This window comes from Mustelus asterias, chromosome 25 (genome assembly GCF_964213995.1).
Source record: "Mustelus asterias chromosome 25, sMusAst1.hap1.1, whole genome shotgun sequence".
Taxonomy (NCBI): Eukaryota; Metazoa; Chordata; class Chondrichthyes; order Carcharhiniformes; family Triakidae; genus Mustelus; species Mustelus asterias.
Genome location: NC_135825.1, coordinates 14,506,452 through 14,578,540, shown reverse-complemented (window position 1 = coordinate 14,578,540; position 72,089 = coordinate 14,506,452). Strand labels below are relative to the sequence as shown.

At 46.6% G+C, this 72,089-nt stretch overlaps 1 protein-coding gene across 1 annotated transcript; it reads left to right on the top strand.

Annotated features, from left to right (window-relative positions):
• Positions 1-25,270: 25,270 nt before the first annotated feature.
• Positions 25,271-45,908, top strand: LOC144511713 (pepsin A-like). Its single transcript, XM_078241939.1, has 9 exons — positions 25,271-25,326; positions 26,351-26,510; positions 28,940-29,057; positions 30,986-31,104; positions 32,637-32,836; positions 33,793-33,912; positions 39,170-39,314; positions 42,855-42,953; positions 45,753-45,908. The coding sequence occupies exons 1-9, from the start codon at positions 25,271-25,273 to the stop codon at positions 45,906-45,908; spliced, it is 1,173 nt and encodes a 390-aa protein (XP_078098065.1).
• The last annotated feature ends 26,181 nt before the right edge of the window (positions 45,909-72,089 follow it).

Here is a 72,089-nt window from a genome sequence, read left to right as displayed (position 1 = left end):
TTGGACAATAAAGTGGGAAGCATGTTTTTTTTCTGTTACGTAGGCTGGAACAGAGGGATCTGGGAATACAGGTACAGAATTCCCTAAAAGTGACGTCACAGGTGGATAGGGTCGTAAAGAGTGCCTTTGGTACATTGGCCTTTATAAATCGGAGTATTGAGTATAAAAGTTGGAGTGTTATGGTAAGGTTATATAAGGCATTGGTGAGGCTGAATTTGGAGTATTGTGTACAGTTTTGGTCACCTAGTTACAGGAAGGATGTAAATAAGATTGAAAGAGTGCAGAGAAGGTGAACAAGGATGTTGCCGGGACTTGAGAAGCTGAGTTACAGAGAGAGATTGAATAGGTTGGGACTTTATTCCCTGGAGCGTAGAAGATTGAGGGGAGATTTGATAGAGGTGTATAAGATTTTGATGGGTATAGATAGAGTGAATGCAAGCAGGCTTTTTCCGCTGAGGCTCGGGGAGAAAAAAACCAGAGGGCATGGGTTAAGGGTGAAAGGAGAAAAGTTTAAAGGGAATATTAGGGGGGGCTTCTTCACGCAGAGAGTGGTGGGAGTGTGGAATGAGCTGCCGGATAAAGTGGTAACATTTAAGAAAAACTTGGACGGGTTCATGGATGAGAGGGGTGTGGAGGGATATGGTCCAAGTGCAGGTCAGTGGGACTAGGCATAAAATGGTTCGGCACAGACAAGAAGGGCAAAGGGCCTGTTTCTGAGCTGTAATTTTCTATGGTTCTTTGGTTCTATGGAAATTGATGGAATCAGCATGTTTGAAGTCAGTTGATATTCAAGTGTAGACATGGTTGTATGGTAGGCATTTACAGCTGCCAGGTTGCATGCCAAAAGGTCCCACAAACAACAATGTGGTGAATAACCAGCTAATCTTTTCTGTTGGTTTTGATTGAAGGATGTGAATATTGGAGAATATCTGCTCTTCCTTTTTTGTGAAAGTTTACCTGAACAGGCAGGCAGCCTGTGGATTAATATAGCATTTGAAAAACATCAGCTGCAAAGCAGCACTCCCTCAATGCTGCACTGAAGGGTAAGCCAAGGTTAGGCACTTAAACCTTGGATAGAGGCTTTTGTGGCGAGTCATGACTCTAAACCCATATCTACAGTTGACAAAGCATCTTCTTGCAGTCAGATGGGGTTTCTAAGTCAACAGAGCATTACTCTTACTGTTGATGAACCTGCTCAATTAAAGTATCATTGTACAATCTAGGAAATTAACTGGAGATGTTTCAGACTCCATAGCAGCTAAATATCTAAAAGTTGGATCCAGCAATGAAACAGTTAATTTATCTTCTGGTACACTTTTGACATTGCTATTTTGTGGTGCTGATAGGACTGTTTATAATTTGATTTTGTAAATGTATTTTAGATTGTTTTATCGATTATAAGGCTAATATTCAACACCACAATAACGAAGATGTTTTATCAAAATCTAAATGCTCTCAGTTGGTTGCCACTTAAGTGTACTAGTGAGATTGCCAAAAAAGATTACGTTTGAGATAAGCTTATTAGGAGTCCATTAATGTAAATGGAAAATCACCATGGTCCCAGATGACCAGAGACTGGTGGTGATTTAACCTGAGGATCATCTCAACTCAGGCGAGGGGCAAGGTTGAGAAGGCAAGCCCCATTTATAACCTCAGCCGTTGTGGGCATTGCTCTGCCATCCAACCAACTGAACGATCCAATTACAAGTACATTAATGTAATTGGCAGTGCCACTTTGGCCAAATTTCCCTTTGCTCTTAGCTCCGACGAAGGGTCACCCAGACTCGAAACATTGGCTCTATTCTCTCTCCCACAGATGCTGTCAGACCTGCTGAGATTTTCCAACATTTTCTGTTTTTGTCCCAGTACATTGATATTTACTTCTCAAATTCAGTGATCAGGTCTGATGAGACAATGGGATGATTTGGTCTGAGGGGGTATAAATGTTGCTGCTCGGACCCCAAAATTTAGCTTCTGAAGAGTTTCTGAACCAACCCAATGGGCAAAATGCAAGGGCTGCTCATCAATCTTGCCTACATTCAGCTCCCTCAATGTCTGACCAGAAACCATCACAGGCAAAAGCGGGGAGGGAGGGGGTGGTGAGATTATGTCAGCAAGGAGCAGTAAATGTGATGAAATTTATAACTTACTTTATTTTTTTCTAAGAGTGCCCTTGTGCAGGGGAAAATCTGCCCATGACATTCTTCAGGAGAAGGGGGTTGCTGGAAGAATCACCCTTCCGATCCCTGCTCAAAATTTGAAGGACTCTTATTCGGCCAGTCCCCGGATGCAGCTGAACCAATGATTAACTGTCTGGATATGAGTCAGTTTTCCAAACAAAAGAGAAGAATTCAAAACAAATTTTCACTACGTGGAATTGCCTAGAATATACAGCTCAGAAACAGGCCATTTGGCCCATCCAGTCTGCAATGGCATTTGTGCTCCACTTGAACTTTCACCGGTCATTCCTCATTTAAATCTATCATGGTAATCGTTTCTTCCCTTCTTCATATGCTTGTCTTGATTAACTTTAAATACGTGGATATTATTTGCTTCAACCGCTCCCTGTGGGAGTGAGTTCCACATTCTCGCCACTCTTTCGGTGAAAAAATAAATCTTCACAATTTCCTATTGGATTTCTTGGTGACTATCTGATATCGACAGACTCTAGTTATGCTCTTCCCACAAGAGGAAATATTCACTCTGTATCCACCTCGGTCAAAACCTTTCATAATTTTAAATACCTCCATAACTCACCCCACAGCACTTTTTTTCAAGGGAAAAGAAATACAGTCTGTCAATCCTTTTCTGATGTGTCTTTATTAATTAATTTATTAGTGTCACATGTAGGCTTACATTAACACTGCAATGAAGTTACCATGAAAATCCCCTAGTCGCCACACTCCGTCACCTGTTCGGGTACACTGAGGGAGAATTTAGCACGGCCAATGCACCTAACCAGCACGTTTTTCCGACTGTGGGAGGAAACTGGAGCACCCGGAGGGGACCCACGCAGACACGGGGAGAATGTGCAGACTCTGCACAGATCGTGACCCAAGCCAGGAATCGAACCCGGATCCCTGGTGCTGTGAGGCAGCAGCGCTAACCACTGTGTCACTGGTCGCTGGATTACCAGCCCAGTGACAATATCACAATACCATAAGTTCTCACTATTCACACTTCTCAAGTTCTGGCACTCCCCCTCAAAATCTGCCATTGTCACTGTGGTGAACCATAGATGGTTACCACGATGGGTTCTGAACCATAGATGGTCAGCACTATGGATACTTGTACATATGTTACTGTTGTCACTGTTGGGGTTAGGGTTGGGGTGCTCTACCTGTTGGTATTGTTCTGTGGTACACTCCAGTTGGCTCCGCCTACCTGGAGGAGTATAAAGGTCACTGCACTGCCTGGTGACCCTTTAGTCTGGGATTGTATTGATATATAGTGTGCTCCATTCTTGTTACTAATAAAAGCCTTTATTTCCTGGGTACGATCTAGCCTCCCGAGTGATTTAATCGCGCATCAGTAACCCCATTCCTCAAAAGACCCCAACATTTAAACCCCTTTGTCCTTGCAAACTTCCGCCTCATCTCCATCCTGCATTGTTAAATAAAGCAAGACATAGTGACCATAATGTTTTGGAGTTTAAGTTTACTTATTAGTGTCGCAAGTAGGCTCACATTAACACCGCAATTAAGTTACTGTGAAAATCCCCTAGTTACCGCACTCTGACGGCTGTTTGGGTACACACTGAGGGAGAATTTAGCACGGCCAATGCACCTAACCGGTGTGTGGCGACTAGAGGATTTTCACAGTGACTTAATTGCAGTGTTAATGTAAGTCTACTTGTGACACTAATAAATGAACTAAAACTTTAACTCATGGAAGCTAATTATTGTTAAGCATTAGTGACGTCCTTGTTTGTTGGTTTCAATCTGATTTACTGCATCAAGGACGGCACAGTGGTTAGCACTGCTGCCTCACAGCGCCAGGGACCTGGGTTCGATTCCCGGCTTGGGTCACTGTCTGTGTGGGATTTGCACATTCTCCCTGTGTCTGTGTGGGATTCCTCCGGGTGCTCCAGTTTCCTCCCACAGTCCAAAGATGTGCTGGTTAGGTGCATTGGCCATGCTAGATTCTCCCTCAGTGTACCCGGACAGGCGCCAGAGTGTGGCGACTAGGGGAATTTCACAGTAACTTCATTGCAGTGTTAATGTAAGCCTACTTGTGACTAATAAATAAACAACGTCGGTTACCACCCGACACAATCTGTGAAGTCTATGCATATCTTGGTACAAACCTGCAGAGATTTCTTCCCCCAAATTAAAAATTGAAAGAATTTTTTGGAGAAGAAGCGAGTTGGAATATAAACAGAAAATGCTGGAAAAACTTTGGAGTCAGTCATATGGACTCGGAAGGTTAACTCTGTTTTTCTCTCCACAGATGCTGCCAGACCTGCTAGCTTTTTGCAGCATGTTCTGTTTTTATTTCAGATTTCCTGCATCTGCAGTATTTTGCTTTCAAGCAAGGGAAAATCCCTATTCTTTACATACTCCAATTTGAATAATGTAGATTTTGCAGCAGATCTAACATTATAACTGGGTTTGACATTACATTGCATGCACCCTTCATTTAGCAAAGTGACTTGAGACTACCATCATCAAGATATTTTGCTTATAAAAATCATAGAATCATCGGACCCTATTCTACCATTTTGATTCTAAGTGCTGGGCGGATTGAAACTGGGAGTGTTTCAGGTCTGACTTTTAGACCCTTTCTCAGGCGCCCTCTTTCGCACTCTGCCTGAATAAATAGCAGCGATTCTGAATCACGCTGCAGAAGCCTGTGGATGGGGCTTATCACATACTGAACACTGCACCTCCGATTGGCGCCTCCGACTGCGCGAGCGCAAAAAAAAATAGAAAAACGCTCCCCTGCCACATCACTCCCGGGCCGGATAATGCTTCCCACCTAGTCCCCACAGACATTTCCCCACCCCCACAATATTACTGACCCCTTTGTCCCCCCATCCCACCCCCGCTACCCAGACCGATTGCGAGCCTCTCCCCCCCCCTTCTACCCAACCGATCTCAAGCAGAGTGGCAGTGGACACCCCCTCCCTCCTGACTGATCCCAGGCAGAGTGGCAGCAGACACCCCCTCCCCCCTCACTGATCCCAGGCAGAGTGGCAGCGGACACCCCCTCCCCCCTCACTGATCTCAGGCAGAGTGGCAGTGAACCCTCCCTTCCCCCTCACTGACCTCAGGCAGAGTAGCAGTGAACCCTCCCTTCCCCCTCACTGACCTCAGGCAGAGTAGCTGTGAGCATGCAAATGCATTTAAATGGCCGTCGCGCCTGTTTCAAGCATGGTCCCGATCATGACCATTTTCGGGCCTTGGTAAAGGGGGAACCGGCGCAGAAGCAGGCACGGATCGTGCTACTCACCTCACACCCCATCTTTACCAAGTTTTCGCGCCCGAAAATGGGCACAACCTGATGGTAAAATCAGGCCCGAAGGGGCAATTTAGCAAGTTAATCCAACTAACCCGCACATCTTTGGACTGTGGGAGGAAACTGGAGCACCCGGAGGAAACCCACACAGACATGGGGAGAATGTGCAAACTCCACACAGACAGTGAACATGACAAGAATTGAATCCAGGTTCCTGGCGCTGTGAGGCAGCAGTGCTAACCACTGTACCACCACTCCAGAGTCATTTTGAGCCTTAGATAGAGGTTTGTACTGTGGTGGTCTCATGGTGCACTGGTTAGTGTTCCCTACTGCCTGAAGCTCTGGGTTCAATTCCCACCTCAGGAGTTGAAAGCCTAGGAAGGTGCTTATCAGCCTTTGGGCTAAGATCAAGTGACAGATCTACCCCAAGATGGGCTGAATGTTGAATCTTATCAGCTTGGATCTTATTGGTCTCTCTTGTGGGGACCATGAATTGAATTCAATTGGAATTTGAATTTGGTTTTTGGAGCAAGCAAGGAGATGGATTTGGGTTTGCGTGGTCCACTTTGAGCAATAACTTTGTAACTTTAACAGTGGAGTAACAAATAATAAAATGGCCAAACAGATTGATTATCAGCAGATACTTTAAGAGGGTGACCCCTGAGGATCATGTGATCATGCTGGACCCAATGGAGTAGCAGCGCGGGAATTGAGCCAATCAGGTACAAGAGGGCACATCGTGGGGTGAGGAGTATCCTCAGTTGGAGCCAAGGGGAAGTGAAGGGTGGATTTGTGTCAAGTTCTGTCGGACTCTTGTTTGTACATATACTTATCGTGATAATAAGCCCTGTTGTGGGAAATTTATCACTTCAGAGTCAGACTTGGAGGTTTCAATAATACAGTTTTATTTCGGACAAAGCTTTGGGAGAAAGCACTGCTACTCCGCAGTACTTGGCAGCTACCTTCTCAACTACACAATGGTAGTTGATCATTTTTATACCTTTTAGACAATAGGCAGTACGGACATTAGCCGTTAACACATCGTTACAAGTTGAGTAGACAGATATGGACATCAATAGTTAACACATCATTACAAGCAGACAGATACGGACATGGACAGTTAACATATCATTGTTCATAGAATGGATACATTTATGCAGTTATGTCCTCTATCAATGACTGCTTTCAATCTGTACATTCAGTGGCTGATCTTGTTACATTTATGTATTTATGTCCCCATCTGTGGCTGACCTTATTATCAGACTCATTGTTCTGGGTCTGCTCTTATCTAAAGTGCCTCAAGCTCTGACCAGCTTCCTGCAGCAAAAGCCAGTGCCTTTTAATGCCCCTTCCCAGGTAACCATTTTGTGTGCCAGGTAACCATTTTGTGTCCATCACTTTAATTCCACCATAACACTCCCCCTTTTTGGTCAGGATTATTATTTAATAATCCCCAGACCAACAACTGCATCTTCACAGGTCGAGGTCCATCTCCTTCTTTCCTTCTTCGTAGCTTTCGACGTCTTCAGGGGTTCCCATCATGTATCCTTTCTCGATGGTTAAACTGGCTCCTGGCACAATTCGTGTCACCATTGCTTTACAACAGACATTAAGGCATCCAACAATTAGACAAAAGACAATTACAATTGAAATGAGTATGATCAGTCCATGCAGTAAATAGGATCCCCAGGATCTCCCCACTAGCCATTCCATCCAGCTACTTCCTTTCTTGGCTCCCTGTCTGAAGTTATCGAGTTGTTCTCTGATGTTATTAATGACTTGGGTGATGTTATAGGATTTGTCTGTGACATGGGTTATGCATTTGTTTCCTATGATTGTACACACTCCCCCCTGTTGTGCTAACTGGTAGTCCACTGCATGTCGTGTCTGCTGTGCATGCAATCTCAATTCAGCCATTTCTTGGTTAACAGCCTCCAGTGCTTTTGAAGTGCTGTTTCCCAGAACTGTTAGTCCACAAATAATATGATTCCTATTTTTTGCACTAATTACTCCTGCTGCCCCCCCCCCCCCCACCTCCCCCCAAAGATAGGGCTCCGAGGAACCCGTATCCCTGTGATGATCCCATTGTGCCCGGGGTTTTCCAATCAGCGCAGAATTCTTTGCTGATAGTCCGGGTTACTATCTTTCTCCGGATATGCCCCTTCTGAGGGCATGGAACAGTGAGTGGTCTTATTGTTCCTACTGCAAAAAGGATCGGGAGGGTTGGTGTTTCTGTCGTGTAGGTACCATTGAAGAGGAATACATATCCCCTCTTAGCCCGGTAGCATTTAGTGTCCCGATTATTAGTTTGTTTATACCGCCAATTGCTCGGTTTACTTGATTCCCCATTTGATCCCACCACCTGGGTAAGTATCAAATGGGTATGTCCATTCGGCTGAGCTGATATGAGTCCTATTACACTGTCCACAAATGAGCTGTCTCCCCGCGGTTACATTCAGGCATTTCTGTTCATCACAGTTGCAAGTAAACTGACCCCTATTTACCCGACAGTGCTGACGGACACACTGCGTCTGTACGCAGGAATCATTCCTGGGGACCAAGGCATATGCACATCCCCATCCCTGCCCCGTAAAACAAAGTGGATAGCTTGCATTATCCGAGCAAGCTCTTCCTCCCACCTGTTGGAGCCCCCTGCACACAGGATCTGTGGGATTTACAAGTTCCACACATCTTCCCTGTATACCCCTTTTATATTTGCCAATTTGTCCCTTACAGGGTGGGTCTGATGTATCTACTGTATATAAGTCATGGGGGTCCACCCAGGGGTGACCACAAATAGGGCTTCTACCGATTGGGCTAACGGGTAACATACAGTTCGATTCCTGTGTAAGTGTATATGAGCCTTGTAAAATAGGTTATCCTCTAGCCTAGTCAAGTTTACAGTCGCGACAACGCAAAGTAATACAGTTACATACGCGATTTCATACATGTCCGCAACGAGCAAGTATCAATCCTAATACTTTAAGTGATACAATTTTCACAAGTTATACTGTCAACCCGGACACGTCCGTTACTCTTGCTTGCAGTCTTCACCTGTTTTGGGGAAAGCACTCTGGTCACTTTAATTCATTTATTCATTCCTTTGTGTAATTTCAGCTGGGTCCAATGTTTCCATATACCTTTCCCTCTGATGACTAGACAGGCACAGGTGTCTCCCCTAATTATAACTTCATATGGCCCATTCCATTTTGGTGCAAACCCTGGTTTGTCAGGTAATGTTTTTACTAGGACGCGACTTCCCGCTGTTGGGACATCAGGGAGCATTTCAAGCTCTCTCAGTGCGTCTCTTTTTTCTTGATTATCTTTTACCAGTTTGCATTCCCTTTTAGTTGGGCGCTTAGTTCCAAAACATATCTTCTGATTTTATCTTTTAGTGGACCTACATCGGTCCCACCTGTTATGATGCTTTCGGGTAATTGCATCGCCCGTCCTGTCAGTAGCGCATAAGGGGTTAATCCGGTTGTCCGGTTTGTGGTGGCTCTTAATCTCATTAATATAGTGGGCAATAGTTCTGTCCACATTTTCCCCGATGTTTGTATGGCTTTAGCTCGTGCATTCTTAAGTGTTCTATTCATACGTTCCACCATTCCAGAACTCTGTGGGTGGTAAGGCAAGTGGAATTTTTGTTTTATCCCCATCAATTGGCATACTGTTTTTACCACCTTTCCGGTGAAGTGCGTCCCTTGGTCTGAATCGATTTGTAGGGGTACACCCCATCTAGGGATTACCTCTTCTGCCAATATCCGAGTCACCGTGGTAGCAGTACAATTTGTAGTAGGGAATGCTTCTACCCACCTGGTGAACTGGTCTATAATAACCAGACAATAAATTTTGCCATGGGATTGTGATAGTGGTCCTGTGAAATCTATTTGCAGATGTTCCCAAGGTCCCTTTGGTCGGGGCTGGTGTCCCATCTTAATTTATATGGATCGACCAGGGTTGTGTTGCGCGCACGTCACACATCGGTGACAATGTCGGGCTATGTCTCTCCCCATTCCTTTCCACCACCATTCCATTCCTATACTAGTTATCATGGCCTCTCTGCCCACATGTGAGAGTCCATGGTGTAGTTCCAATAGGGTGTTTTGTATGCACTCTGGTGCTATTACCTTATCTTCTCGTCTCCAAATGTTATCAGTCCCTCTGATCGCTCCCTGTGCTTCCCACTTCTCCTTTTCCTCTTTCAAGGTATCCTCATGTAAGTCCCGAATATCTATTTCGTCTCCTGTCTGTTCTGTTACTGCTATTGGCAGCTCGCCAACTATCTCCTGTTCTAAGGCTAACTGTGCTGCTCTATCTGCGGCTTGGTTCCCTTTGAAATTTAATCAGTCCAGGTTATCTCTTCCTGGTTCTTTCTGGTGCACTTTAATTTTGATTACTGCGGCTTCTCGAGGTTTCTCACTAGCTTTTAACAATGCCTCAATTCTTTGTTGGTGTTTAATAGGAGTTCCTCCCGTGGTTATGAACCCCCTTCTACCCCATGCTGTCATATAGTCATGTATTACCCTGAACGCATAGCGACTGTCTGTATATATGTTTACTGTTTTGCCTTCAGATAACTCTAGTGCCTGTGTGAGTGCCACTAACTCTGCCACTTGCGCGGATAGACCTACGTCAATCCTTTCTGACCTTACTGTTTCTAATTTGTCATTTACTACTGCTCACCCTGTCCGGGGTGATCCTTCCACATATTTGCGTGAGCCATCTACAAAAAGGGTCTCCTCAGCTGTTGTTAAAGGTATATCCTTTATCCTACCTTCTTCTACGTCCATATCTATATCCCCACAATTGTGTGGCTCTCCTGTGTCTAAAATCCCTTCTGCTGGGTTATTCCCTGTGTCCCTTATTATTATTATGGATTTGCTTGGAGGTAGGAGGACAGCTTCCCATTTAGCCCTTCTCATGTTTGAGACGGACCTTAGCTTTCCCGTGTTCAACATTTCCACCAAGGTGTGTTTGGTGTGAAGGATTATATTCCCTGTCATTATTATTGGCTCGCTAACCTTTACCGCCCAGGCAGCACAATCCAAGGCGGTTATGCACCTTGGCAGTCCGGTGACTACCAGCCCTTCTGCGGTTGAATAATAACCTATGGGTCTCCTTTTGTCGCCATGGTCCTGTGTTACCACTGCGGAATAGAACCCTCCCTCATTACTACAATGGATGTGTAAGTCTTTATTAGAATCTGGTAATCCTAGTCCAGGGGCTGATATCAGTTCTGTTTTTAATTTGTCATAAGCTTCTTCCAGCTCGGGTCCCCATTCTACGGGATTTGAAGCTGGTTTTCTCCTTTTGACTAGTCTTTGTATAGGTTCTGCCAATTTTGCGAATCCCGGGATAAAACTTCGGCTATAGTTAAACAGTCCGAGCACCTTCCTGACCCCTCTTACGGTGACGGGTCACGGCATTTGTTGTACCGCCTTCTTTCAGTCTGTTGGCATTTCTTTAAGCCCTTGGGATATAAGGTGTCCTCGGTATAGGACCTGTGCTTTCCCGATTTGTGCCTTTTTGGGGCTCACCTTTAACCCTGCAGTTTTGAGTTCGTTTAATACTAGATATAGTGCTTCTTGATGTCCTGACTTGGATTCTGAAGCTATTAAGATATCATCTACATATTGTAGGATCGTGCTACCCTCTGGCAGTTCTACCATGTTCAGGATGTCACTCATTACTCGATGGAAGATAGTGGGGCTGTTGTGGAATCCCTGCGGTAGGCGAGTCCAAGTGTACTGTTTGTCTCCCACTGTAAAGGTGAATTTGTCTTGGGATTCGGGATCCAAGGGTAGGGACCAGAATCCGTTGGCTATATCCAATACTGTGAATATTTTGTGCTCCTGTGACAGTCCATTCAGGATTGTCGAAGGGCTTGCTACAATGGGGTGCAACTTGGACATGACTTTATTGAGTCTGGTGTAATCTATCGTGAGCCTAGAGCTTCCGTCAGGCTTGCTCACTGGCCATGTTGGGGAGTTAATGGTGCTCGTGGTTTCTCTCAGAATTCCTTTTTCCACTAACCCTTTAAATATCTCCACTACAGCTGCCTCTGCTTCTGGTTTAATTGGGTAATGTCGGTGTGGCTTATGCTCTGGTCCAGTTACCTTTATTGGGTCCGTTTTAGTTAAGCCGGTATCTAACTTTGTTTTAGCCCATACTCCAGGGATGGAAGCACAGATGGCTCCGAACCCTCCTGTTTCTAATTCCCAATTTCTGGTGGTGGCTGTGGCCTTAATAGTTTCGAGGTGACTTGTGAGTTTCCCTATTCTAGTTTTCTGACCGTCCTGTCTTGGCCAGATTAATTCTCCCTTTCCACAGTCTATCAAAATCTCTTATTCTTTCATTAAATCATTTCCCATTGTTGTACCCTCGTTATTGTTACACACATAAAACCTCATCGGTATATACAAATTATTTATTTCTACTAACGTGGTCTCGCTCAGGTAGGCGGGTGTTTTGTTCCCTCCTATCTCGGTTAGGTAAATCATTTGACTTGTAGTGGGTAAGGGTAGGTCGGTGACAGATATGGATGCTCCTGTGTCCACCAGCATCTCACATTGCCTGCCCCCTACTAGTGCAGACACATAAATCCTTCCCTCCTTCTTACTCTTATGAATGGGGGCTGCAGACTGTCAATCTTGCTGACCTCAGAGATTCCTTGGTTCCTCCGGTTCTGCTGTGGTCATGGATCGGGTCAGGGGTCTCCCATGTTTATCCCAACACACTGCTTCTGTGTGTCCATGTTTATTACAGTGGCTACAATGTTTCCCACTGCTCCCAAATCTGTTTCCTTTCCTTGGGACCCCGCAATCCCTCGCAAAGTACCCTTGTCGGCCACAATTGTGGCAAGTCAGTTTGGACGTAGTTCCGTTCCCGTTACTGTAAGCGGCTACTCTTTCTAGCCTTGCTCTTGTTTGGGATTTCTCCTCTCCGCCTCCCGGTACGCCACTAGCCCATTCTACCAATTCATTGTAATCTTGGGACATAATCACTTACATTTTTAGGATGGTTTGGTGAGCACTAGAGAGTCCATCCTTGAAAGCCTGGATGAACGCTCGATCCCCACGACCTGGGTTTCCTTGCCCTGAGCATTCCAGATATACTTGGAACAACCGTTGCCCGTACTCAGAAGCTCCTTCCCCCTTTAGCTGCTTGGTTGTGGTAATTCTGCTCCAGTTAGTAGGAGCATTCCCTAAAACTCTCTGAATTTCTGTCTTAAACTGGGTGAAGGGTGCCTGTTGGGCATCTATTTCCGCTGTTAGGGCGACTACATGTGTCCACCGTCCCCCACTATAATCCTGTGCTGGAGGAGCGGCGGGTCCACCTGCTACCTGCCCCCACTTATCCGCTGGACAGGCTGCCCTGACCAGCTGGTGTACGTCTCTCAGGTGTAATTGGTGTCCTACCCAAATTGTATCTAATTCTTCCCAGAATTTAGTGTTTGTGCTTCTAGGATGTAATTTACCCAGGGAAGCCATTATCTTCTGCCTTTCACCTGGGGTGAATGGTTTATAATTCACTTTTGGCTGTGCATCTGTTCCCCCTCCGGTTACTGGCACTAAGTTGTGTTCTAGCGCTTCCCACTCCTCTGGAGGAGCGGTTGGTCCCTGTCGTGTGGACTCATAAGGAGGTAGAGGAACAGATTCCCCTCTCCATTGATTCTCTTCTAACACTTGGTTTTGTTTCTCCAGTTCCCTTACTCTGGATTCTAACTCTCTAATCTTTTCTTTATCTTCACTCCGCTTTTTAGTAGAGGCGACTACTTGCTCAATTAGTCCAGCTAACTGATGTACTAATAATACCCCTGTCTTCTTTGTCTTGTTTCTCTTTTCCCCATCTATCCACTTTCTCTGCTGTTCTAAGGTCTGAGAAGCATCCCAGCCATCTCTTTGCATCCTCTTTATTAACGCTCGTCTGTCTGTCATGTACACTTCAATGAGAGAACCTGCACATCCCCTCTTAACTTCTTTATCTGCCATCTCGCAAACTTCACTACCCCCGGTCACTATTGCCTCCTTGGCAACGTGTTTTAGGCACCGTACGGCCATGATTACTCCCTAGTAAAGTGTGCTCTCTACTGTAGGGACTTCACTACCCCGGCCACTATTACTACTCTAGCACTGTGTTTCACTACCATCTCAGGGTTTCAATTTATACTCACGGCTTCCACTATTACCGCCTCGACAATGTGTTTCTCCACCGGAGTCCGGCTCTAGGTCAGAGTTGATCAGCTCCTTTTCCGCACCGCTTTACAACATTGAGAGTCCAGTACCCAACTATACAAACTTTCATGCAAACAGGTGGCAACTCTGTGTTTGTTCGCCACCACAGAGTTTGATGTTAACTGACCTTTGCCACTTGTGCTTCACAATCCTAAGTGCCCTTGGTGTCTCTATGCCCACTTCAGGGTCCTGACCTTCGCATGGGGGATTTCCCCTCTTAACAATTGGTCTAAGGCTGCACGTTTGAGACAGGCACTTCCTTGTCCTCTAGTCGGTCAGCACAAGTAACAGTTACTTATCACTATCAGCAGTTAGTACTTATCACTATGCCATATACAATCAATACTTATCACTATAAATACCCCTTAATTTTTAACCCCTTTTAAACTGTATTGTTGACCCTGTCTGACTCCCATAGATTCAGTGATCTCTACCCCGGCTTTCCGATCGTGGCTAATCGATTGAACTTACCAGCAATGAGATCCTGCCGACTACGCCAATTGTTGTGGGAAATTTACCACTTCGGAGTCAGACTTGGAGGTTTCAATAATACAGCTTTATTTTGGACAAGGCTTTGGGAGAAAGCACTGGTACTCCGCAGTACTTGGCAGCTACCTTCTCAACTACACAATAGTAGTTGATCATTTTTATACCTTTTAGACAATAGGCAGTACGGACATTAGCCGTTAACACATCGTTACAAGTTGACTAGACAGATACGGACATCGATAGTTAACACATCATTATAAGCAGACAGATACGGACATGGACAGTTAACATATCATTGTTCATAGAATGGATACATTTATGCAGTTATGTCCTCTATCAATGACTGCTTTCGATCTATACATTCAGTGGCTGATCTTGTTACATTTATGTATTTATGTCCCCATCTGTGGCTGACCTTATTATCAGACTCATTGTTCTGGGTCTGCTCTTATCTAAAGTGCCTCAAGCTCTGACCAGCTTCCTGCAGCAATTCAGATACTGCAGGTTTTAACTTTTTGTGTAACTGTCTGTGCCAAAAGCCAGTGCCTTTTAATGTCCCTTCCCAGGTAACCATTTTGCGTGCCAGGTAACCATTTTGTGTCCATCACTTTAATTCTACCATAACAAGCCCTTTGTAACTTTACACCATAACGTTCAAAGCCTTCCAAGTTATCGTAACATATCAGTGTTAGGTCGTAAAGAATGGCAGAGTTCCCAGTCAGCCATGTGATGTGACTGTACGGCAGCTCCAGATTATAATATGCATTGGAAAAGTACATGTTGCTGTGGTAATTCAATGATCTGTAACTCAGCCTCACAGGCTCAATATTGGAGATAGTTTTACACTGTTAAAGTTGCAACCTAAATCCACCCTAAGATTCACCCACCTCCAGAGGGAGACAAAGACTACACCTCAAACCTCCAATCAATCAAAGCTCTGTAAATTTTTTCCCCAAACCCGGAGATAACTCGGTGAAATTTTAGGCTTCCATCCGATCTCTCACAGAGCACATTATCCAGCTGTGACTAGTCCAGAAATAATACTCTCTTCCAGCTCTAGCGACACAATTGCTCGCTGCAATGAGAAAACTCAAGAGGAAAAAGCATCTTTAACAACAGGGTAATATTTACTTAAAACATGGCTGTTCATAGAATCACAACAGTGCAGAAGGAGGCCATTCGGCCCATCAAGCCTACACTGACAACAATCCCACCCAGGCCTTATCCCCGTAACACCATGTATTTACCCTACTAACCCCCCGAGACGAAGGGGCAATTTAGCATGGCCAATCAACCTAACCCGCACATCTTTGGACTGTGGGAGGAAACTGGAGCACCCGGAGGAAACACGCACGGACACGAGGAGAACATGCAAACTCCACACAGACAGTCACCCAAGGCCGGAATCAAACCTGAGTCCCCGGCGCAGTGAGGCAGCAGTGCTGGCCACTCAGCCATTGTGTCACCTCCTACTGCTGGGAAGAGTAAACTGGTGGGATTGGAAGAGGGGATGCGCCAGTATCAAAAACGTCAGTGAGGCTCTGTGCTGGATTCCCAATGCTGACCGATCCAAAGTATGACAACTGTCAGCAAACACAAAATGACATAGGTATATCAACAGGAAATATATCAGTGTTACATTTGTTATTGGGCTTAGATTCCTCCACATGCATCAGAAAATGTAAATCTCCCTATCCCCCAGGACATGGTGCAGGAGCTGAGGTTTACTGTCATTTCAATGCAAGAGAGATAATGGGCAGGTATTAATTGACCCAACAGAGTGGGCATCATCAGGGTAGGGGAGAGGTGGTTGGGCCAGTGCAGGAGAATTGGGTGGTGAGGGGAAGTATCTGTAGAGTAACCTCATCATACGCCAGATAAACCAGCGTACATCACGCAAACCAGCCTCCTATCCATTGACTCGTCTACACTTCTCGCTGCCTCGGAAAAGCAGCCAGCATAATCAAGGACCTCGCACACCCCAGACATACTCTGTTCCACCTTCTTCCGTCGGGAACAAGATACAAAAAGTCTGAGGGCCAACTGACTCAAGAACAGCTTCTTCCCTGCTGCCATCAGACTTTTGAATGGACCTATTTGCTTCACCCTAGCTATGACAGTAACACTATATTCTGCACCATCTCCTTTCCTTCTCCCCTGTGTATTCTATGAATGGTATGCTTTGTATTGCTTTGTATAGCAAAAACCAATTCTCTTCACTGTATCCCAATACATGTGACAATTTTAAATCAAATCAAATCAGACATCAGGAAAGGTCTGACTCGGGAATCCCACTATCTACGGGGTGTCAATAAGGCTTCCTAAGGAACCACAGTATACCTGGGTCCATTGGAATTCAGTGGTAGCTCAGGAACTTACTGGGTCTCCCGTATCTTTTGAAAGTGTCCAGCACACCCTGTCAACCCTCGGGGATTTTCACAGTAACTTCAGTGCAGTGTGAATGTAAGCCTACTTGTGACTAATAAATAAACGTTAACTTTAACAGTTTTGCCTGTGGCCTGGTTGTGGATGGGGGGGGGAAGGGGGCACCTCATTCACAGGCCTTCAATGCCTGATCGGCAGACCAGTCATTGGGAAGGAGGAAGCCCCCACTGAAAGCCACCATTAGCTCTGTCCTCCAACCTCCTCCCCACCCCCTGCACTCTGACCCCTTCCCCCCCGCCTCACTGCACCCATAGCTTCCATCACCCTACTTTTCTGTGTCCAGAGATCCAGTGACAATCATCAGGCTGGACCTCAGAGCATTGCCACCAAAGGTCGTTACTCCCTGTCAAATGCCATTGAAGTGTCCTCGGGCACTTAAATTGCATGGTGTCTCGCCTATGGAAGCAACGCAGGATTCTCAACACTTCTCCCACGAGAGGGAGTGGGGAGGCCATCATCGCAGGAAGTAAGTCCTGGACATTGAGTAAATATAAGTGATCACTCTTCTGTTTCCATGAATCATGCTGAGTGTCATAAATGAGGCGGCACGGTGGCACAGTGGTTAGCGCTGTTACCTCCCAGCCTCAGGGACCTGGGTTCAATAGCGGCCTCGGGTCACTGTCTGTGTGGAGTTTGCACATTCTCCCCGTGCCTGCGTGGGTTTCCTCCGGGTGCTCTGGGTTCCTCCCACAATCCAAAGATGTGCAGGTTAGGTTGATTGGCCACGCTAAATTGCCCCTTCGTGTCGGGGGGCTTAGCATGGTAAATAGGCGGGGTTACGGGGATAGGCTTGTTGTCGGTGCAGGCCCAATGGGCTGAATGGCCTCCTTCTACACTGTAGGGATTCTATGATTGCAATAAATTTGAGATTTGAGATGGCTTTGGGATTTTGGCCGTTCGATCTGTTGATTACAGGGGGTATATTGTCTCTGACTGGTGCTGCTAGCATTGTCAAAGGCAGCAACACAAGCCATTAACGATACCCAGAAACATTGAGACAGTAATCGCCAACATTGGTTGGGCAAGCAGCTACTAGTCTGTAGGTCAACCAGAAATCACCAGTCACTTCTAATGTTGAATCAAAAGTCCCATCTCCAGACTAAAAAGATTCAATCATCGCCAATCATTGCAAATCAACAGCCCAAACTCGAACAGCTGACCTTCACCCATTGACCCTATGTGTATAAATTATAGCAGGTTAAGGACCTATTAACCTGTGGCACGGTAGCGCAATGGTTAGCACTGCTGCTTCACAGCTCCAGGGTCCCGGGTTCGATTCCCGGCTCGGGTCACTGTCTGTGTGGAGTTTGCACATTCTCCTCGTGTCTGCGTGGGTTTCCTCCGGGTGCTCCGGTTTCCTCCCACAGTCCAAAGGTGTGCGGGTTAGGTTGATTGGCCAGATTAAAAATTGCCCCTTAGAATCCTAAAATGCGTAGGTTAGAGGGATTAGCGGGTAACTATGTGGGGGTAGGGCCTGGGTGGGATTGTGGTCGGTGCAGACTCGATGGGCCGAATGGCCTCCTTCTGCACTGTAGGGTTTCTATGATTCTATGATATTAGCATGTGGTATACTAAAACAGTCTCTCGCTGCTACTTGAATAACTTGTCAATTGTAGATATGGGTTTAGAGTCATGACTCGCCACAAAAGCCTCTGTCCAGGGTTTAAGTACCGAATTATACTTCAGTGCAGCATTGAGGGAGTGCTGCTTTGCAAGTGATGTTTTTCAAATGCTATATTAATCCACAGGCTGTCTGCCTGTTCAAGTAAACTTTCACAAAAAAGGAAGGGCAGATATTCTCCAATATTCACATCCTTTAATCAAAACCACCAGAAAAGATTAGCAGGTTATTCACCTCATTGTTGTTTGTGGGACTTTTTGGCATGCAACCTGGCAGCTGTAAATGCCTACCATACAACCAAGTCTACACTTGAATATCAACTGATTTCAAACATGCTGATTCCATCAATTTCCAGCCTACATAACAGAAAAAAGCCAGGCTTTTCACTCCCATTTATTATCCAATAGACTCCGTTGTGAGGATGTATCTCAGTTGCTGGTCATCTGGGACTATGGTGACTTTCCGTTTACATAAACGTATCAAGAGTACATTAATCTCAAACTCAATCTCTTTTGGTAATGGCACTAGTTCACTTAAGTGGTAACTGACTAAGAACATTTAGGTTGTAATAAAACATATTCATCATTGTGGTATTAAATATTAGCCTTATAAACAATAAAACAATCTAAAATACATTCACAAAATCAAATTATAAACAGTCCTATCAGAACCACATAATAGCAATGTCAAAAGTGTACCAGAAGATAAATTAATTGTTTCATTGCTGTATGCAACATTTAGATATTTAGCTGCTACAGAGTCTGATACATCTCAGTTAATTTCCTAGATTGGACAATGATACTTTAATTGAGGGGGTTCATCAACAATAAGACTAATGCTCTGCTGACTTAGAAACCCCATCTGAATGCAAGAAGATGCTTTGTCAATTGTAGACATGGGTTTAGAGTCATGACTCGCCACAAAAGCCTCTATCCAGGGTTTAAGTACCGAACCTCGGCTTACCCTTCAGTGCAGCATTGAGGGAGTGCTGCTTTGCAGGTGGGAATTCAGGTTAAATACTGAATAAGAACAAAGAACAGTACAGCACAGGAACAGATCCTTTGGCCCACCAATTCTGCGCTGACACATGACACCTTTCTAAACTAAAGACATTTAGCCTCTACGCGGTCCGTATCCCTCCGTATCTGAGGTTGTGAGGATGTTGGGTAAGGACAGGATGAGACTCTGTTGTGATGAGGCCTCCTTCTGCACTGTAGGGATTATATGGTAATGAATTGGAGAAAAATGGTTGTTTCTTATCCATGCCTCCAAATACTTTTCTACAATGGAGTTCTTAAAAATTTTTTTCCAACTGTTATCTAACTAATACTTGTCGAACTGATATTTTGGACAAATTTGTAATTTTCTTGCTTTTGCATTCAATGCTTCCACATTTCTCCTCATTGGAGGATTTTCAACTTGTGATCTGGTTTCTAAAGATCCTTTACCTGAAATCCTTCCTATACTCAAATGAGAACTCACAATTAAAGGTATATTTACATTTTCTGTCTCTTTCCTCAAAACTTAAGATTTTACATTTACCTACATTGTCCCGCATTTGTCATTTATGAGACCTCTAACCTCAAATGCCCAAGAAAATTCCTCTCCCCAAGCCTCATGGTGAGAGCCTTCATCTTAAGTTAGCATCATCAGCAAATTTTGGATGCTCCTTCCCACGTCAATTGAGTCAAAGTTGACCACATGATGTTCCGCGAAGAATTCAATTAAACGAATCAAGCCCTTTGGGAATCCAGGTTAAATGCTGAATAAGAACAAAGAACAAAGAACAGTACAGCACAGGAACGGACCCTTTGGCCCACCAATTCTGCGCTGACACATGACGTCTTTCTAATCTAAAGACATTTAGCCTCTACGCGGTCCGTATCCCTCCATTCCCTACCTATTCATGTATCTGTCAAGATGCCTCTTAAACATTGCTATTGTATCTGCTTCTACCAGCTCCTCTGGGAGTGCATTCCAGGCAGTTACCACCCTCTGTGTAAACAATTGCCTCTCATATCTCCTATGTCCTTTCCCCCTTTTACCTTAAACCTGTGTCCCCCAGTAATTGAAATTTCTATACTGGGAAAAAGACACTGACTATCCATTCTACCAATGCCTCTCATAATTTTGTAAACTTCAATCAGGCTGCACAACCCCCCCCCCCCCTCATCCGCCCCCCCCCCCCACCCCCCAACTCCCAACCCCTCAGTCTCCCACATTCAAGTGAAAACAAACCAGTTCTGTCCAATCTTTCCTCATAGCTAATACCCTCCAAACCAGGCAACATCCTGGTAAACCTTTTCTGTACCTGCTCCAAAGTCTCCACATCCTTCTGGTGAGAGCCTTCAACTTAATTTAGCATCATCAGCAAACTTTGGATGCTCCTTCCCACGCCAATTGAGTCCAGAACTGTACGCAATATTCCACCTGGGGCCTAACTAAAGTTCTATACAGCTGCAATATGATTTCCCATTTTTTACACTCTATGCCCTGACCAGTAAAAGCAAGCATGCCAAGCACCTTCTTAAACACCTTATCTATGCGTGTTGCCATTTTAGGGAACTGTGGACCTGTACACCAAGAACCCTCTGTATGTTAATGCTTCTAAGGGATGTGCCATTTACTGTATACTTCCCTGCTGCATCAGACCTTCCAAAATGCATCACCTCGCATTTGTCTGGATTAAATTCCATCTGCCATTTCTCTGCCCAAGTCTCCAGCCTATCTATATCCTGCTGAATCTGGCAATCCTCCTCACTATCTGCAGCTCCCCAATCTTTGTGCCATCTGCAAACTTACTAATCAGACCACCTACATTCTCTTCCAAATCATTTATATATATTACAAACAACAGGGAGTCCCAGCACTGATCCCTGTGGAACACCACTGGGCACAGATCTCCATTCAGAAAAATATCCTTCCACCATTATTCTCTGTCTTGTATAACCAAAGCAGTTCTGTATCCACCTTACCAGCTCACCATGGACCCCATGTGACTTCAATATCTAATGCTAAAAGATATATATTATTTTGAATTGTAGTACAATTGTTTCAAGGATTTCTACCCACCGGGAACGCCTAATCAAAAACATTTTTCTGAAGTACAATTAATGGATACTTATATCAGTCATCTAATTGTAATCACGAACAAATACTCACTATTTGATAAGGCACATGTACAAGAAGCATGACCTTCCTCATTGATACCTTTCAGTGTTTTAACATATGGGAGTAACAGAGAGTGAAGCTAACTTTCCAGCAATAATGATATTTATTCAGTTACTTACCATAACTCCATATACTTTTCCACCATCAAATCATAGAAATTTATAAGAACGAATTTACATAATGTCTTCTATGCCCTCAGCACTCCGCATTAACCTTGACAACCACTAATATCCCTTTAAATTATTGTTGCTGTTGTTTATAATGGAAACATTGCAGCTAATTTGCATAGAGCAAGACCCCACAAATTTCTTAATGTATCTAATTTGACTCTATGGCCGGAATTCTCCCATCCCACCTGCCACTGGAATTCTAATGGGCGGGGGTGGCGGGGGGAGGGGGGGGGGGGTGGGTAGGGAGTTGACCATGTAAGGGTCCACTGAAGTTGGATGGGAATCTCCGGTTTACTGGGCGGCACGGTAGCACAGTGGTTAGCATTGCTGCTTCACAGCTCCAGAGACCTGGGTTCGATTCCCGGCTTGGGTCACTGTCTGTGTGGAGTTTGCACATTCTCCTTGTGCCCGCGTGGGTTTCCTCCGGGTGCTCCGGTTTCCTCCCACAGTCCAAAGATGTGCGGGTCAGGTTGATTGGCCATGCTAAAATTGCCCCTTAGTGTCCTGAGATGTGTAGGTTAGAGGGATTAGTGGATACACTATGTAGGGATAAGGGGGTAGGGCCTGGGAGGGATTGTGGTCGGTGCAGACTTGATGGGCCAAATGGCCTCTTTCTTTCCTATAGGGTTTCTATGATTCTATGAGTGTGGCCGGAGAATCCCACACTATTTCTCATTGCCTTCTCTGTCATTTCCCGATTTCTCTTCTGTCCTTCAACCTCTTTGACAATGAAGTCCCAATTGTTCCGTTGGAAAATATAATGCACAGAAATATTTACCAATGCAGAACGTTAGCATAAAAACTGATAAGAAAAATGAGCGACTTGATAGATCATTATTGCTCAGAAAGGTTTTTAATCTATAGTTGTCTCACTAATCAATTCAACACGGTGGCACAGTGGTTAGCACTGCTGCCCCACAGAGCCAGGGACCCGGGTTCAATTCCCAGCGGAGTCTGCACGTTCTCCCCATGTCTGCATGGGTTTCCTCCGGGTGCTCCAGTTTCCTTCCACAGTCTGAAAGACGTGCTGGTTAGGGTGCATTGGCCATGCTAAATTCTCCCTCAGTGTACCCGAACAGGTGCCGGAGTGTGGCGACGAGGGGATTCTCACAGTAACTTCATTGCAGTGTTAATGTAAGACTACTTGTGACACTAATAAATAAACTTTAAAACTTCAAATGGTTTCATATGCTCAGTAAGACCAATTTTATTTATCATATTTAAATCTCATTTTATTGTGATTGCATTTGCAGGGACTATGGGCGGAATTTTACCATCCCACCCGCCACGGGAATCAGAGCGGTCGGGACAGGATCATACAAAAGTCCGTTGACATTGGGCGGGATTTTCTGGTCTTGGGGCGAGCGCGACTGGAAAATCCCACCCTAAGTCTGTCAACTCAGTCAAAATATAAATCATTAATCTATCGACATGCAAGGAAAACATTAGTGAACACTTGCAATAAGAACAATTTTGGTCGTGACAACTCCACCCACAACCTCGTGATGAATCAATTGCTCCCTTTGGGGAACTTTTAGAGTTGGAAATAGCTTTCAATACCTGACGAGGAATGGAGACCTTATGGAGCAGTGGGTAGCGTCCCTCTCTCTGAGCCTGAAGCTCAGAGCTTCAGGGTGATGAAGCTCAGGGTGGTGGTCGAAGGTTATTTTTGTGACTTGAAGTCTGTGTCCTGTGGTGTGCTGCAGGGATCAGTGTTGGGTCCCGCGCTGTTTGTGTGTACATTAATGATCTAGATGTGAATGTGGGGGGTACGATCAGTAAGTTCGCAGGTGACACAAAAATTGGTGGTGTGGTAAATAGCGAGGAGGAAAGTTTTAGATTACAGGGCTATATAGACGGCTGGTCAGATGGACAAAACAGTGATAAATGGAATTTAACCCTGAAAAGCATGAGGTGATGCATTTTCGGAGGACTAACAAGGCAAGGGAATAATGGGGAATGGTAGGTCGCTAGGCGGTACAGAGGTCCAGAGGGACAATGGGGTGCATATCCAAAGATTCCTGAAGGCAGCAGGACAGGTAGATAAAGTGGTTAAGAAGGCATTTAGGATACTTGCCTTTATTAGCCGAGGCATTGAGTGTAAGAGCAGAGAGGTTATGATGGAGCTGTATAAAACACTCGTTAGACCACAGCTAGAGTATTGTGTGCAGTTCTGGTCACCACACTGTAGGAAGGATGGGATTGCACTAGAAAGGAGATACAGCAGGTTGTTGCCTGGGTTGGAGTGTTTCAGCTATGATGAGAGGCTGGAGTTGTTTGCCTTAGAGCAGAGAGGGCTGAGGGAGAACCTATTCGAGGTGTACAAAATTATGAGGGGAATAGATAGGGTGGAAAGGAAGGAACTTTTCCCCTTAATCGATGGGTCAAAAACCAGGGGCATAGATTTAAGGTAAGGAGCAGGCAATTTAGAGGGATTTTGAGGGAAGATGTTTTCATCCAGAGGGTGGTGGGAATCTGGAATTCACTGCCTGAAAGGGTGGCAGAAACAGGAACCTTCATTACATTTAAGAAGCATTTAGATGAGCACTTGAAACACCATCGCATACAAGGCTATGGACCAAGTGCTGGATAATGGGATAAGAAGAGCGAGGTGTTTGGTGGCCGGGCACAGACATGATGAGCCAAATGGCCTCTTTCTGTGCTGTTAAAGTCTACTACTCTCTGACTCCATGTCTCTGCGTTCAATTCCCACTCCTGGAATTGATGGCCAAGTATGTTGAATTCATAAACTGGCCAAACAGGTCAACTATCGACTTCTGACAGTTTTCAAAAGCAGGTTGTGAGAGTGGGAATGATTTCTGGGCAGCCATGCCGTGGAAAGCGATGGGTCCTATTGCCACCGCTATCCCTAGCTCCAAAGCCCAACATGCATGTAAAAGTATATGTTGTCCCTGGTCTTCTGGCCAATAATCATCCCTCAATCATCATCAGGAGGAATAGATTATCTGGTCATTATCATGTTTCCCTCTGGGAGGTTTCTCTTAGCAAAAAGGCTGAGACACATTTTTTGTCAGCTTGGATCTAATATGTCTCTTTTGTGGGACCATGAATTGGATACAATTTGAATTGGTTTTTGGAGCAAGTAGGGTGATCGATGAGAGGCTTGCCCCATCCACTCTGAGCATTGGTTTTGTAACAGTGAGAAAGGAATATTTTTGTTTCAAATTCTTTCTGGGAGCTTGCTGCGTACAAATTGGCTGCCATATTCCTGACATTACAGTAGTGACTATGCTTAAATGCAATTCACTGGCTGAGAAAAATGTGTTATAAAAATGCAGGTATTTTTCTTTCTATTAATTTTTGAAATAAATGAACAATAGGCCTAGGGTCTCGGTTTTGATAATCAGAGTACTTTCCAAGTGCTAAACGTGGCCAATCTATGGAACAAGTTCAAACCACAAGGACTAAATGTTATCTTTCTTTATAAATATACACGTGGCCTCCTTTAAGCTTGACATACAAAATCTCAAAATATCTATGATTATTATTAATTAACATGGAGAATCTGTGTGTGCCCTGACCCAAGCAATTAGTCACGATATTTTTAACAATCTACATTATTTGACTTTTTGAAAAAGGGCATCGGTTTGATACAGAATAGTATAAAAACAGCCAGAGCACTCACAAATCTCACAGCGTCTAGACCAGTACCTGCCAAGATGAAGTGGCTGCTCATTACACTCGCTTGCCTCCAGCTCTCTGAATGCGCGATCAGGTAGGTAGATAAGCAGTTCTGATGAGAGGCCAGGTATGTACGGCACAACGGTCCAAAGTCTCCAACCCCAGCACAGAGCTGGAGACATTCGTGATGGGTCATAGAGAGCAGGGGAATTGTCCATTGAAAGTTGAAGCTTTCCGGGCAATTCGCACGTCGGTCAGTGAGTGAGGACTTCCACAATGTCCCGAAGCGCATCTTTGAATGTATGTTCAGTCACCGACAATCCGGAGAACAAAAGATTTGGGCCATTCATTTCATCAAACCTATGTCTCTAAATTCCCATTCTTACCAATTGTTTCTTCCTCCAGCATTTTCTATCAAAGATCTTTTGTGAAAACAATTTTATTTCTGATTTCCAGCATCAGCAGTATTTTGCATTTATAGTCGGATCAGGAGGTGATGGCATTTCTCTTTCCTTCGCATACGAAAAGAGATTGAACAGTTTGGGCTGATACTCACTAGAGTTTAGAAGGATGAGAGGGGATCTGATCGAGGTATATAAAATCTTAAAAGGGATTGACAGAGTAAACGTAGACCAAATGTTTCCTCTTATGGGGCAATCTGGAACAAGAGGTTGCAGGTATAGGTTGAGAGGCAATAGATTCAAAACTGGGAAGAGGAGAAACGTCTCGCAGAGAATTTATGGAACTTGCTACCCCATAGTGCGGTGGAGTCGGAATCGTTAAATGGATTCAAGAAGGAGATAGATATATTTCTAATAAAAAACGGGTTAAAGCCTCGACATGTGACTTTGTCACTTTCCCCCGGTTCCCCCAGGAGAATGCATTGATTCTGTCCCGAGTTAACATCAAGGCCAAACTGCCTTCTTGTTCTTTATACAAACATTCCAGCTAACACACGGTTTTGAAAGCAAGTATTTTGTGACTGTAATATTTTTCTCCATTGTCACAATGCTAGTTCACATTTAGTTCACATTCTGTACTTTAATTAAAAGGTCTATAGTGCAGGATGTTCATAATGTTGATTCAACTCCTAATGTGTGTCTTGTTTATCTTCACAGGGTTCCCTTGAGGAAGGGTAAATCTACCCGCCAATATCTTAAAGAACGTGGACTTCTCGAGGAATATCTGAGCACGCACTCGTACAATCCATACACCAAATATACCGGACTCTTCAACACCGAGTCCATGGCTACAGAGCCACTTTCGAACTACTTGGACGTAAGTAATCCTTTTGAGTTTTTTTGAGGCAAAGGACAGCATGGTTTAGCACTGCTGCCTCACAGCGCCAAGGACCCGTGTTCAATTTTAGCCTCGGGTGACTGTCTGCGTGGAGTTTGCATGTTCTCCCTGCATCTGCGTGGGTTTCCTCCAGGTTCTCCGATTTTCTCCCACACTCCAAAGTGGAGAGGATGTTTTCACTTGCAGGAGAATCTTGAAATAGTGACGCTGTTTAAAAATAGGGGGTCACCCATTTAGGACAGAGATGAGGAGAATTTTTTTCTCTCAGAGGGTTATGAATCTTTGGAACTCTCTTCCTCAAAAGGTGGTCGAAGCAGTGTCTTTGAATATTTTTAAGGCGGATGTGCTTGATAAGGAAGAGGGTGGCAGGAATGTGCAGTTGAGGTGAAAATCAGATCAGCCATGATCTTATCCAATGGCGCAGGAGGCTCGAGGACCTGATGCGAGATCACATGATCTTGCTCTCTCGCTTGTACAACCTCATGGTGAAATGTAATCACAGTTAGATGTGTTCCAATAAAAGTGAGTGTTTTATCTACCTCAGCAGTATTTGTGAATATTCAATATTAGTCCGACAATATCGAGAATATTGTAGGTGGGGCTGGGGGGAAATGTCAGGGTGAAGATCGGATGACCCATTGCCAGGATCAGGAGATTTTTTGCTGTCATCAAGTTCAGTCCTCGAGGGAAGAGTGTGGTAAAAGTCTTACAACCGGGTGTGATGGGCAGCCTGGAGCAGCGGGGGCCCAAGCTCCCCATGTGGGGTCCATCAAAATACTGTTGTTCCTTCCAGCCCTACTAATTTGAGTCTTTTTTATTCACTTTGCTTCATTGGACGCACTGACTTCTCAACAGTATTTCCTGGCCAGGCAGCAGGGAAGTGCCACCATTCCGGAGAGTCCAGTTTTCGTTTGTTAATGAGAGTCTCCCAAGCAACAGCAGAAGCCTCATCTGCTGTTAAAGCCAATAGCAAATTAGCAGCCAGAGTGACGAATAGAGTCACTCCACTTTAACTGCTCCACTAATCGGGGAGGGATAACACTCACCCACCATTTAGTTCTGAAATATTGCCTGTTCCGGGGAGTGGAGATTGTGGTCTGGGATATACGATGACAGGTGAAGAGCGTTGAAGATAGAGTGGAGATGGTGTGAACAATGGAATGAGGAAGCCTACACTTGGAAGGCAGCTTCTCTGAGATAAGGACAGAGGTATGCACAATCCGGAACTTGGGAATAAGGGATCAGCTACAGAGCGTTGAACTAACTAAAGCATGTGAACATTGGATAGGTGGAGGCATTTGAAAAATCAGCACTTAAGATGATGAAGGCATTGATTAGGAACTTTGTACCGAGGGGGACAGAGGTCAGGTGAAGTGGTTACCATGAGCAGTCTTGAAGATAAGCATTTAGAACAGGAAAATCATGGCCTGAATTTTCCAGCCATTCCTCCGACCCCTGCAAGCAAGGACAGTAATTGCGCGCTCAGCTCTGCTCACCGCAGTGGGGATGGAAAATCCCACTGGCATGAACAGCTGGAAATTTCCACCCAGATCAAAGTTCAGCATAGCTCAAGGTTAAGGGGAGGCAATGACCGAGTGATATTGTTGCGAGACTATTCATCCAGAAAACTCAGCTAATATTCTGGGGACCCGGGTTCAAATCCCACGACCGCAGATGATGGAATTTGAATTCAATAAAAAATAAAAAATATCATTGTTGATTCCCGGAAAAACCCATCTGGTTCACTAATGTCCCATAGGGAAGGAAATCTGCTGTCCTTACATGATCTGGCCTCCATGTGACTCCAGAGCCACAGTAATGTGCTTCACTCTCAACTGCCCTCGGACAACTATGGATGGGCAATAAATGCTGCCCAGCCAGCGACACTCATGATTTGAATAAGAAGACACAATTTGATTCAGTCTGGCCCAACAATTCAGAAGGCTGAAAAATCGGAGTCAGATTTTCCAGCACGATTTGGAGAAAGTTGATTTGCCAAATCCAAGGTCTGAAGATGGACCTGCAGTTGTACAAGGCAACTACAGTTTGGATATGGCAATGAGACGAAGGCAAAAGTATCATTAGTCCACACATGTAAACTAACACTGTGCTCAAACATGGGATCACAATAGCCTTCATTCTCAATGACTCGGGTCTGTTTGTTCCAGTGACGGGGTGTCCAGGATTGTCACTACAGCATATAATGGAAAATCAGGCAGATTCCTATACAGGCATGGAGCCATCCACCCAACATCCTTTGTTTCTATGAGCTTCACCGAGACAGTCCAATGCACTTAAGTTCAGGAACAGGGAAATCTCCCAATGTGCCCACAAGTACTGAAATGCAGCAATGCAACTTATAGTAAATTCTAACTTAACTTGATTCATCTATTAAAATATCTCTCCAGATGTCTTACTTTGGACACATCAGCATTGGAACCCCACCACAGAGCTTTTCCGTCATCTTTGACACTGGTTCATCCAACCTTTGGGTCACCTCAGTTTACTGCAACAGCCCATCTTGCCGTAAGTATCCATGAGCAGTCTTCCCAAGATTTCCTCCCATTAGGAATTATCTGACTCAGAAAGTGTCCAAGGGCACACGCTTAATCGATCACAAGTTAAAGGACGCATAAAGGTACTAAAAATGACTAAGAGGGTTAAGAGTTGGAAATATTCGGTGAGTCCATATCATCTGAAAGTTCAGCTAATTGACTCAATGGGCAGGATTTTCCAGTCATTCCCATTGGCGGGATCTTCCAGTCCTGCCAATGGCAACCCCCATGGTGGGTTACCCAGCAACGTGTTGGATGAGCCACACACAATATCATAGACATCGACGGGATTGGAAGATCCCGCTGGCAGCCAATGGGAAGCCGTCTCTGCTGCCACAAAAGTCAAACTTGTAACAAGGGAAAAATGAAGGAAAAAGATGGTGCATTCTATCCACTTTCCTGCCTGCCTCAGAAATCTGGAAAGCAAGTAAAGATCAGTGAAAGAAAACAGGGGCCTTTGAAATGTGTTCGCTGAGACGATCGCATGCTAAAATTTTAATATACAGACTGTAAGACAAATGGCAGGGTGCCTGAAATTGCAAGAGCAAAAATAGATCTTAAAAGTGACATCCAGAAAAGAAAATGTCACTATTTTGGCCATGTGGTCAGAGCTGGAAACTACAGAGATCTCTGTTAGTGAGAGGCAGCAGAAGGAGGAGTCAACATAGCTGTAGTTGGGTGACAGGAATCACAGAGTGGTTGCAGATGAGCTGCAGTGGACGTGTGAGGATGGTGCAAGGCGGATGAGTGTGACAGATCATGATGGTAGATCTCCTGGTAGGAGTTGCTCCAGGCAACATCAGCATGAAATCTATGAAGGATGCTTAACGAAAGAAACTAATGCTACAAAAAGATGTGCTGGAATTATGTGGCTCTTAGGCTTTCACTTGGGGAATTGAGTTTGAATCCAGCCCAGACAGGGTCAGTCTTAATCGATGGGTAACATTTGCTCTTCTACACCAGAAGGTGGTGAGTTCAAATCCCGTTCCAGAGATTTGAGCGGAAAAATTTGTGCGACGCTCCAGCGTAGTTCTGAGGGAATGTTGTATTGTTGGGAGTGTTAAATTTTGGATCAGACTCTAACCAAGGCCTTGTACACCCTCTGAGGCACAAGTTAAAGATTCCATCGCAGTGTTTCCAAAGAAGTGAAAAGGTGTTCTCTTGGATGTGTTGGGCAATAATTAACCCTCAATGAACACCACCAAAACAGATTATCGCTTTGCTTATTGCGGGAGCATGCTGTGTACAAGTTAGCTGCCATTATATTACAACACTTCAAAAGTACCTCATTGGTTCTGAAGCACTCAGGCATGTCCTGTGGTTGTGAAAGGCATTGGCCGGAATTCTTCAGTCTCGCACGCCCCACTACCACTGCCAGTGAGAATGGAGAATTTGGCGCTCAGCCAAATCTCCATTCATTGCAGCGGGACTGGAGAACCCCAGCTGCGGGTGATGTCAGAGAATTGTAGCCATCATATCATTTCACATTGATGGGATAAGGCCTCCTATGTGAAATCAACCTGGGCAGTCCAAATTGTATCTTAGCAATCATGAATGTCCACATGAACACGGCCCATGTATGAAACGAAATGGAAATCTCACCCAGAGAAACCATTGATGATTGTGTTAAGAAATGAAAAATGGTGAAATTGTGTCCGACAGCAGAGGCCTTTCCTCCACATCGAACCCATGCTTTACTTCACCATGTTCATCACAAAAGCTGGGTGCCTGAAATGTAAAGTGGTTCATTCACCAGCACCATCATCCCTGAAGTGAAATGAGTGTAAAATACAACAGAAACAAACAGTGCGACCAATGAAGAATTATTGGTCGGATCTGTGCTTGAATCAGCTGTGGAATAAAATAACCAAACCGTTAAATTGAATTCTATTTTTGCAGAAAACCACAAGAAATTTTCACCAAGTCAGTCTTCAACTTATCGGGCAACGAACCAACCACTATCCATTCAGTACGGTTCCGGCAGTATGACTGGCACCCTGGGCTATGACACAGTCACTGTAAGTATATCGTAACTTACTAACAATGTTAAGACAGAATAACGTCAAAATTCTTATCATGTCCATTCACGTGTGCGTTGGCTGAATATTAATATCTTCCACTATCAGATCTGGATCTTCACAATGACCAGAAACGCAATCAAAGTCACCAAATAAATACTGTGACCTCGACAGCAGATCAGAGACTGGGAATTCTGCAATGTGTCACTCAACTCCTGACTTTTCAAAGTCTGTCCACCATGGTGGCCCAGTAGCTAGCACCTGGGTTCAATTCCAGCCTTGGGTGACTGTCTGTGTCGAGTCTTCATGTTCTCCCCATGTCTGTGTTAATTTCCTCCCACAGTCCAATGATGCTCAGGTTAGGTGGATTGGCCACGCTTAATTGCTCCTCAGTGCCCCTAGGTGTGTAGCCATGGTAAACATGTGGGGTTGTGGGGAGAGGACTTGGGTAAAATGCTCTGTCAGAGTGCCGGTGCTGACCCGGTGGGCCGAATGGCCTCTTTCTGAACTTCCAGGATTCTGTGCGTCAATGATTCTTTGATCTAGAAGGAAATAATGAGGAGTGTGTTGGAATACGCTTCATTTTTCTGGATGAGTGCAGCTCCAGCAGCACTCAAGAAGCTGAAGCCTGCTTTATCAGCACCCCACTCAACCAACCACAAGATTCCCTACCTCCCCCACTGGTCCACAGAGGCAGCCATCTGTGAGATGCACCTCAGCAACTTATCAAGGCTCCATCAACAGCAATTTTTAAACCCTCAACCCTCAACCCCAGAAGGCAAAGGAAAGCAGGCACATGGGAACACCAGTACCTCCAGGTTCCCCTTGCAGGTTGTCTTATGATGAAAGCCTGGGCTGACTAGGCTTGTATCTGCTGGAGTTTAGACGAGTAAGAGGCGACTGGATTCAAATATGGAAGAGCCTGAGGGGACTTGATAAAGTGGGTGTGGAATGGATATTTCTCTTGTGGGAGAATCTAGAAATCGGGGTCACCATTTAAAAATAAGGGGTCACCCATTCTAAGACTGAGATGTGGAAAATATTTTTCTTTGAGAGTTATGTATCTTTGGAATTCTCTTCCTCGAAAGGTGGTGGAGGTGGTGTTTTAGAATACTTTTAAGGCAGAGGTAGATAGATTCTTGATAAGCAAGGGGGTGAAAGGTTATCGCGAGTAGGCAGTAATGTGCGGTTGAGGTTAAAATCAGATCAGTCCTGACCTCATTGAATGGTGGAGCAGGCTCAAGGAGCCGAGTAGCCTACTTCTAATTGATATGTTCGTATGTCATCCTTACCCTGGATCCCATGTAGGGCACACATGCATAGTTTGCTACACAGGTGATGATACATTTGGTTCCTGTGATGTTATGTGTGTTCGGAAACAGCTGTGGATTTTCTACAAAATTGCTAGGCTTTCTCACTATTGCTGTATTCATTAAGTTCAGGTCTTGTGTGACCCAGATAACAATATGGTTTATTGGTGACTCTCAGTGTAATAGTTCCTCAGAACAAGTTAGCGTTCTTCTTTCTTCCAGGTATCAGGCATAGCTGTCACAAACCAGGAACTTGGCTTAAGTGAGACCGAACCTGGCCACTCATTCTCCAATCCTGAATTTGATGGGATTCTTGGGTTGGCCTATCCAAGCATTGCATCATCCGGTGTTACACCTGTGTTTGATAACATGATGACTCAGAATCTGGTGCAGCTGGACCTGTTTGCTTTTTACCTGACCAGGTACGTTTTCTGAGCTTCGTTGCACTTCCATCGCAGTGGGTAAAAGGTCATTTGAGGTAGGCAGGGATGTGGGGTTGAGGTTACAATCAGATCAGCCATGATCTTGGCGGAACAGGGTCAAAGGGCCGAGTGGCCCACTCCTGCTCCTAATTTGTAAGCTCCTATGTAGTAGCACCCTGCATAAAATGGGGGATTCACTTATAGTTATCACAAAGCCAGAGAATACAATAGTCTTTCCTTGCCCTAATTGATGCTCCTTCAGTCAAGCTCAAGAACTGTTTTCATATCATGCAGCTCTTCATCTTCTAGCAAGGTTCAAAGCAAATCCAACTGGATCCCAGTGGACAAATTCAACTCCTTTCGACTTTTTTAAATTGATTTTTAGATCCACAATGGGAAATTGGACAATTGCAATCCCGTTCAGGGATTTTGGAAACAACGATGCTTAATTCCAATCAGCACAGAGAGAATCAAGTGGGTTTTCTTTTCGAAAAGTGTTGAGCGGGGATTTTCCTCCCTCTCTGTGGTGTATTTCGCGGCGACAGGAGATAGTGCAGCGCTCGCTCGCAGCGTGATGTTAGGGTCCTGCCGTTATCAATGGGGTTTCCCATTAGGTGGGAGGTCGAGTGTTTCACACGTGTCGGTGCAGACTCGATGGGTGGAAAAGCCTCGTCTGCACTGTATGGTTCTATGATTCTATGATTCCCAATGAACACTCCCCTTGCTGCCAGGAAACCTGTGGTGGGAGCGTGCCGTCCGCGGGAGCTCATGATCGTCAACGGCAGCAAGATTTTGGCGACTGGCTTTGATCTGATTTTCAATGGTTAATGACACCACATTGTGCGAGTGCAAAATTAAACATGGCTGCTCAGGAATGTCTGATGTTCTGTTACTATTCATTTCAATATCAGACAGCTCATTGCTGAAACTGACACTCAGGTTGAATTGTTTTACAGAGAGAATGATGCATATGGAAGTGAAGTTGTTTTTGGTGAAGTTGATCCAAGCCACTACACTGGTGAAATTAAATGGGTGCCCGTCACTCACGAAACTTACTGGCAAATCAGCGTGGACAGGTAAATGACCAATCCTTTGTACAGTTGACATGCATTCTGTAACAATCACAATGTACGCAACATTGAAAATCATGTATTTGATGTGGAAATACTTGAGTAGCAATTGTGTTTGTGCGTAACAGCTTTCAACATTCAGTGAAAAACACATGAAACTAGCCAACTAACGGATACCTTCCAGACCACAATTGATTTGATTTGATTTATTATCGTCACGTGTATTGGGATACAATGAAAAATATTGTTTCTTGCACTACACAGACAAAGCATACCATTCATAAAGTACATAGGGGAGACTGAAAGGAGAGAGTATAGAATATAGTGCTACAGTCATAGCTAGGGAGTACAGAAAGGGAGAAGCTGTTCTTGGCTCTTTTGGTATGTGGTCGCAGAGTTTTGTATCTTTTTCCCGGCGGAAGAAGGTGGAAGAGAGTACGTCTGGGGTGCGTGAGGTCCTTGATCATACTGGCTGTTTTTCCGAGGCAGCGGGAAGTGTAGACGGAGTCAATGCATGGGAGGCTGGTTTGCATGATGGATTGGGCTACATTCACAACCCTTGGTAGTTTCCAGCAGTCTTGGACATTGCAGGAGCCGTACCAAGCTGTGATACATCCAGAAAGGATGCTTTCTGTGCTGCACCTGTAAAAATTGGTGAGAGTCAGAGCGGATATGCCGAATTTCCTTCACGTTCTGAGAAAGTAGAGGTGTTGGTGCACTTTCTTAACTAAAGCGTTGGCGTGGAGAGATCAAGAGAGGGTGTTAGTGATCTGGACATCTGGTAACTTGAAACTCTCGACCATTTCCACTTCATCCATGTTGATGTCGACAAGGGTATTTGGACCATTGTTTAAATCTAGTCTGAGTAAGCAAGGGCTCAATATATCTGAGGGTAACTTATTGCAGAACATTGCACAACAGCACACCCTCGGAGTACATGGTGAATCATGTACGTGCAGTGTCCTAACTATGTTGGGGCTTGTGCGATCTACACAAAAAGAAAAGAATGTGGTTTTCATACATGGGCAGGAATTCTCCCATCCTGCCCACCACTGGAATTTTAGCAGCTATTCCTAAAGACAATTTCCATGTTCTAATGAGAGTGGCATCGTGTAACAATATGCTAATTGCTTAAATTCATTAACTTTGTCCATAGATTCAAACTAACACACAACAGGTTTTATTGAAAGAGCTGTTCCTGGAGCTGCACAGAGTACAAACTGCAAGTGAAACAGAAACCTCTGCAAACACCCTAATGACATCACCATCAAACCCCATGTGATCAGCTCTTAAAGTAACCTGCAATCCTTTTAAATATATAGCAGCACCAATTATTTGATTTGCCATCCGTTAAAATTAATCAATTAAAGTTAAGGAGTGAGAAATTGGGTGCGCTGCTTATTGGAGTATGAGGGTACAGATTGACATGAAAATGTCATGGAACAATCGTCAGTGAGGTGGAGCAGGGGTAAAAAGGCAGGTTAGTTTAAGCAAAATCACAAATGGAAGGGTAGAGTGTGGTGGAAATAACCTTTTGAGGTGTGTCTATTTCAATGCCAGGAGTATTGTGGGGAAGGCAGATGAGCTGAAGGCGTGGATAGACACATGGAAATATGACATTATAGCCATGAGTGAAACTTGGCTACAGGAGGGGCAGGACTGGCAGCTCAATGTTCCAGGGTTCCAATGTTTCAGGCAGGATAGAGGCAGAGGGATAAAAGGTGGGGGGGTGGCATTGTTGGTCAGGGAAAATGTTACAGCGGTACTCAGGCAGGATAGATTAGGGAGCTTGTCTACAGAGGCCCTATGGGTGGAGCTGAGAAACAGGAAAGGTATGACCACATTAATGGGGTTGTATTATAGACCACCCAATAGTCAGCGAGAATTGGAGGAGCAAATCAGCGGAGAGATAGCTGACAACTGCAAGAAACACAAAGTTGTGATAGTAGGAGATTTTAATTTTCCACATATAGATTGGGACTCGCATACTGTTAAAGGCTTAGACGGGGTAGAGTTTGCAAAATGTGTTCAGGAGAATTTTCTACATCAGTATATAGAGGTGCCAACTAGAGAGGATACGATATTGGATTTCCTATTGGGAAATAAGTTAGGGCAGGTGATGGATGTGAGTGTGAGGGAACACTTTGGATCCAGTGATCATAATGCCATTAGTTTCAACCTGATCGTGGATAAGGGTAGATCTGGTCCTCGGGTTGAAGTTCTGAACTGGAAAAAGGCCAAATTTGATGAAATGAGAAGGGATCTGGGAAGTGTGGATTGGCACAGGCTGTTCTCTGGTAAGGATGTAAATGGAAAGTGGGAGGCCTTCAAAGGAGAAATTTTGAGAGTGCAGAGTTTGTATGTTCCTGTCAGGATTAAAGGCAAAGTAAATAGGAATAAGGAACCTTGGTTCTCGAGGGAGATTGTAACACTGATTAAGAGGAAGAGAGAGTTGTATGAAATGTATAGGCAGCAAGGAACACATCAGATCTCGAGGAGTATAAAAAGTGCAAGAAGCTACTTAAGACGGAAATCAGGAGGGATAAAAGAAGACATGAGGTTGCTTTGGCAGACAGAGTGAAGGAAAATCCAAAGAGCTTCTATAGGTATGTTAGGAGCAAAAGGATAGTGAGGGATAAAATTGGTCCTCTTGAAGACCAGAGTGGTAGACTGTGTATGGAACCAAAAGAGATGGGGGAGATACTAAATGGTTTTTTTGCATCCGTATTTACTGAGGAAACGGGCATGGAGTCTACGGAAATAGGGCAAACTGGTAGGGAGGCCATGGAACCTTTACAGATTAAAGGGGAGGAGGTGCTCGCTGTCTTGAGGCAAATCAGAGTGGATAAATCCCCAGGACCGGACAGGGTATTCCCACGGACCTTGAGGGAAGCTAGTGTTGAACTTGCAGGGGCCCTGGCAGACATATTTAAAATATCAGTATTCACGGGGGAGGTGCCGGATGATTGGAGGATGGCTCATGTGTTCCGTTGTTTAAAAAAGGTTCCAAAAGAAATCCGGGAAATTATAGGCCGATAAGTTTGACGTCGGTGGTGGGCAAGTTATTGGAAGGTGTGATAAGGGATAGGATCTACAAATATTTGGATAGACAGGGACTTATTAGGGAGAGTCAACATGGCTTTGTGCGTGGTAGGTCATGTTTGACCAATCTATTAGAGTTTTTCGCGGAGGTTACCAGGAAAGTGGATGAAGGGAAGGCGGTGGATGTTGTCTACCTGGATTTCAGCAAGGCCTTTGACAAGGTCCCTCATGGGAGGTTAGTTAGGAAGGTTCAGTCGCTAGGTATACATGGGGAGGTAGTAAATTGGATTAGACACTGGCCCAATGGAAGAAGCCAGAGAGTGGTTGTGGAGGATTGCTTCTCTGAGTGGAGGCCTGTGACTAGTGATGTGCCGCAGGGATCGGTGTTGGGTCCATTGTTGTTTGTCATCTATATCAATGATCTGGATGATAATGTGGTAAATTGGATCAGCAAGTTTGCTGATGATACAAAGATTGGAGGTGTAGTGGACAGTGAGGAAGATTTTCAAAGCTTGCAAAGGGATTTGGACCAACTAGAAAAATGGGCTGAAAAATGGCAAATGGAATTTAACGCAGACAAGTGTGAGATATTGCACTTTGGAAGGACAAACCAAAGAAGAACGTACAGGGTAAATGGTAGGACTCTGAAGAGTGCAGTTGAACAGAGGGATCTGGGAATACAGGTACAGAATTCCCTAAAAGTGACGTCACAGGTGGATAGGGTCGTAAAGAGTGCCTTCGGTACATTGGCCTTTATAAATTGGAGTATCGAGTATAAAAGTTGGAGTGTTATGGTAAGGTTATATAAGGCATTGGTGAGGCTGAATTTGGAGTATTGTGTACAGTTTTGGTCACCTAGTTACAGGAAGGATGTAAATAAGGTTGAAAGAGTGCAGAGAAGGTTCACAAGGATGTTGCCGGGACTTGAGAAGCTGAGTTACAGAGAGAGATTGAATAAGTTGGGACTTTATTCCCTGGAGCGTAGAAGATTGAGGGGAGATTTGATAGAGGTGTATAAGATTTTGATGGGTATAGATAGAGTGAATGCAAGCAGGCTTTTTCCGCTGAGGCTAGGGGAGAAAAAAAACCAGAGGGCATGGGTTAAGGGTGAAAGGAGAAAAGTTTAAAGGGAATATTAGGGGGGGCTCCTTCACGCAGAGAGTGGTGGGAGTGTGGAATGAGCTGCCGGATAAAGTGGTCACTTTTAACATTTAAGAAAAACTTGGACGAGTTCATGGATGAGAGGAGTGTGGAGGGATATGGTCCAAGTGCAGGTCAGTGGGACAAGGTAAAAAATGGTTCGGCACAGACAAGAAGGGCCAAAAGGCCTGTTTCTGAGCTGTACTTTTCTATGGTTCTATGGAGGTTCTATGGCAAGATGGTGGTCCCTGCTCAAGATGGCTATCATGCAGAGGACAAAGTTTAAGTCAAACACACATAAGTATGTAAATAATGGGGCTGAATAATGGGGGTAGGTTGGCAGGTGGACGGGGCACATAAAATTAGACAGGGTAGATATTCCCTTGAGCTGGAAAGCATAGAGTTAGCGTTTAAAGTCTCAGAATATATGTTCAGCCATTTTGGACTGGAAGAGAAATTTCTTTACTCAAAGAGTTGAGAATCTTTGGAGTTGACCCAGATGCTCAGTGGCTGAGTAAACAACACATAGCTTGATCGATGTTTGGATTCTAAGAGAATTATGGTTATTGGGATAGCGCGGTATAATAACACCAGGCGTCAGCTGTGAAGGAACTGTGCTATTATTGCACAAAATGAAAATAAACTACAACCACAAGCCTGTGGGGAACACAACAGGTCCTAACCGGGACCAAAAGGTTAATGGACCCGCTCAGGATCTTGCTTTATGCAGGGCTCGGTATGTGAGCTCCACCTGGTTGACTAATTACCAATCCCCAAGGAGCTCGGATTCAAATGGCCCATCAGAGAGGTCAATTAATGATTCCCCATGGAGATCATGGGGGTTATCACATGCGGGAAGTGGAATTCAGGTCAAAGATTTGCTATGATCTTACTGAATGGGTGAGCAGGTTCAAAGGGTAGTACTAACATATTTTCATGTTATATTATCTGAAGGTGGGACTGGTGATCAAATGCTTGGTCAGAAAAGTAGATTTTAAGGAGTAGGTAAAAGGAGGGAGAAGTAGAGGAGCAGAGAGATTTTGGGACAGAATGGGTTCAGTTATGTCTTTTCCTCTTTCAGAATCACAGTCAATTTTCAGGTTGTGGCGTGTGATGGCGGCTGCCAGGCCATTGTTGATACTGGCACTTCTCTGCTCACTGGCCCCAAAGGAGAGATTAGCTCTATCCAGAAAAGCATTGGCGCAACTCCATTTTACGGTGGCCTGGTAAGCATCTATGGAACATATCAGATTTTAAAATCAACCCCAGGAGTTTCTGCTGATGTACTTTTCATTTTGTAGTATTTATAAGCTGATGCTTTATTTATTTCGGGGTTTAGATTTTTTTATAAAAAGTTTAAAAACCTAAAAACATCAATCAGTCGACTGAATGTTGTAATTTCTCTCCAATTCTTACGTTATATCATAGAACATTCTTCAGAAGCGTAATAATGTACAATGGGGTGGGGAGAATGGAGAATGATATGAATTTGTCTTCTGCCTTTCACATTTAGTTCTGAACTTAGTCTCCACTAAAGGGTTAAAAATTCCCAGCCTTTGCTGCAAGAACCCTAGTGAAAGGAGTTTGGGCCGTCTCAATTAAGTTCCTTCATGGACATTTCATCTCAGCGCAATCCTTGCCCCTAATTTACCAATAATGGGCAATCTCAATCCAAGGTGTACAGGTTATATGGATTAGACATGGTCAATGTTTGTTCTGACAGGGATAGGGCGGGGAAAGGGCTTGGGTAAGATACTCTGCCAGAGAGTCAGTGCACGCGATGGGCCGAATGGCCTCTTCTGCACTGCAGCGATTCTATGATCTTTGATCCCTGATGGTTTTGTGAAGGATGAAGCATCCACCAATTTCAAACAAAGAAATTGACAAAGGAGGGTTGGGAAGAGATTCACAGTGTTAGGTGTCCCTAAATGTCCAGTAAATCCAACCTCATCACTGCCGGGATATCTGGAGAAACTGAGCTGTCAAATAGTGGAGATGAATCCCACCAAGTGACCTGGGTGGCAGCCTGCCTGTTCGACTGCAGAAAACCAGGTGGTAAAGGATAGAACTGCACCTCACTTTTACACATTTTACACGCAGTTATTTACAGAACTAAACATGATAAACATACACTTCAAAACCCAACAACCTCTGTTTCAGTCTCCTCTTATATGTAGGCGCACAAGTGAATCTCCAGTTAGTATCCACCACCTGAAAATAAATAAATCAACATTATACAATTGACATTGAAATGCTACAGAAAGACCAAAATAAAACATTTGGAAAATTGATGGTCTATTAGTTTTCTTCATAGAGGTGGTGGGTAACGTCCCTCAGCACCTCCTCCTTCATAAGCCCAACAACCCAAGACTGTGTCATAGGATCCCCGATGTGGAGATGCCAGCGTTGGACTGGGGTAAACACAGTAAGGAGTCTAACAACACCAGGTTAAAGTCCAACAGGTTTATTTGGTAACAAATGCCACTAGTTTTCGGAGCGCTGCTCCTTCGTCAGGAAAGTGGGAGATCTGCTCATAAACAGCAAACAGGGCATATAAAGACACAAACTCATTTTACAGAATAATAAATAATGATTGGAATGCGAGTCTTTACAGCTAATCAAGTCTTCAAGGTACAGACAATATGAGGGGAGAGAGCATTAAGGACAGGTTAAAGAGATGTGTATTGTCTCCAGACAGGACGGCCAGTGAGATTTTGCAAGTCCAGGCAAGTTGTGGGGGTTACAGATAGTGTGACATGAACCCAAGATCCCGGTTGAGGCCGTCCTCATGTGTGCCGAACCTGGCTATCAGTCTCTGCTCAGCGACTCTGCGCTGTCGTGTGTCATGAAGGCCACCTTGGAGAACGCTTACCTGAATATCAGAGGCCGAATGCCCGTGACCGCTGAAGTGCTCCCCAACAGGAATAGAACAGTCTTGCCTGGTGATTGATGAGTGGTGTTCATTCATCCATTGTCGTAGCGTCTGCATGGTTTCCCCAATGTACCAGGCCTCGGGACATCCTTTCCTGCAGCGTATCAGGTAGACAACGTTGGCCGAGTTGCAAGAGTATGTACCGTGTACCTGGTGGATGGTGTTCTCACGTGAGATGATGGCACCCGTGTCGATGATCCGGCACGTCTTGCAGTGGTTGCTGTGGCAGGGTTGTGTGGTGCCGTGGTCACTGTTCTCCTTAAGGCTGGGTAGTTTGCTGTGGACAATGGTCTGTTTGAGGTTGTGCAGTTGTTTGAAGGCAAGAAGTGGGGTTGTGGGGATGGCCTTGGCGAGATGTTCGTCTTCATCAATGACATGTTGAAGGCTCCGGAGGAGATGTCGTAGCTTCTCCGCTCCGGGGAAGTACTGGACGACGAAGGGTACTCTGTCCACTGTGTCCCGTGTTTGTCTTCTGAGGAGGTTGGTGTGGTTTTTCACTGTGGCGCGTCGGAACTGTCGATTGATGAGTCGAGCGCCATATCCTGTTCTCATGAGGGCATCTTTCAGCGTCTGGAGGTGTCTGTTGCGATCCTCCTCACTCGAGCAGATCCTGTGTATACGGAGGGCTTGTCCGTAGGGGATGGCTTCTTTAACGTGTTCAGGGTGGAAGCTGGAGAAGTGGATCCCTACAGTGCAGAAGAAGTCCATTCAGCCTATCATGTCTGCGCCAACTCTCTCTAATACAGCATCTTACCCAGATGCTATCCCCATTTCTCCACATTCTTACCCCGCTAATCCCCCTAACCTACACATCTTGGGATACCAAGGGGCAATTTAGCACTGCCATTCCACCTAAACTGCACATCTTTGGACTGCGGGAGGAAACCGGAGCACCCGAAGGAAACCCACGCAGATGCAGGGAGAACGTGCAAACTCCACACACAGTCACCCGAGGCCAGAACTATACTTGGATCCCTCGTGCTGTGAGGCAGCAGTGGTAACCACTGTGCCGCCTGGCAAAACTTCACACCCAGCCAACCAGGAACGGAAACTGGAATCTTCTGTTTCTCTGATAAATAATTCAAAGGACTAAGAACAAAGAAAATTACAGCACAGGAACAGGCCCTCCGGCCCTCCAAGCTTGCTCGGCTATGCTACCTGACTTAACTAAAACTCCCTACCCTTCCGGGGACCATATCCCTCTATTCACATCCTATTCATGTATTTGTCCAGACGCCCCTTAAAAGTCACTGCGGTATCTGCTTCCAATCCCTCCCCCGGCAACGGGTTCCAGGCACCCACCACCCTCTGTGTAAAAAAATCTGCCTCGTACATCTCCCTTAAACATTGCCCCTCGCACCTTAAACCAGTGCCCCCTAGTAATTGACTCTTCCACCCTGGGAAAAAGCTTCTGACTATCCACTCTGTCCATGCCTCTCATAATCTTGTAGACTTCTATCAGATCGCCCCTCAACCCCCGTCGTTCCAGTGAGAACAAACCAAGTTTCTCCAACCTCTCCTCATAGCTGATGCCCTCCATACCAGGCAACATCCTGGTAAATCTTTTCTGTACCCTCTCCAAAGCCTCCACATCCTTCTTGTAGTGTTCCCACCGTGAGGTTACAGGGAGCTTCCCACAATCTCAGCAAGTCCACTTGCAGGCTCGTTTCCGCACTGCTGCCAGTATATAATCCACACTTACTGTTAAACATGACCAAGTGCGCATCCAATAATTAGGTCACTGATTTTACTGGCTAGATGAATATTTCTCACGAGTATTTCCCTGAGAACGTTCTGCTCACAATCGTTGCTTTATGCTTTATCTGTTTTACAGTACTCCGCCAACTGTTTCGAGGTTAACATTATGCCTGATGTAGTCTTCACAATCAATGGAATTGATTATCCCCTCACTCCATCTCAATACATGCTCCAGGTATGTTTTTGGTTGAATTTGACAAAGCTGATTTTGAACGGTTCGACTATGTTCTCTGTCCTCGGTATCCAGTAAAATTGCTCCTCAGTTTATATAAAGAGAAATTAAGCAGAAAATTAATGAAAATATCCAAAATGGTAGGATTAAGTAACTATACTACTCTTCGTGAAACTATAAATTTTCATCTCAATTGACAGTGCAGGGGAAGGTCCTTATGCATTAACTCTTTGGATATGGGTATCACTGCCAAGGCCAGCATTTGTTGCCCATCCTTAATTGCCCTTGAGAAGGCAGTGGTGAGACACTTTCTTCGACCTCTGCAGCCCTTGTTGTGAGGGTACAGTGCAGCTCAGAAAGAAGTTCCAAGATTTTGATCCAGCAACAATGAAGGAATGGTAAGATGTGTCCAAGTCAAGATGGCGTGTGACTTGGAGAGGAACTTAGCGTTCCCATGCACCTCCTGCTCTCCTCCTTTGAGATGGTACAGGTTTCAGGTGTGAAACTTGTCTTTGAGGAAGACCTGGCAAGTTGCCACAGGGAATCTTGTAGACGGTGAATGCTGCCGCCGGGGTTCATCATTGGTGGAGCGATGAGTTCCTAAGTGGGTGCATGGTCTATCGGTCACTTGGGCTGCTTTGTACCAGATGGTGTCAGTCTGTATTGTCACAACTGAACCCATCCATGTGAAGTGTAGAATAACAGTGGACAGATGGATCAAATTATTTACACTTGCTTTGTTTCCATTAAATAGAAACTTCAGCCAATATAATTTAAGTACTTATTCCTGTGTGAGACACAGTGGGCCTGATTTTAGCATTTAGAGACTAAGTGCTGGGTACGGGCGTCAAATAGATCCGAGCCCGGAGGCCGCGTTCCAGCGCACCCATACGCTTTTTTCCGGCGCCGGTCCAGTGGGTGGGGCTTAGCGCCGCCAGAACGATAGGAGCTCTGAACTGCGCATGCGCAGTTCGGAAAAAATCTGGCAACGCGCCCGGGCGCGAAAAAAAAAGCAGAGAGCGGAGAGAGCCTCTCTGTTGTTCATCCTCTGGTTGAGGATGGGGGGGGGGGGGGAGGAGGGTAGGGTGGGAGGAGGGGAGGGGGTGTGACTTATCATCCCCTGGGGCGTGGGAGGAGGGGAGGGGGTGTGACTTATCATCCCCTGGGGGGGTGGGAGGGGAGGGTGTGTGACATCTCATTCCCTGGAAGGGGCTGGGAGGGGAGGGGGTGCGACGTATCATACCATTGGGGGGTGGGGAGAGGGGGTATGACGTCTCATCCTCTGGGTGGTGGGGGGGGTGATGGGGGTGTGATGTATCATCCCATTGCGGGGGGAGAGGGGGTGTGACTCTCATCGTCTGGTCAGGGGGGCTCTGCTGCAAGTATGCGGCCGATCCCTCCTGGCACCATCACTGGTTCACTACCAGCCGGGGTGGGTAGAAGGGGTGTCCGCGAAGGGTGGGCCTCGGCGGTTCCCCTGCCGAATAAAAGTACAAGTTGGACTTTTATTTATCAGGTTGGTAAAGGCACGGACGCGAATTGGGCCGAACGCTGGTAAAGGGGAAATTGATGGTAAAGTTGGGTGCGCGCTTCATTAAGTCGATTTAAATGCATGCAAATGCATGTAAATCGTCACGCTGGCTGATTTGGGCGCGCACTGGAACGGCGCCCGAATTGGCCGCTGGTAAAGGCGCGATCCACTAGGAATCGGGTGCGGATCGCAGCATAGGCACGACGTCCAACTTTACGGCCATTTGCCCGAAAACGGGCACGAAGCTTTGGTAAAATCGGGCCCAATGGGTGGGATTTTCTCCCCCATCACCCTGCTGCAGTGGCAGTGCCAGCCTGCCATTAGCCGGTGGCAGGATCTTCCAGCCTCACCAATGTCAAATGGGCTTCCCGCTGTTCACACCCTCCGCCACTGGGTCCCCATCAATGGGACTGGAAGATCTGGTCAGCAGGAACAGCCAGTAAATCCCACCCAATATGCTTCTCAATTTCCCAGTTTTTAACTAGCAGTGATTACCCATAATTCACCCTTTATTGAGTTTCACCAAGTCTTCACTTTTATTTGTGAATCATTGACAATCGATGTCTTTGTCCAATGTTTCTGATATAAATTAATTTTCTTGTCTCATTATACAAATTCTTGACAAGTTAATTGTGTGAGGGCTCCTCTTTGCTATCAAACGATAAACTTTAGTTTCTCCTTTAACCTGGAGAGTTACTGGGTGATAATTGACTGGTGGAGTTGGTTACAGTTGACAAAGGAAAAAATCAAGGTCAAAGGGGAAAATAGTTTTCAGTTCATTCATTTGATTTGAGTTAACATAGCATGATCACCATAGAATGAAGCATGGAAGTTATTGACATTTTTTATGACTAGGTGGCACAGTGGTTGGCACGGCTGCCTCACAGCACCAGGGACCCGGGTTCAATTCTGGCCTTGTGTGAATGCCTGTGTGGAGTTTGCATGATCTCCCCGTGTCTGTGTGGTTTTCCTCCGGATGCTCCGGTTTCCTCCCACAGCCCAAAGTTGCGCAGGTTCGGTGGATTGACCATGCTAAATTGCCCCCTTTGTGTCCCAAATTGTGTAGGTTAGGGGGACCAGTGGGATAAATACGTGGGGTTACGTGGATAGTGCCTGGGTAAGATTTGCTGTCGGAAAGTTGGTGCAGACTCGATGGGCCAAATGGCCTCTTCTGCACTATAGGGATTCTCAAAAAAATTCTTACAGAAGACTCAATATTTGCAATGAAGTCGTTCTGGGGAATTAACTCTGACTCTTTGCATTTTTTCCAGGAGCAAGGTACTTGTTTAAGTGGATTCGATGGCATGTACCTTCCAAGCTCTGGTGGAGGACTCTGGATTCTGGGAGATGTCTTCATTGGGTCTTATTATTCCATCTTTGACAGAGGAAACAATCGTATGGGCTTTGCCAAATCTGTCCAATTTTAACATCATGGAATAAACTTTGATGCATTGCAACTACTTAATGTCTGTACCCTCTCATTTGTGATCCTTTCATGATAAGGGGGACAGATCTTCCCTAGCTTCTCTGTCCAGTCCCCTCATGCTTTTGAACGGATAATCCACAAAATTTCTCTGTCCGCCATGAACAGAAGTGTTAACCATTCTTGAAGTAGTCGATCAAGAATCTTCACATGATCTCACAGCCTTTACCTTACCTACAGCTTGGTTGACAAATTGGCTGATGGCATTGCCCGTTATAAGACCATAAGACCATAAGACATAGGAGCGGAAGTAAGGCCATTCGGCCCATCGAGTCCACTCCACCATTCAATCATGGTTGATTTCAACTCCATTTACCCGCTCTCTCCCCATAGCCCTTAATTCCTCGAGAAATCAAGAATTTGTCAATTTCTGTCTTGAAGACGCTCAACGTCTCGGCCTCCACAGCCCTCTGTGGCAATGAATTCCACAGACCCACCACTCTCTGGCTGAAGAAATTTCTCCTCATCTCTGTTCTAAAGTGACTCCCTTTTATTCTAAGGCTGTGCCCCCGCGTCCTAGTCTCCCCTGTTAATGGAAACAACTTCCCTACGTCCATCCTATCTAAGCCGTTCATTATCTTGTAAGTTTCTATCAGATCTCCCCTCAACCTCCTAAACTCCAATGAATATAATCCCACGATCCTCAGACGTTCATCGTATGTCAGGCCTACCATTCCTGGGATCATCCGTGTGAATCTCCGCTGGACCCGCTCCAGTGCCAGTATGTCCTTCCTGAGGTGTGGGGCCCAAAATTGCTCACAGTACTCCAAATGGGGCCTAACCAGTGCTTTATAAAGCCTCAGAAGTACATCCCTGCTTTTGTATTCCAAGCCTCTTGAGATAAATGACAACATTACATTTGCTTTCTTAATTACGGACTCAACCTGCAAGTTTACCTTTAGAGAATCCTGGACTAGGACTCCCAAGTCCCTTTGCACTTTAGCATTATGAATTTTGTCACCGTTTAGAAAATAGTCCATGCCTCTATTCTTTTTTCCAAAGTGTACGACCTCGCACTTGCCCACGTTGAATTTCATCAGCCACTTCTTGGACCACTCTCCTAAACTGTCTAAATCTTTCTGCAGCCTCCCCACCTCCTCAATACTACCTGCCCCTCCACCTATCTTTGTATCATCGGCAAACTTGGCCAGAATGCTCCCAGTCCCGTCATCTAGATCGTTAATATATAAAGAGAACAGCTGTGGCCCCAACACTGAACCCTGCGGGACACCACTTGTCACCGGTTGCCATTCTGAGAAAGAACCTTTTATCCCAACTCTCTGCCTTCTGTCTGACAGCCAATCGTCAATCCATGTTAGTACCTTGCCTCGAATACCATGGGCCCTTATTTTACTCAGCAGTCTCCCGTGAGGCACCTTGTCAAAGGCCTTTTGGAAGTCAAGATAGATAACATCCATTGGCTCTCCTTGGTCTAACCTATTTGTTATCTCTTCAAAGAACTCTAACAGGTTTGTCAGGCACGACCTCCCCTTACTAAATCCATGCTGACTTGTCTTAATCCGACCCTGCACTTCCAAGAATTTAGAAATCTCATCCTTAACGATGGATTCTAGAATTTTGCCAACAACTGAGGTTAGGCTAATTGGCCTATAATTTTCCATCTTTTTTCTTGTTCCCTTCTTGAACAGTGGGGTTACAACAGCGATTTTCCAATCCTCTGGGACTTTCCCTGACTCCAGTGACTTTTGAAAGATCATAACTAACGCCTCCACTATTTCTTCAGCTATCTCCTTTAGAACTCTAGGATGTAGCCCATCTGGGCCCGGAGATTTATCAATTTTCAGACCTTTTAGTTTCTCTAGCACTTTCTCCTTTGTGATGGCAACCATATTCAACTCTGCCCCCTGACTTTCCTGAATTGTTGGGATATTACTCATGTCTTCTACTGTGAAGACTGACGCAAAGTACTTATTAAGTTCCTCAGCTATTTCCTTGTCTCCCATCACTAGATTACCAGCGTCATTTTGGAGCGGCCCAATGTCTACTTTTGCCTCCCGTTTGTTTTTAATGTATTTAAAGAAACTTTTACTATCATTCCTAATGTTACTGGCTAGCCTACCTTCATATTTGATCCTCTCCTTCCTTATTTCTCTCTTTGTTATCCTCTGTTTGTTTTTATAGCCTTCCCAATCTTCTGACTTCCCACTACTCTTTGCCACATTATAGGCTCTCTCTTTTGCCTTGATGCATTCCCTGACTTCCTTTGTCAGCCATGGCTGCCTAATCCCCCCTCTGATAACCTTTCTTTTGTTTGGGATGAACCTCTGCACTGTGTCCTCAATTACTCCCAGAAACTCCTGCCATTGCTGTTCTACTGTCTTTCCCATTAGGCTCTGCTTCCAGTCGATTTTTGTCAGTTCCTCCCTCATGCGCCTGTAATTACCTTTATTTAACTGTAGAACCTTCACATCTGATTCTGCCTTCCTTCTTTCAAATTGCAGACTGAATTCTACCATATTATGATCACTGCTTCCTAAGTGTTCCCTTACTTTAAGATCTTATTAAAGAATTTAGAACATAGAACATAGAAAAAATACAGCACAAACAGGCCCTTCGGCCCACAAGTTGCGCCGCTCATGTCCCCACCTACCTAGGCTTATATATAGGCTTACCTGTAACCCTCAATCCTATTAAGTCCCATGTACTCATCCAGAAGTCCCTTAAAAGACTGTATCGAGTTTGCCTTCACCACCACTGACGGCAGCTGATTCCACTCACCCACCACTCTCTGAGTGAAAAACTTACCCCTGACATCTCCTCTGTACCTACTCCCCAGCACCTTAAACCTGTGTCCTCTCGTAGCAGCCATTTCAGCCCTGGGAAAAAGCCTCCGAGAATCCACCCGATTTATACCTCCCAACATCTTGTACACCTCTATCAGGTCACCTCTCATCCTTCGTCTCTCCAAGGAGAAAAGACCGAGCTCCCTCAGCCTATCCTCATAAGGCATGCCAACCAATCCAGGCAACATCCTTGTAAATCTTCTCTGCACCCTTTCAATCATTTCCACATCCCTCCTGTAATGAGGCGACCAGAACTGAGCACAGTACTCCACGTGGGGTCTGACGAGGGTCTTATAAAGCTGCATCATTATCTCCCGACTCCTAAACTCAATCCCTCGATTGGTGAAGGCCAGCACACCATACGCCTTCTTAACCACCTCCTCTACCTGCGAGGCCGATTTAAGAGTCCTATGGACCCAGACCCCAAGGTCCTTCTGATCCTCTACACTGCTAAGAGTCTCACCCTTGATATTATACTCTTTTATCCCATGTGACCTGCCACAATGGACCACTACACATTTATCCGGGTTGACGTCCATCTGTCACTTCTCCGCCCAGTCTTGCATCCTATCTATGTCACAGTGCAGCTTCTGACATCCCTCCAACCTATCCACAACACCACCAACCTTCGTGTCGTCGGCAAACTTACCAACTCATCCCTCCACTTCCTCATCCAGGTCATTTATGAAAATGGCAAACAGCAAGGGTCCCAGAACAGATCCTTGGGGCACTCCACTGGTGACCGACCTCCATTCAGAAAAAGACCCATCTACAACCACTCTCTGCCTTCCGCAGGCAAGCCAGTTCTGGATCCACAAGGCAACAGCCCCTTGGATCCCATGCCCTCTCACTTTCTCGAGAAGTCTTGCATGGGGGACCTTATTGAACGCCTTGCTGAAGTCCATGTAAACCACATCTACTGCTTTTCCTTCGTCAATGTGTTTAGTCACATTTTCAAAGAACTCCACCAGGATCGTAAGGCACGATTTGCCTTTGACAAAGCCGTGCTGACTACTTTTGAGCATACTAAACTTCTCTAAATGTTCATAAATCCTGTCCCTCAGGATCTTCTTCATCACCTTACCAACCACTAAGGTTAGACTCACCGGTCGGTAATTTCCTGGGCTATCCCTATTCCCTTTCTTGAATATAGGAACCACACCCGCAATCCTCCAATCCTCCGGAACCTCTCCCGTCTCCATCAACGGCGCAAAGATCATCGCCAGAGGCTCTGCAATCTCTTCTCTCGCCTCCCACAGTAACTTGGGGTACATCCCATCCGGTCCCGGCGACTTATCTATCTTGATGCTATTCATCAATTCCAACACATCCTCTTTCTTAATGTCCACATACTCAATCTTTTCAGTCCGCCTCACTCCTGTGGTACAACCACCCAGGTCTTTTTCCACCGTGAATACCAAGGTAAAATATTCATTCAGCACCTCTGCTATTTCTTCCGGTTCTGTATAGACTTTCTCTCCTTCACCTTTTATAGGTCCTATTCCTTCACATATCATCCTTTTACTCTTCACATATTTATAGAACGCCTTAGGGTTCTCCTTAATCTTACCTACCAAGGCCTTCTCGTGACCCCTTCTGGCTCTCCTAATTTCTTTCTTAAGTCCCTTCCTACAAGCCGTATACTCATCTAGATCCCTATCATCGCCTAACTCTCTGAACCTTTTGTACGCTTTCCTTTTCTTTCTCACTAGGTTCAGCGCAGCTTTCATGCACCACGGTTCCCGTAGCCTACCAACACCTCCCTGTCTCATCGGAACGTTGTCATGCAGAACTCCAGACAAACGTTCCTTGAAAATCTGCCACCTTACTTCAGTACTTTTCCTCGAGAATGCCTCCTTCCAATTTATGCCTCTAATCTCCTGCCTGATGGCTTCATATTTCCCCTTACTCCAGATAAACACTTTCCTAGCTTGCCTGATCCTATCTCTTTCCAATGCTAGCATAAAGGAGATAGAGTTATGATCACTATCCCCAAGATACTCCCCCACTGAGAGATCCGACACCTGTCCAGGCTCATTAGCCAGTACCAGATCGAGTACAGCCTCTCCTCTTGTAGGCTTATCCACATGCTGTGTCAGGAAACCCTCCTGAACACACCTAACAAACTCCTCCCCATCCAAACCCCTTACCCTAGGGATATTCCAATCGATGTTTGGGAAATTAATGTCTCCCAACCCTGTTATTCCTACATCTCTCCAGGATCTGTTTCCCTATCTGCTCCTCAACATCCCTGTTACTATTGGGTGGCCTGTAGAAAACACCCAGCAAAGTTATTGACCCCTTCCCGCTCTGAACTTCCACCCACACAGACTCCGTAGACAATCCCTCCACGGCTTCCACCTTCTCTACAGCTGTGATACTATCCCTAATCAGCAGTGCCACTCCCCCCCCTCTTTTGCCTCCCTCTCTGAAACACCTGAAACCCGGTACCTGAAGTATCCAGTCCTGTCCCTGTCCCCAAGTCTCCGTAATGGCCACCACATCACACTTCCAAGCATCGATCCACACTTTAAGCTCATCCACTTTATTCACTACACTCCTGGTGTTAAAATAGACTCATCTCAAACCTTTGGTCTGAGCTCTCCCCTTCTCCATCACCCATCTATTCTCCCTCTTACACTGTCTACAATCCTTCTCTATTTGTGGGCTAACCTCCTCGCTCTCAGTCACCTCATCACGATTCCCTCCCCCCAACCTTTCTAGTTTAAAGTCTCCCCAGTAGCCTTAACCAACCTTCAGCCAGGATATTGGTCCCCCTGGGATTCAAGTGCCACCCGTCTTTTTTGTACAGGTCACACCTTCCCCTAAAGAGGTCCCAATGATCCAGGAACCTGAATCCCTGCTCCCCGCTCCAGTCCCTCAGCCACGTATTCATCCTCCACCTCACTCCATTCCTGCTCTCATTTTCCCGTGGCACAGGCAGCAATCCTGAGATTACTACCTTTGCGTTCCTCCTTCCCAACTGTCTACCTAACTCCCTATATTCTCTTTTCATGACCCCTTCCGTCTTCCTACCTATGTCAGCGGTACCAATATGTACCACGACCTCCGGCTCCTCTCCCTCCCACCTTAGGATATCTGGGACGCGATCAGAGACATCCCGGATCCCGGCACCAGGGAGGCAGACCACCATCCGAGACTCCCGTCTGCCTCCGCAAAAACGCCTGTCCGACCCCCTTACTGTTGAGTCCCCGATTAATACTGCCTTCCTCCCCCTTTCCTTAGCCCTCTGAATTACAGGGCTGGACTCTGCTCCAGAGACACAGCCACTGCTGTTTTCCCCAGGTGGGCTGTCCCCCCCCAGCAGTACTCAGACAGGAGTACTTATAAAGAAAATAATTATAAATTAAATACCATACAATAAAGATGACAGCTGATGTGTTATATTTGTAAAATACGGGTGTTCCTGGACGCCAGTGGGACCCAGAGGGCAAACACATCTGTAGTAAGTGTGACACAGAGGACAAACACATCTGTAGTAAGTGTGACCCAGAGGGCAAACACATCTGTAGTAATCCACCGGGGTACTCTCTATCAATTTGCCAAGTATTGTTGGGTGGGAAATCCATGAGTTTACGATCTTAGCTGAGATTGTGACAATTATCTCCACTGTGATTTTTGTTAAGACCATGCAGTGTGACTCCTTCTTGTTGGTGTACATCGGATATTTCTAAAATCTTTACTGGAAAACTTTAATTTCTTTATTAACAAATATAGTGAGAATGAACTCAGATGCATTGCAAGCATGTTGTCCGTTGTTACTGTTCTGATGCACTTCACTTCGATTACAAATGCATTAAGTCTCAGGACTGATCTGAATAATCAGAATGAGCTGTCGGAGATTGTCCCACCTCTTTTGCATTTGGAAGTTTTAAACGACCACCAGGAACAACTGAATAAATGGCCTGTCCCAATACCAGACGGCACATTTAATCAGGCCTCCTTGGGGCAGAGAATATTAGTCGCTGAAAATGGATGCAATGTGGCTCTGTTTCTATTCCCATTGGTCTAAAGTCATTTGTTCCTCTGCAACATGCCACGCTTAGCATGTGCCTCAGGTTGCTTCTAAGCTGTATCCCAATATAACATTTGCTGCCACTGAGCAGGCAATACAGGCGTCTGCACTCAGGTTCTCAACTGCAGATATTGTCTCTTACTGCCTCTATATTCGTATTAACATCCCCTACTTGAGTGGCACGCTGCACCACAGTGCCAAGGTCAATTTGCCCAGTCACCCCGCAGCCCCCACTTCCTCTTCAAGAGCCTCTAATCTACAGCACAGTTGCAATGGCTGAAGCTCCTTCCACTTCTACCTTCTTGATCCCTTTACCCGCCTGATTTGCAAGCACATCCTCCCATCCCTGACAACTGACCGAATCGGAAACTCTAACCTAAAGGGTGTGGCCACTTCCTGGGGTAAAGTGTCCAGCTAACTTTCCTCCTCCCTGACGTATAACAGGTTTTGCAGAACCTCCTCCAGTTCAATGAGCTTCTCGGCCTTTTGGCTAAGATCAAGTGTGGTCTGCTGATGCTGCACTTGGTTGAGGTCATTGGGTTGCATTTAAGCTTCATTTTCATATGAAGCAATTTTTAAAAGCGGCATCTCGGCCTTTTGGCTAAGATGCAAATGAGATCAAGCCTTGGAGGAGGAAACCTCCGCCTACTCCAATCAGCTTGGCTCATGTAGATCAGGCCCAAGACAGGGTAAAGGGTCGCATACCCTGTCTTGTCAGCTTGGATTGGAAATGTCTCAACTTGTTGAGACTCTGAATTGGACTTGATTTGATTGAATTGGAAAAGTATTTTAAAAAATGACTCTCAGCTGGAGTTCCTGAAGCCACTGACACTTACTACAGATGTGTTTGCCCTCTGGGTCACACTTACTACAGATGTGTTTGTCCTCTGTGTCACACTTACTACAGATGTGTTTGTCCTCTGTGTTACACTTACTACAGATGTGTTTGCCCTCTGTGTTACACTTACTACAGATGTGTTTGCCCTCTGGGTCACACTTACTACAGATGTGTTTGCCCTCTGGGTCACACTTACTACAGATGTGTTTGTCCTCTGTGTCACACTTACTACAGATGTGTTTGTCCTCTGTGTTACACTTACTACAGATGTGTTTGCCCTCTGGGTCACACTTACTACAGATGTGTTTGTCCTCTGTGTCACACTTACTACAGATGTGTTTGCCCTCTGGGTCACACTTACTACAGATGTGTTTGCCCTCTGTGTCACACTTACTACAGATGTGTTTGTCCTCTGTGTCACACTTACTACAGATGTGTTTGTCCTCTGTGTCACACTTACTACAGATGTGTTTGCCCTCTGGGTCCCACTGGCGTCCAGGAACACCCGTATTTTACAAATATAACACATCAGCTGTCATCTTTATTGTATGGTATTTAATTTATAATTATTTTCTTTATGAATTTATAGTTAATGACACCTCCTACAATGAGCTTTACCATGGCTGATAATCCTTACTAATGAAAGCTCATAATTATTAATGATTTCCATATATTTTGAAAAATAAATGAGTAAAATACCCAACCGACAAATTACTTTCCTGTATCCCTCCTCCCTCACTGCATTGAATTCCCTCCCTCAGCAAATTCCCCAATTCACACTCCGTGACGAGCTGCACTCGGGTGACCAGATGCTGTCTTTCTTTTTGCTTACTTCATGTGCTTAGCAAGACCACCCACACTTATAGTTGAGTCAGCCCTGCTGGCACGAGAAACTGGTTCAAATTAGCCACTCCAGTAGCTAACTGTAGCTGCCTATCCTGTAGGGAGTTTGGTCATCCCTGTGTAATGATGCACACTCACAGACTTCTTCAGGAGTACAAAGCATATTTATTAATAAGGAGAAACTGTACAGAGGCCAGCAGCACCCCCACCCCACCCTCCCCTTGCTCAGCTGTCCTAGAATAGCCCCATTGGCTGTCTCTGTCCCTACATGTCTTCTAGATGTTTTCTGTCTCAGAGAGAACTCCAACCCCTGGGGGTGATTGCTCACTTGATCTTCCACGCCAGGTGGCCCTCTTCTGCTGCGTTGCCCTTCAAGGAACCATTACCACTCTCTGACTAAGGCGTACTAGCCTTCATTAATCGAGGGATTGAGTTTAGGAGTCGGGAGATAATGCTGCAGCTTTATAGGACCCTGGTTAGACCCCACTTGGAGTACTGCGCGCAGTTCTGGTCACCTCATTACAGGAAAGATGTTGAAGCCATTGAAAGGGTGCAGAGGAGATTTACAAGGATGTTGCCTGGATTGGGGGGCATGCCTTATGAGGATAGGTTGAGGGAGCTTGGTCTCTTCTCCCTGGAGAGACGAAGGATGAGAGGTGACCTGATAGAGGTTTACAAGATGTTGAGAGGTCTGGATAGGGTAGACTCTCAGAGGCTATTTCCAAGGGCTGAAATGGTTGCTACGAGAGGACACAGGTTTAAGGTGCTGGGGAGTAGGTACAGAGGAGATGTCAGGGGTACGTTTTTCACTCAGAGGGTGGTGGGTGAGTGGAATCGGCTGACGTCGGTGGTGGTGGAGGCAAACTCGTTGGGGTCTTTTAAGAGACTTCTGGATGAGTACATAGGATTTAATGGGATTGAGGGCTATAGATAGGCCTAGAGGTAGGGATATGATCAGCGCAACTTGTGGGCCGAAGGCTTGTTTGTGCTGTGGCTTTCTATGTTCTATGTTCTAAAAGTCAATTGTAGTCAAATTTTAAATGCAACGTGGACTCGATTTTAGGAAGAGATTAACCCTTAAAATGTCCCACTCACCCAATTCCCAAGTTCACACTCTGCGACTGGCATCGCTGGCAAGGCCCGCATTTGTAGCCCATCCCTAATTGCCCTTTAACTGTGTGGCCTGAAGGCTGTTAAGTGTCAACCATATAACGGTGGATCTGGAGTCACATGTAGACCTGGCAGGAATGGCAGATTTCCTTCCCGAAATGGCCTTCGTGAATCAGATGGGATTTTACAACAATCAATAATAGTTTCCTGCTCACCATTACTCAGAGGCTAGCTTTCAATTCCAGATGTTTTTTAATTGAATTCTAAATTTCGCCAGCTCTCATTGGCGGGATATGAATCTGTGTCCCCAGAACATTTGCCTGGGTCTCTGAACTACAAGTGTAGGAGTGGGATCTTCCGGCTGCGCTCACCCCAAAACCGGAAAATCCCACCCGAGGGCAACGGACCTTTCCCTGATACGTCCCCCCACCCGCTCCGATTCCTGTGGCAGATGGGACGGGAAAGATCCCCCCTTCAGAGAGGGGAGGTGATGGCCTAATGATATTATCACTAGACTATTAATCCAGGAACTCAGTTAATGTTTTGGGGACCCGGGTTCAAATCCCGCCACGGCAGATGGTAGAATTTGAATTCAATAAAAATTATCTGAATTTAAGAATCTACTGGTGAACATGAAACCATTATCCATTGTTGTAAAAACCCATCTGGTTCTCTCCCTCAATGTCAACAAAACAAAGGAGATTGTCATCGATTTCAGGAAGCTTAAGGGAGAACATGCCCCTGTCGACATCAATGGGGACAAAGTAGAAAGGGTCGAGAGCTTCAAGTTTTTAATTGTCCAGATCACCAACAACCTGTCCTGGTCCCCCCCATGCCGACAGCATAGTTAAGAAAGCCCACCAACTTCCTCAGAAGACTAAGGAAATTTGGCATGTCAGCTACAACTCTTACCAACTTCTACAGATGCACCATGGAAAGCATTCTTTCTGGTTGTATCACAGTTTGGTATGGCTCCTGATCTGCCCAAGACCGCAAGGAACTGCAAAAGGTCATGAATGTAGCCCAATCCATTACGCAAACCAGCCTCCCATCCATTGACACTGTATACACTTCCCGCTGCCACGGCAAAGCAGCCAGCATAATTAAGGACCCCATGAACCCTGGACATTCTCTCTTCCACCTTCTTCCTTTGGGAAAAAGATACAAAAGTCTGAGGTCATGTACCAACCGACTCAAGAACAGTTTCTTCCTTGCTGCTGTCAGACTTTTGAATGGACTTACCTTGCATTAAGTTGATCCTTCGCTACACCCTAGCTATGACTGTAACTCTACATTCTGCACTCTCTCGTTTCCTTCTCTATGAACAGTATGTTTTGTCTGTATAGCGCACAAGAAACAATTCTTTTCAGTGTATGCTAATACATGTGACAATAATAAATCAAATCAAATCAAATTATGTCCTTCAGGGAAGGAAATCTGCCATCCTCCCCTGTTCTGGCCTACATGTGACTCCAAGGAGCAAATTTTCCCATTCCGCCTCTCCGCGGAAATCGCAGCGGGTGAGGGGTGGACCATGGAAAGGTCCGTTGACCTCGGGCGGGATTTTCCAGTTTGGGGATGAGCATGGCCTGAAAATCCTGCCCCAGATATGCAGAAACGTGGTTGACTCTGAAATGGCCTAGCAAGCAGGGCAATGAGGGTTGGGCAATAAAGGCAGGCCCAGGCAGAGATGCCCACATCCCAGGAATCAATAAAAAAAACTGCATATGCCATTATTCTACACGTTCAGTTAATCTTTCTGTGCTCTTCAGCAATTTTATGCTCTTTCCTTCGTATATCAATAATTTCCTTATCGAGGTATAGGTGGAAATACTCTCCATCACCAAATACTGGTTACTTTTATACATTGTGAAAATCTGGGAAAACGGCACTGATTGATGAGCACATCTCTTGTAAATGACTGAAATGAAACTTTGCATTTGAAATTTGGCACTGCTTCAGTGTTTTCTGAGTGATTGAAACAGTCAAATTGCTTCCATTTCAGTTTACCTGACAGGAAATATGAAAAATATGAGTCATATTGTGATCCCAGCTGGTGTTGCTACTTTTTTCTCTTTGGGCAATGGTTATGGAAGGATTCCCGAGCTGATTATCAGCCTGTTGATGAATGCTCCTTCCATGCCAACATGATTTTGATTTGATTTGATTTGATTATTGTCATATGTATTAACATACGCTATACAGACAAAACATACCGTTCATAGAGAAGGAAATGAGAGAGTGCAGAATGCAGTGTTACACTTATGGCTAGGGTGCAGAGAAAGATCAACTTAATGCAAGGTAGGTCCATTCAAAAATCTGACAGCAGCAGGGAAGAAGCTGTTCTTGAGTCGGTTGGTACGTGACCTCAGACTTTTGTAACTTTTTCCCCACGGAAGAAGATGGAAGAGAGAATGACCGGGGTGCGTGGGGACCTTAATTATGCTGGCTGCTTTGCCAAGGCAGTGGGAAGTGTAGACAGAGTCAATGGATGGGCGGCTGGTTTGGGTGATGGATTGGGCTACATTCACGACCTTTTGTAGTTCCTTGCGGTCTTGGGCAGAGCAGGAGCCATACCAAGCTGTGATACGTCCAGAAAGAATGCTTTCTATGGTGCATCTGTAAAAGTTGGTGTAGCAGACATGCCAAATTTACTTAGTCTTCTGAGAGAGTAGAGGCATTGTCAAGTTGGCCTTGAACCCAGAGCTTGTGGTCCAAAGGTAGGGATGCTACCACTATGCTGCAGTAGCTCCAACATCAGCAAAATGATGGAAGGTGTCACAGACAGTGCTTTCAAGTGGTGCGTACTCAGCAATAACCTGCTCAGTTCACTCCGTTTGGGCTCCATTTAGGGCCACTCAGCTCCTGACCTCATTACAACCTTAATCCAAACATGGACTAAAGAGCTGAACTCATGAGGTGAGGTGAGAGCACGGTGACACAGTGGTTAGCACTGCTGCCTCACAGCACCAGGGACCCGGGTTCGATTCCCGGCTTGGGTCACTGTCTGTGTGGAGTTTGCACATTCTCCCCGTGTCTGCGTGGGTTTCCCCCGGGTGCTCCGGTTTGCTCTCACAGTCCGAAGGTGTGCGGGTTAGGTGGATTGGCCATGCTAAATTGCCCCTTCGTATCAGGGGGACGAGCTAGGGTAAATGCATGGGGTTATAGGTGAGGGCCTGGGTGGGATTGTGGTTGGTGCAGACTCAATGGGCCGAATGGCCTCCTTCTGAACAGTAGGATTCTATGAGACTGACTGCCCTCAGCATGAAGGCAGCATGCGAATGAATGTGGCATCAAGGAGCCTTAGCAAAACTGGCGTCAATGGGAACAAGGGACGAAACTCTCCACTGTTTGGAGTTACACATAGCACAAACGAAGATGGTTGCTGGAAGTTAATAATTTCATTCCTGGGACATCACTGCAGGAGTTCCTCAGGGGAGTGTCCTCGGCCAAACCATCTTCAGCTGCTCCAATGACCTTCCCTCCGTTCCAAGGTCAGAAATGGGGATGTTTGCTGATGATTGCACAATGTTCAGCACCATTTGCGACTCCTCAGATATATGACCAATGATCCCACCATCAAGTGGAGTGATTGGTCATAACATTTTGATTAAATTCCAAACAAATATAAAAGACTAATAAATTTCGACGAGCAATCCTCCATCTTGATCAAGATGCATTAACAAGTAAAATACTTCTTTTCACATCAAAGCTGCAACATTTCCAGTGTGCAGGAAGAACTCTCTGCAATGAAAAGACCATTTCAACTGCATGGATTCCTCACTCATTCCCTTTCATTCTTCTTTGTTAATCCCTTCAGAATCTTGTATGTTTCAATGCGATAACCTCTCATCCCTCTGAACTCCAGAGAGTATAGCCCTGTTTATTCACCGCTCATCCTAGGATTGCCTGACCTGCATCAGACAGCAATGCATGGGGGCCAACTAATTGGGAGTGATCACAGGGAGAATGTCTTTCTCCACAGAGAGTGGTGATTAATCCAGATGTGGTTTATCAAGATGTCATTGAAACTACAAAGGGTCATGAACAAAGCCCAGTCCATCACTCAAACCAGCTTGCCACTGTCTACACTTCCCACTGCCTCAGAAAAGCAGCCAGCATAATTAAGGACCCCCCGGACATTCTCTCTTCCACCATCTTCCGTCGGGAAAAAGATACAAAAGTCTGAGGACACGTACCAACCGACTCAAGAACAGCTTCTTCCCTGCTGCCATCAGACTTTTTAATGGACCTACCTTGCATTAAGTTGATCTTTCTCTACACTCTAGCTATGACTGTAACACTACATTCTGCACTCTCTCCTTTCCTTCTTTATGAATGGTATGCTTTGTCTGTATAGTGCGCATGAAACAATACTTTTCACCGTACACCAATACATGTGACAATAATAAATCAAATCAAATCAAGAAGCTTCTTGAAGAAAAGTTCTTAAAATTCCCACATACATTGCCATTTGTGAGCCCTTTACCATGTTCAGTTAATCAATGAAAATTTTATGTGATTTTTGTTTCCTTGTTACAGGCCTTGAAAAGGTTGCGCTGGAAGTAATGAGTAATAAGATATCCAACAGCTCACAGGGCTTTGGGACACACATGTAAAAATGATTTACAGCCAGAATTGAGGAGTAGAAACTCAATTATCTGATTCTAACACCATGTTGTTTCATGGTGCATCCCTTCATTGGAATAGACTCTCCGAGCCTGTTTACAGACAGTTAGATCTAGAAGTTGGTTCGGCACATGTAGCAAAATTGTATGAGGCAGTAGTTCTTGAAGGGCTGCAGTCATGCAGCTTTCTAACATAGCCCATCTGAAGAGAGTGAACGTTTGAAAGCATCATGTACGCCATCGGTGCTGCACTAAGAAGCCCAGCCTTCAATGATAACTCCTCGGAAATTACAGTTAGCAGTAAATAAAGAACAACTTTTTGGGAATTTCTGCTTGCAATTTAAGTATACGTGCGTTAATGTCAATCTAATTAAATGTCTGTAAAAGAAATGTGCATGATTTTTGAATACAGCCAATGTGCAGACAAGTACAGAGATTTAACAAGGTGTACATGTGGTGAACCATAGTTGGTTACCACTATGAGTGCTGAGCCAGGGATGGTCAGCACTATGGGGTTTGTAGATACGTTACTGTAATTACTGTTGGTGTTAGTGTTGGGCTATTCTACCTGTTGATATTGTTCTGTGGTACACTCCAGTTGGCTCCGCCTACCAGGGGAAGTATAAAGGTCACTGCACTGCCTGGAGACCCTTTAGTCTGGGATTGTATTGTATATAGTGTGCTCCATTCTTGTCAGTAATAAAAATCTTTATTTCCCGGGTACATTCTAGCCTCCCGAGTGATTTAATCACGCATCAATTTTATTACTGACAAAATTTTGAAAACCATGGAGCAAATGCTGAAACCCGATCGGCTTACACTAGACCCACGTGCGGCAGGAGCGTCGAACACTTTCGACCATTGGTTAAGGTGTTTTCAAGACTACTTCGATGCCTCAGCAGCCATTCAAAACGACGACGATATACTGCGGGTCCTCCACGCGAGGGTAAGCGACACCGTATACTTAGCAATCCGCGATGCCCAAGACTACAAAGGGGCCATCGAACTACTTAAGAAGCGGTACAACAAACTGCCACACGAGATCCATGCTCGACACCTTCTAGCCACTCGACGGCGGCAGCCCGGCGAAACGACAGAACAGTACCTGGGTGAACTCCAGCAGCTAGCCAGAGCCTGCAATTGCAAGTCAGTGTCGGCGGCCCAGTATACGAGCGACTTGATCCGCGATGCGTTCGTGGCGGGAATCGGCTCGTCGTACATTTGCCTCCGGCTGTTAGAGCAAGGTAACCTAGACCTCGCTAAGACAGTAGAATTGGCTGACGCTATGGAGACGGCCTCCAGAAGCCTAGAAACGTACCCCACCGACCATGTGGGAACATTGTGGCAAGTACAGCCACCGACTCTGCTTTATTCAGCGGCTCCGAAAAACTGCGCGATTGTGTTCCCAACCTCGGACCTGACGACGGCGGCAGCTCCAGGTGGCCCGCGGTGTTACTTCTGTGGATTGGCGAAGCACCCTCGGCAACGATGTCCAGCCAGAACGGTATTGTGCTCCGCGTGCGGAAAGAAAGGGCATTATGCCAAAGTCTGCAGGACCAAACCACCCTCCAAACATAGCAGTGCGGCGTGTGATTCTCCTGAGCCTGTCTCCTTGTCTCCAGCGTCTTCGAGGTCCTCCACCACGTGCGATTCCAGAGCACCGCCATTCCTGACGACGGAGACGCAAGACATGTGCGACCTGCAGGGGCCGCCACTTTTAGCGACACCGACCACGTGTGATCCATGGGCGCAGCCATTTTGGTCGGCACCGACCGCGGACGACCAGCAGGGGTCATCATCATCAACCATCTCAGCTGCCTGCAGCGGCACCCAAGATCCAATGGTGGCGTCAATCATCCTGGACCAGGCCAAGCCTCACAGACTCGACAAGTCCATGATGGACATAGAGGTAAACGGACGCCAAATTCATTGTTTGTTTGACAGCGGGAGCACGGAGAGTTTCATTCACCCTGACACCGTGAAATGGTGCGGTCTCTGAGTACGGACTGTCAGACAGACAATTTTGATGGCGTCGAGGTCCCGGTCTGTTACCGTGCAAGGGAGCTGCATGGTCAACTTGATGGTGCGGGGCACAGTTTACGAGAACTTCAGGCTCCTTGTGTTACCGCACCTTTGCGCTCCGATGCTCCTGGGACTAGACTTTATGGTCCACCTGAGGAGTGTAATCCTGCAGTACGATGGGCCGCTCCCTCCACTTTTAGTGGGAGCACAGCAGCCTCCAAATTGCCCAGCGCGCTCCACGTGTAGCCTCTCGACACTCAGAATCACCCCACCATCCTTATTCGAGAATCTAGTGCCAGGCTGCAAGCCCATCGCAACCAAGAGCAGGCGTTACAGCGCTGAGGATCGGATCTTTATTCGATCTGAGGTTCAGCGGCTCCTCAAGGAAGGGATCATCCAACCTAGCTCTAGTCCATGGAGAGCGCAAGTAGTGGTGGTTAAAACTGGAGACAAACCCCGGATGGTCATAGACTATAGTCAGACCATTAATAGATACACGCAGCTGGACGCGTATCCTCTCCCACGCATATCTGACATGGTCAACCAGATTGCGCAGTACCGGGTGTTCTCCACCATTGACTTGAATTCAGCTTACCACCAGCTCCCCATTCGCCCAGAGGACCGAAAATACACGGTCTTTGAGGCGGATGGTCGCCTTTATCACTTTTTAAGGGTTCCCTTTGGCGTCACGAATGGGGTCTCGGTCTTCCAGCGTGCAATGGACCGAATAGTGGACCAAAACGGGCTGCGGGCTACCTTCCCGTACCTGGATAACGTCACTATCTGCGGCCATGACCAGCAGGACCACGATGCCAACCTCCTTAGATTTTTACGCACTGCGTCTCGCCAGAATCTGACCTACAACAGGGAGAAGTGCGTATTTCGCAAGCGCCGTTTAGCAATTCTCGGATACGTGGTGGAAAACGGGGTCCTTGGCCCTGATCCAGACTGTATGCGTCCCCTCCTGGAACTTCCCCTGCCCACTAGCATCAAAGCACTGAGAAGATGCTTAGGCTTCTTCTCTTACTATGCACAGTGGGTTCCCAATTATGCGGACAAAGCCCGTCCGCTCATCAAGTCTACCTCCTTTCCCCTAGCAACAGAGGCTCGCTTAGCCTTTGAAGGGATAAAAGCCGACATCGCTAAAGCCACGATGCACGCTGTTGATGAGTCCATCCCCTTTCAGGTGGAGAGTGATGCATCAGATTTCACCTTGGCCGTCACACTTAACCAGGCGGGCAGGCCCGTCGCCTTTTTCTCTCGCACCCTCCAAGGCCCCGAAATTTGACACTCTGCGGTGGAAAAAGAGGCTCAGGCCATTGTGGAGGCCGTACGGCATTGGCGTCATTACTTGGCGGGAAAACGATTCACCCTGCTCACGGACCAGCGGTCCGTGGCGTTCATGTTCAACAACACGTTACGGGGTAAGATCAAAAATGGTAAAATCTTGAGGTGGAGAATCGAACTCTCCACCTACAATTATGATATCATGTACCGTCCAGGGAAGCTCAATGAGCCCTCAGACGCCCTGTCGCGTGGAACATGTGCAAGTGTGCAGGAGAGTCGATTACAGGCCCTCCACAATGATCTCTGCCATCCGGGGGTCACTCGGCTCTTCCATTTCGTAAAGGCCCGGAATCTACCCTACTCAGTGGAGGATGTCAGGTCCATAACCCGAAGCTGCCAGGTATGTGCTGAATGCAAACCGCACTTCTATCGACCTGACAGGGCACACCTCATTAAGGCCACTCGCCCTTTTGAAAGACTGAGTGTGGATTTCAAGGGCCCCCTTCCTTTGACAGATCGGAATGTGTACTTCCTCAACGTGATTGACGAGTACTCACGATTCCCTTTTGCCATTCCCTGTTCAGACATGACCGCTGCCATGGTTATCAAAGCATTGCGGGATCTTTTCACCCTGTTCGATTACCCCAACTATATCCCCACAGTGATAGGGGCTCGTCATTTATGAGTGACGATTTGAGGCAATACCTGCTCTCAAAAGGGATTGCCTCAAGTAGAACTACGAGTTACAACCCCAGGGGTAATGGGCAGGTTGAAAGAGAAAATGCTACAGTCTGGAAGGCTGTCTTACTGGCGTTGAGGTCTAAGGGTCTTCCAGTCTCCCGTTGGCAAGAGGTACTTTCTGATGCGCTCCATTCAATCCGGTCCCTCCTGTGTACGACAACCAACGCTACCCCACATGAGCGGATGTTTACCTTCCCTAGGAAGTCTTCCTCTGGGACCTCACTGCCGTCTTGGTTGATGTACTCAGGACCTGTCCACCTGCGCGGCATGTTAGGACCCGCAAGTCCGACCCTTTGGTTGAACAGGTCCATCTCCTCCACGCCAACCCTCAATATGCCTATGTGGCATATCCTGACGGGCGAGAGGACACAGTCTCTATTCGAGATCTGGCGCCTGCAGAGGGCTTGGAAACCCCTGTCGCTCCCGCACCCCTGGTTAGGGACCCCTTGACCTTTATCTCCCCTTCTGACACGACGCGGGCAGTATCGGGACCACCACTTAATCCTCTTACTCCCGTGTACAGCTTGCCTGAGTCCAGGAGATTGTCGCCACCTCGGGGCGTGCTCGAGTCCAGGAGATTGTCGCCACCTCGTGGTCCACCTGTCTGTGAGGAACTGGAGGAGTCACTGGACACCGCCTTGGAGAGAGGGTCATCACGGTCACCAGAACCGGCGCTACCGCCAGTGTTGAGGAGGTCGCAGAGACGGTGCGGCCCTCCAATACGACTGAACTTGTGAATATATGGACAGTTCGTTCTGTTTTTTTGCCCCACCGGCCTTTGTTTTAAAGGAGGGGTGAATGTGGTGAACCATAGATGGTTACCACTATGGGTACTGAACCATAGATGGTTAGCACTATGGGTACTTGTACATATGTTACTGTTGTCACTGTTGGGGTTAGGGTTGGGGTGTTCTACCTGTTGGTATTGTTCTGTGGTACACTCCGGTTGGCTCCGCCTACCTGGAGGAGTATAAAGGTCACTGCACTGTCTGGTGACCCTTTAGTCTGGGATTGTATTGATATATAGTATGCTCCATTCTTGTTACTAATAAAAGCCTTTATTTCCCGGGTACGATCTAGCCTCCCGAGTGATTTAATCGCGCATCAACAATAAAGCTGTTCAGATAAGCTGATGAAACTCAAATACTTGTGACAAGAAAACACTAAGGTGCCTACAGTCCTTTCTAACTAGTGCAGCCCGTCACCCGGGCCATCTCAGTGCAACTACAACTTCCTAACCTTCCGCTGCCTCGCACTGCGCCTCAGTGACTCCCCAGAATGTACTTCGGAGGTGGAGGCGGCCAGCTGCCGACCTCACCCCGTGGCCTGTGATGCGCGTGGCGGGCGTCCTCTGGAGGCCCTGGACCTTGAGGGCCCTGGCCGGTTTCCAGGTGTCTGGGATGTTTCCATGACACCCTCTTCATCCCGCTGCCCCTGAGATGCCCCAGTGTCAGAAGGTGTTGCCATAGCCACAGTCTCCTGGCTGGAAGACCCCGGCGTGGGCTCGCGCCCTTCCTCCTCCCTTGGGCTCCCTTTTGGCCCCTGGGTCACTCCATGGGACACTGGTGCTTCTGCAGTGAGCTCCAGAAGCTCCGGTATCACCTGACACTGCCAGTCCTGGAGGACCACCTGCGTCCTACCCATGGTGGTCGACCCCTCCGTGATGGCCACTTGAGTTGTGGGCCATCTCTCAATGGCCGCAGCAAGTGCCCTCTGAGACTGGGCTCTGGTCTGCAAGCCCTCAGCCGTGGCCCTCTGAGACTGGGCCACCATCTCCAGGGTTGCTGCCATTGCCCGCTGTGTCTCAGTGCTGTCCCTCTGGGTCTCCTGCAAGCTCTCGAGCCTCTCAGCCATGGGCCGCAGAACCTCAAGAAGCCTGCTCAGTCCCTCTGCTGTGGCCTGCTGTGACTCGGCCATTGCTTGGAGCCTGCCACCCATGGTGAGAATCCCCTGCCCCAGGCTTTCCACTGCAGACGCCACCCTTGCAGTGTTGGCCTGGGAAGCACGCATGACAGGCAATAGCTGATCCGCCTGAAAGCCTTGGGACTCCTCCCAGCAGCCTCGCAGTTGGTCCAGTGTGGCCGTCAGCCCCTCCTGCATTCGCTGGCTCTGTTGCTGCATCTCCAGCAGCTGAGGGAGAAGTGATCTCAGAGGCCCAGCATGTAGCCTGGGGCCAGTTGAGCCCTCACCTCCGGCAGGCCCCCGCATGCCAGCGGCCTCGGACATTCCTTCCTCCACCCGATGTACATCAGCAGATGTATCGTGCTCACCAGAGAGTGACCCAGAAGCCTCAACACTAACTAGATCCACCGACGTGTCTGTTTCTGCGATGGTGATTTGTGAGGTAAAAGCTGACGGATAAACGGTGTCACCCTCGGAGGTCCCTTCACCCATATCCTCCGGGGACTCGGCCGAGCTATCGTTTCCAGGATGGATGGGAGCTGTAGCCAGGGCCTGCGGTCCAGAAGGCCCTGGGGTGTCAGGATCTGTCCCTGAAACACAGGACACAAGGTTAAGTGCAAGGGAGGGAGAGGAATCCGGGATGCCAAACACATGAATCACATGGCTCCCTTGAACATAGAACACTGAACCCAGACAATTACATCACGGGGCAGGCCCTTCGGCTTTCCAACCCTGTAGCGACCAGGCTGCCCATCTGATTTGTTTGCCCCCATATGCCTCGGTTCCCATCCCAATTAGATAGCTGTAGACATGCCCCTTAAATGTCCCTATCGTTTCCGCTTCCTCGACCTCCCCGGGCAGTGAGTTCCAGGCACCCACTATTCTCTCAATGCAAATAAAATGCCTCATACATCTCCTTTACACCTTGCCCCTTGCACCCGAAACCTGTGCCCCCAAGAAGTTGCTTCAACGTGAGTGTAGGAATGACAGGTGCTCACGTCTGGATGGCAGACCGACCATGCTGTCACTGACAGCCCCCGTCTCCCCTTCTCTGGTGAGCTCCAGCGCCCGCTGCTCGAACGGGGTTAGGACCTGGAGGTCTGGCTCACCACCCCCTGTCTTCACCATCTCACGAGTGTTGTGCTCGGTCTTCCTCTGTGGAGACAGATGGAACCATGAAATAAATGGTGGCGTGACTCATGCAGAGAATCAGGTGGTGACCCTTAGAGGGCAAACGCAGTGGGGCTCATTGGGGGAAAAGGACGGAGGTGTTTGGGGGTCAGGAGCTGGGAGCATGCAGGGTGCTGGGAATAGGAGGATCTGGGGGAGATATGGGGGAGCATGCTGAATGGGGTTCAGCACTCACCCTTGCTGCACGGATGAGGTCACTGATTTTTTTCCGGCACTATCTCGCGGTTCGGGGGGCCAGTGCCCTGGCACTGACCGAGGCGGCGACTGCCTCCCAGGCCGCATGGCCATCAGCCCCCCTGGGTCTGCGTCCTCCTGGGAGGAAGAGAGTGGCCGCCTCACCTCTGCTGCATCCAGCAACATCCCCAAGTCATCATCAAAAAATCGGAGGGGCAGTCCTGTACTGCCTGCCCTGACCATTCTGGGGCTTCTTATGGAGCTGCCCTTCATTAGGGCAGATCAGCTGCAGGCAGTTTGGCAGAGCATTCCAGCAAGTTCCATGCAGTTTGCTTGTTAGCATTGAGGGGAAGGCAAGTGAGCATTTGCAGGTGTGCTGCTGGGGAGGAGGGGGGGGGGGGCGGGGGGGGGGGGGGGGGGGCGGTGTTGCGGGGGCGGTGGTGGTGGATGAGTGTCTCAATGATTAGCGACAGGGGAGAGAGAGGGGGTTGTCACACAGCCATCGGAGTGTAAGTGGGATGGGGCCTTGTGCGGGATTATCTGGCCCAGCAGTGATGTGACGGGCCCGCTTTTTCGATGTTTTTTCACACTGCGCATGCGCGGTTCAGAACTCCGATCGTTCCGGCAGCGCTAAGCCCCGCCCACAGCGCGAATCGGACTGGAGATGGCTGAGAGCGTATGGGGGCGCCTGAAAGCGGATTTCTAAGTCGGATCTGTACTACGCCCAGATTTGGCACTTTAGAATGAAAATGGTAAAATCGGGCCCTGAGTGCTGAATCTGGGCGTAATTCAGATCGGACTTAGAAATCTGCTTTCAGGCGGCCCCATTAGCACTTAGCCTGAGAAAAAAATCACGGGACCGAATCGCGCTGTGGGCGGGGCTTATCGTGCCCAAAATGATCGGAGCTCCGAACTGCGCATGCGCAGTTAGAAAATAATTTGAAAAAGCGCGCCCGTGTCAGATCGCTCCCGAGTCGCAGGAAGTGGAGAAAGCGGCTCGAGTGCGAACAGCGGGAGCAAGGGTGCACACAGACATCACTGTCCCCCTTATCCACCCACCCCTCATTACCCACAGACGTCACTGTCCCCCTTATCCACCCACCCCTCATTACCCACAGACATCACTGTCCCCCTTATCCACCCACCCCTCATTACCCACAGACATCACTGTCCCCCTTATCCACCCACCCCTCATTACCCACAGACATCACTGTCCCCCTTATCCACCCACCCCCCATTACCCACAGACATCACTGTCCCCCTTATCCACCCCCCCCCATTACCCACAGACATCACTGTCCCCCTTATCCACCCACCCCCCATTACCCACAGACATCACTGTCCCCCTTATCCACCCACCCCCCCCGCTACCCAGACTGATCACGACCCCTTCCACCCTCCCCACCGTTTGCCCGCAGAGTGGCAGCGGATCCCCTAGCCCCCTCCTCCTCCCCCACCAGAGATCCAGCTGCCCCCTCCCCCCCACCAGTGAGCGATCAAGCCCCCCCCAACCAGAGATACTTCTTACCCGCCTCCCTCCGCCCCCCCCACCCCCAAAGAACGATCTGGCCTCACTCCCCTCCTCCCCACCCCCAGAGGAACATCTGATCCACTTCCTCCTCCACCCACTGCCAGACAACGATTGGGCCTCTCCCCACCCCCCTCCCTCCCCACCAGTGATACATCTGACCCGCCTCCTCCTCCTCCCCTCCCCCCCCCTCAATTAGACAACGATCTAGCCTCACTCCCCTCCCCCCCCCCAACCAGAGAATGATCTGACCCGCCTCCCTCCTCCCCTCCCCCGCTCCCCGATCTGAGTCAGAGAGCCGTTGGAAGTTCTGAACTCGCTCTTCAGCAGCTGGAGCGCCCGATTCAGCCTTTTATTCAGCATGTTCATTTCGGCGTGATTCCGGATCGGCAAACGCGGTGGTAAAGGGGGAAATGCTGATAAAGTTGGGCGGGCAGTTCATTAATTCAATTGAAATGCATGCAAATGCATTTAAAGCGCCGTTGCGCCCGTTTCGGGCGCGAAGCGGATCGCGGCCATTCCTGGGTTTCAGTAAAGTGGCCAACTGCGTGGACGCGGGTGCGGATCGCGATAATGGCTTCTCTCCCGACTTTACCACGTTTTCGCGTCCGAAAATGGGCGTGACGCAATGGTAAAATCGGGCCCTATGTGTTCAAAATTTTAAAATAGGGGCTGAAATGTCATAATATACTGGAAGGTAATGTGCCTCAACCTCATGGGTGAAAATGTAATCCGTGCTGCAAAGCAAAGAAAAATGTACACATTTAATTCTTCATACACACTCAGACATTCACACAGTAATCTGGCACTGCTACAGTTTGTCTGTCACATTCACTTTTCTACAAATCCCCAGTTACATATTCTGTGGGAAACTTTCAACAATATTGGTACACAAGAGTTCAGAAATGGTAACTCTAACAGATATATAGGCCGGAATTCTACCGCCTAACCCGTTCCAGAATCGGGGCGGTTGAGTCTCGCAGAACAACATTCTCCATTGACACTCGGGCGGGATCTTACGAGCCTCGGGCGGCAAGGCGGTAAAATCGCGGCAATGGTTCTCAATGCAGTTGATGGGATTTACATAGAAACATAGACACTAGAAGCAGGAATAGGCCATTAGGTCCTTCGAGACTACTCCACCATTCATTTTGATCATGGTTGATCATCAAATTCAATATCCTGATCTCCCCTTACCCCCTTACACCCCCACCACCGCCCCCCCCTCCCCCCCACACGCCACCCCCATATCCCTTGATTCCAAGAGATAAATCTAATTTCTTCTTGAAATCAGACAACGTTTTGGCCTCAACTACATTCTGTGGTAGTGAATTCCACACATTCACCACCTTCTGGGTGAAGAAATTTCCCCTCACTTCAGTTCTGAAAGGTTTATCCCTTATCCTCAAACTATGACCCCTAGTTCTGGACTCCCCCACCATTGGGAACATTCTTTCTGAATCTACTCTGTCTAACCCTGTTAGAATTTTATATGTATCTATGAATTCCCCGCACTCTTCTGAACTCCAGTGAATATAATCCTGACCGATTTAGTCTCTCCTCATATGACAGATCTGCCATACCAGGGTTCAGTCTGGTCAACCTTCGCTGTACTCACTCTATAGCAAGGACATCCTTCCTCAGATAAGGACACAAAAATTGCCCACAATACTCCAGATGTGGCCTCACCAACACCCTATACAATTGCAGCAAAACATCCCTATCCCTATATTCAAATCCTCTCACATCCAGGGACCTGGGTTCAACTCCGGTCTTGGGTGACTCTGTAGAGTTTGCATGTTCTCTCTGTGTCTGCATGGATTTCCTCCAGGTGTTCCAGTTTCCTCCCACAGTCCAAAATGTGTCGGTTAGGTGGATTGGGCATGCTAAATTGCCCCTTAGTGTCCAAAGGTGTGTAGGTTAAGTGGATTAGCCGCGGTAAAATGCTCGAGGTTATATGGATAGGGCAGAGGGGAGGGCTTGGCTGGGATGCCCTTTGGGAGGGTGGATGCAGACTCGATGTGCGGCATGGCCTCTATCTGTATTGTAAAGATTCTATGGAGAGTGTGTCCGCGTGCATCAATTTAGCATGGTCAATCCACTTAACCTGCACATCTTTAGACTGTGGGAGGAAACCGGAGCGCCTGGAGGAAACATACGCAGACATGGGGTGGATGTGCAAACTCCACACAGACAATCACCTGAGGTCGGAATTGAACCTGGGGTCCTGGCGCTGTGAGGCAGCAGTGCTAACCACTGTGCCACCGTGCTGCCCCCTAGGGATGCCCCAAAATCGTGAAGTGCTTGGACAATAGCACGAGGCTGCAGCTAAACCTGACAGTGTTTGCTTGGGGTGGCGTATGGGAGGCTTTGCTGAGCCTGTTAAACGTGAGTCACCCAGAATCCCGGTGGGTTCAGGTATGATTGGTATCAAGTAACTTCTGAATGAGCCTGAGTGGTATAGCACCATCAGCGAGCAGGCAGGGTGCCCATGTCCAACTGCCCCTCATGTAAAATCGAAGGCAGTTTTCCTGATGCCAGGGATATGATGTGGGTGCTTGAGTCTGATTCTGCCCGCCTTCCCATTACCAATCCAGCATAGGTGGGCCTCCTTCCATCAGGAAAAAGATACAAAGGTTACGTACCAACCGACTCAAGAACAGCTTCTTCCCTGCTGCCATCAGACTTTTGAATAGGTCTACCTCGCATTAAATTGATCTTTCTCTTCACCCTAGCTATGACAGTAACACTCCATTCTGCACTCTCTCCCTTCTTTCTCTATGAGCGGTATGCTTTGTCTGTGTAGTGCGTAAGAAACAATACTTTTCACTGTTTGCTAATACATGTGACAATAATAAATCAAATCAAATCAAAATCAATTGAATTCTGACCATCAACGCTTTTGCAATTGAACTGCAGACTTCTGCTCCCGTTCTGTGTCATTTGAAAAGGGGCGATAGGGAAATTTATGTTTTCTGATCAGTGTAGTAGAATATGGGAAGGCAATGACCTAATGGTATT

Coding starts and splice junctions, on each gene's coding strand:
- LOC144511713 (XM_078241939.1), top strand. CDS start 25,271: ATGAAGTGGCTGCTCATTACACTCGCTTGCCTCCAGCTCTCTGAATGC. Junction 26,511..28,939: donor CACTTTCGAACTACTTGGAC/GTAAGTAATCCT, acceptor ATATCTCTCCAG/ATGTCTTACTTTGGACACAT. Junction 39,315..42,854: donor CTCCATTTTACGGTGGCCTG/GTAAGCATCTAT, acceptor TCTGTTTTACAG/TACTCCGCCAACTGTTTCGA.